This window comes from Podarcis vaucheri, assembly GCF_965113315.1.
Source record: "Podarcis vaucheri genome assembly, chromosome: 13".
Lineage (NCBI taxonomy): Eukaryota > Metazoa > Chordata > Lepidosauria > Squamata > Lacertidae > Podarcis > Podarcis vaucheri.
In genome coordinates, this window is record NC_138751.1 from 56,450,118 (window position 1) to 56,521,965 (window position 71,848).

At 43.0% G+C, this 71,848-nt stretch overlaps 2 protein-coding genes across 6 annotated transcripts in view; one reads left to right on the forward strand and one right to left on the reverse strand.

Annotated features, from left to right (window-relative positions):
- The first annotated feature begins 2,522 nt into the window (after positions 1-2,522).
- Positions 2,523-39,957, forward strand: ZPBP (zona pellucida binding protein). 4 transcript variants are annotated; one of them, XR_014212808.1, is made up of 8 exons: positions 2,523-2,788; positions 12,469-12,531; positions 14,979-15,104; positions 18,168-18,317; positions 20,015-20,233; positions 22,254-22,330; positions 23,025-23,227; positions 33,588-33,766. XR_014212808.1 is itself a non-coding variant. In XM_082195075.1 (8 exons), the coding sequence occupies exons 1-8, from the start codon at positions 2,686-2,688 to the stop codon at positions 39,856-39,858; spliced, it is 1,008 nt and encodes a 335-aa protein (XP_082051201.1). In that variant the 5' UTR covers positions 2,523-2,685; the 3' UTR covers positions 39,859-39,957. The 4 variants fall into 4 exon arrangements, 3 of the variants coding, with proteins under 3 accessions (XP_082051201.1, XP_082051202.1, XP_082051203.1); XM_082195075.1 differs by lacking the exon at positions 23,025-23,227 and adding an exon at positions 39,767-39,957 and having other exon boundaries at positions 33,611-33,788; XM_082195076.1 differs by lacking the exons at positions 23,025-23,227; positions 33,588-33,766 and adding an exon at positions 39,767-39,957.
- Positions 39,958-50,354: 10,397 nt separating this feature from the next.
- VWC2 (von Willebrand factor C domain containing 2) overlaps positions 50,355-71,848 on the reverse strand; it is a 34,807-nt gene continuing 13,313 nt past the window's right edge. For both annotated transcript variants that reach the window (XM_082196474.1, XM_082196475.1), the window contains exons 3-4: positions 65,624-65,753; positions 50,355-52,081 (exon numbers count right to left, since the gene is read on the reverse strand). In XM_082196474.1, the coding sequence (XP_082052600.1) occupies positions 51,930-52,081; positions 65,624-65,753 (282 nt within the window). In that variant the 3' untranslated portion in view covers positions 50,355-51,929. The remainder of the gene's footprint in view (positions 52,082-65,623; positions 65,754-71,848) is intronic.

Sequence of the window (71,848 nt, forward strand, 5' to 3'; positions counted from 1 at the left end):
TGTTAAGCGGCTTAGCGACTTAGGATCAGCTGATAAGCGGCTTAGCGGCTTGGGGAAAAGGGGGGGAGGGAAAAAACCCCGCAGGAACTCGCAAGACATTTTCGTCTTGCGAAGCAAGCCCATAGGAAATTCGTTTTGCGAAGCACCTCCAAAACGGAAAACACTTTCGTCTAGCGGGTTTTCCGTCTTGCGAGGCATTAGTCTTGCGGGGCACCACTGTAAATGAAAAATGAATTGCAAAGCTTTCCCTCTTTCTAACCCAGCACCACATTTAGTATGCTAATACTAGACTCTTAGACTCATTTTTTCAAGTGCCTATCCTTACGTAGTGAAAAAAAATGGTCACACATACACACATGGGTGCTGGGGAAGCCCAAGATTTGCAGAAGTACAAAATAAAAACTTTAGAAAAAATCCTAACAGAACCCCTTCAAAATAGCCCAATGAGACTTTGGTTCAGTGTGCATGGACTGCTGAATGTGTGTGTGGTAGACAGAAAACTAGGGAGAAGAGAGTCTCCTGAACAGAAGCACTCTACACAAAAACATTTTATTGCAGGTCCATCTTGTAGATGTGAGTGCCAATGCTTACATTGCCAAAGCAACAATATCCTCATACAAGAGGAAGGTACCAGCAGATGTGGAGGGAATGCCAAGGTTTGCAGAAGTCCAAAGAAGCTTTAGAGGACAATATTCTAAAGTAAGAACCCCCTTCCATCCCCCCAAAAGAGCCCAGGCATAACTGAGCGCACCCCACAGGATGTTGTGACTGACTCTTGGGGTATGAAATGGAAAAAAGGTGGGTAAAGGATTACAGTACAGTAGAGGACAGGGCAGACCTGATTAGAAGAGTGAACAAGAACATTCCACAGTACTACAGTGTACTGTTGCTGGATCCACCTGTTCCTCTCCAATTCCACTTTCCTACACAATCTTATAAAATGTTTTTTTTTTAATTTAAAAAAGCTGACCAAATTCCTTTATACTGCTCCCAAATCTACTGTGAAACACATCTTTTACCTGATAAGTTTGATAACAGATTTAATAAAAAAGCTAAAAGATTAATATTACTTGCACCGCCCCTCAAAAAAACCCAAGTGTGCTTTAAAAAATATATTGTACAGTGGTGCCCCGCAAGACGAATGCCTCGCAATACAAAAAACTCGCTAGACGAAAGTTTTTTCCGTTTGCGATTTGCCTCGCAAGACGAATTTCCCCTATGGGCTTGCTTCGCAAGACGAAAACGTCTCATGACTTTTTTTCTTTGACTAAAAACAAAGACATGTTTTGTTTATAAAGTTAATTTATTTTCCCTTAAATTTTTGAACTGCTCTTTACAGTATGTGTGACTTTAAAGAGCAGTTAATAAACTGTTGTTGTACCAAATTTGGCTTTGTTTGGACTTTTTAATTGATTTTCAATGCATTCCTATGGGATTTCGTGCTTCGCAAGACGAAAAATTCGCTAGACGACAAAAATTGCAGAACGAATTAATTTCGTCTTGCGGGGCACCACTGTACAGTGGTACCTCAGGTTACATAAGCTTCAGGTTACATACGCTTTAGGTTACGGACTCCACTAACCCAGAAATAACACCTCGGGTTAAGAACTTTGCTTCAGGATGAGAAGTCGTGCTCCATCAGCGCGGCAGCAGCAGGAGGCCCCATTAGCTAAAGTGGTGCTTCAGGTTAAGAACAGTTTCAGGTTAAGAAGAGACCTCCGGAATGAATTAAGTACGTAACCCAAGGTACCACTGTATAGTCTTTTTAATAATATAAGAAGAGATCTAATGGATCAGGCCAAAGGCATCCTAGTTCAGCATCCTATTTTCAGTGGCCAACCAGATGTCTATGGAAGCCTGCAAGCAGGACCTTCTCTTTTAAAAAAGATAATAAATTTTATTTAATTAACATATAGACAAGGCAATTTAAAAAGAATATAATATGACAGCAGATGACTGGTACATCTGTTTATAACATCCTGGCGATTAACATTTGACTGATAAGTTGTTTTTATGGCATTGTTCAGTATCTAAACCAATATTCCATTTCCGATTCTGTTAGGTGGGGAGTGAATGCAGCGACTCTCAGAGGAGTATCTGGGCAGGGGGAACTTTGGTTGTCCCCGACCCACCCCCCCCCCCCCACGGTGGGACTGCGACTCATCCCTGGGCATTGGCCACACAGGCAACCTGGCTTATATTTTAACACTTGCTGGATCCAGGGGTCGTCGTCCCCCCCCCCCATATCCTCCTCCTCCTCCGTTCAGTTTACATGCTTCCCTTCATGGAAGACCGCAGGGCCTTTGCTTCGGGCGCAGCCGCCTGAGGCCAGAGCGGAACCTTCTGAGGCGCCTCTGCCGCCCTTCCTCCAACCCCCCCCCGCCCCCCGCCGGAGCCGACCAATCCAAGGCGAGCGCGTGCTTAAGTCTTGGCGCGTGCAAAACAAGGGCGCTGAGCAGGGCGAGAAAGAGGGCGGGGCGCGAGGCGAAAAGCCCGCCAATCCTCTGCGGCTGCGCAGAACCCCGAGGCGCGAGGCGCTGGTTCTTCTCCTTCGGCGGCGCCTCCCGCGGCCATTGTGACGACGAGGGGAGTCGAAGGCGGGCGGTTAACGACCTCGCTGCGCTCCCGCCCCGGCTGGGGAAAGAGCGCGAGCGGCAGCAGGAGGCGCCTTTTCCGGCGGGGGAAATGCGGCGCCTGCGGCGGAGGAGGCTCGCGCCGCCGCCTCGCACCTTCCTCTGCGCGCCGCTGCTGGTCGTGGCGCTCTCGGTGCTGCAGGGCCTCGCCTCAGGTGAGGGGCTCGGGAGGCGCTTCCGTCTGGCCCAGAGGGGCTTCAGGCGAAGCTCCTGGCGTATCAGGTTCTCCTCAAAATGTGCAGAAAGTGCGCATCGTGCGCCCCGATCTTGAGATCGCCAACCTTTTTTTGTTTTTGAATTAAGGTTTCGAGCGCACATGCATTTATTCGCGTTTGTTTAGCGCAAAACGTAACTGCTCCCATATGTATTTCCCCAACTTCCTCCCAGAAATACTCCCGCAGTTCTTCATAATAGTAAGGAGGATGCCATGAGAGAGAAAACGGGGACTTGGGGATTCTGAACAGTGAAATAGTGGAAGTGTGGGTGCAAACTATTTAAAAAGAGAGGAGGATTAAAAGGCTTAAAAAAGAGCAATATATATTATTTAAGGCTTAAAAAAGAGCAATATATTATTGATTTATTAAATTAATATACCACCCTTCATCTGAAAATCTCAGAGCAGTATATAATTGAAAGTGGGGGGCCAGATAATAAGGAATGGGTACAATAAGCCTACCAAGACCTGGTTCTTGTTAGAAATGCTAAGAAAGCACTATACTGTATTTGGAGCAATAACAAGAAAGGAAGGTGATTTATTAAATTTTTATACCACCCTATACCCACAAGTCTCAGAAACCCAAGAACAAACCTTGGCTTTACATTGTGGTTTGGAGAGAAACAAACCACAAACACTGATTTGGATATCCAGCTAACCCAAGTTCATGGTTGTGTTGCTCTTGGGTGGACAAATAGAGGAATGCTAGTGCTTGTGTTTAAACATATCACACCTTGATTTAGCATTATGTAAATGAAGACAGTGTGTGTCTTAGCTAATCATAAGCTAAAGCATGACTTGAAAAACTTGGTATCTGAAGAAGTATGCATGCACACGGAAGCTCATACCAACAATAAACTTAGTTGGTCTCTAAGGTGCTACTGGAAGCAATTTTTTTATTTTGTTTCTACTATGGCAGACCAACACGACTACCTACCTGTAACATGAAAAACTTATATTGCATTAATGGGCAGATTGTGGCCAAATCATAATAGTTGCACTCCATTTATGCTAGTCGGGTTGCTTCTGGAGTACTGTGTCTAGTTTTGGATGCCACATTTTAAGGACATTTACCCAACGGGAGCTGGTCCAGAGAAGGGTGATCAGGATGGGGGTGGGGGGCTGGAAACCAAAACCTATGAGAAACAGCTGACATGTTTAGCATGGACAAGAGAAATTTAAGGAGGAACATGATAGCAGTCCTCAAATCTCTCAAGGGCTGTTACAACAGAAGATTGAAAATATTTGTTTTATGTTGCTTCAAAGGACAGGAATATAATGTTATTGTTTAGTTGTGTCCGACTCTTCGTGACCCCATGGACCAGAGCACGCCAGGCCCTCCTGTCTTCCACTGCCTCCCGCAGTTTGGTCAAACTCATGCTGGCAGCTTCAAGAACACTGTCCAACCATCTCATCCTCTGTCGTCCCCTTCTCCTTGTGCCCTCCATCTTTCCCAACATCAGGGTCTTTTCCAGGGAGTCTCCTCTTCTTATGAGGTAGCCAAAGTATTGGAGCCTCAGCTTCTGGATCTGTCCTTCCAGTGAGCACTCAGGACTGATTTCCTTCAGAATGGATAGGTTTTATCTTCTTGCAGTCCGTGGTACTCTGAAGAGTCTCCTCCAGCACCATAATTCAAAAGCATCAATTCTTCGGCAATCAGCCTTCTTTATGGTCCAGCTCTCACTTCCATACATCACTACTGGGAAAACCACAGCTTTTACTATAAGGACCTTTGTTGGCAAGGTGATGTCTCTACTTTTTAAGATGCTGTCTAGGTTTGTCATTGCTTTTCTCCCAAGAAGCAGGCATCTTGTAATTTCATGACTGCTGTGACCATCTGCAGTGATCATGGAGGCATAGAAAGTAAAATCTTTCACTGCCTCCATTTCTTCCCCTTCTATTTGCCAGGAGGTGATGGGCCCAGTGGCCATGATCTTCGTTTTTTTGATGTTGAGCTTCAGGCCATATTTTGCGCTCTCCTCTTTCACCCTCATTAAAAGGTTCTTTGATTCCTCCTCACTTTCTGTCAACAAGGTTGTGTCATCTGAGGTTGTTGATATTTCTTCCGGCAATCTTAATTCCGGCTTGGGATCCATCCAGCTCAGCCTTTCGCATGATGAATTCTGCATATAAGTTTAAAAAGCAGGGGGACAATATACAGCCTTGTACTCCTTTCCCAATTCTGAACCAATCCGTTGTTCCATATCCAGTTCTAACTGTAGCTTCTTGTCCCACATAGAGATTTCTCAAGAGGTGATCAGGCACTCCCATTTCTTTAAGAACTTGCCATAGTTTGCTGTGGTCGACACAGTCAAAGGCTTTTGCATAGGAATAGAATAGAATAGGTGGAAATTGCAGGGAAGTAGATTTTGGCTAAAGATTAGAAGGAACTTAAAGGTAAGAGCTGCTTGACAGTGAAACTGCTGCATGAGGTGGTTACCTCTCCTGAAAGTTTTAAAATATTTGAACAGAGATTCAACAGGCATCTGTCAGGCTTCAGCAACCCATTCATATGGACAAGTAAAATAATAATAATGCAATCTTGGATTGCATATCCTGCACTGATAGCGGGTTGGACTAGTAGGTGACTCCCAACTCATTAATTCTGTGATTTCCTTGCCGGGTTTATGGTTATCAGGACAAGTAGACTGCTGCCTTTTTGTAAATAGTTGCCTAAGAGCTCATCCCCCCACATACCATATTTTTCTGTGTATAAGATGACCCTTATTTTTTTTAACCCGAAATTAAGTTGTTTAGGTTTTTTGGGGGGGTGGGGGAGGTCACTTCTGCCAATTGCTCACCTGCCTGCCTGCCACTGCTGATCGCTTGCCACTCCCAATTGCACACCTCGCTGCAGCAACCAATTGCCTGCTTGCCGCCACCAACAGCCCACTTCGCCACAGCTGCCAATCGCCTGCCCAATTGCCATAACCAATTGCCAGCAGGCCTGGCCGCAGTCGCCAATTGCTGCTGCCAATCTCCTGCTTGATGCTGCCATTAATCACACATCCCTGCCTCTGCATTCACTATTTGTGTATAAGACGACACCCAATTGTTGCCTAATTTTTTAAAGCAAAAAGCATCATCTTATACACAGAAAAAAACGGTATTTCTGTCAGTGGCTGATTAACCTGTGGCCTTCCAGGTGCTGTTGGGCTATAGTATAGCTCCCTTTGCCCTGCCCATTGGTCATGCTGGCTGAGGCTAGTGGATATTGTGAGCCCAACAACATCTGGAGGACTGCCAGTTAATTCCTCTTGCCCTACATGTAGGGCAAATTTTCCTGCCTACAAACACTGGTCATGCCTGTGCTGCTGCACTCATAGAGCCCACAACCCAGAAAGTCCTACATGTTACGTGGGGTAAAACTTTATTCTAGTAAATAAAACTGTACCAGGTCCTGAGTCAAACATCCTTATGTGCCGGCAATGGGTTTCAGCTATGTCCACAAGGTTCTTCCTGCTGAATAGTCGGACAAAGGACATAGTGGGTGTTTTTTTTTAATTTATTTTACATTTATATCATCCAAAGACTTCAAAGAGACTCTCAATTGGCCTAAACTGGAAGTCCCAAACCATTGCCTACGGGTGCCATGGCGGAAGCCTTTCAGGGCAACTGGGGGACATCTATCATCACTCAGCATTGTTGCCCACCAGCCATGTGGAGCTTCTGGCAGGCACTTACTCTTCCCCACAAAGGGCCTATTTTCCACTGGGGGGCAATATAGGGATAGCCTTACTTGCTCAGCATTGTTGCCCACTAGCCATGTGGAGCTTTTGGCAGGTAGTTCCTTTACTCTTTTGATGGACTTTTCTGAAGGGGATGTTGTTCTCTGCTGGGCAGAGCAAAAGAGAGAAGTATGTGTGTGTATTGTCTGTGTATGTACTGTTCACATATGTACAAGAAAGCATGGTGTGGCCACTAGGTATATTTTCCCTTCCTATTATTAGATAACAGCATCATTGTGTGTGGAAAACATCAATAAGGAGTGATCTCGACAATCAGAACCAGCAGGACATAGCTGACTTCTGTTAGCAGTGGGCTGTTGCACTCTTTCTAATGTTGGGACTAGTGTCATGACTCTTACTTAAAATGTAAAATGTGCCCGTTTGTCCCCATAGTTTGGAAATCCCTGCATAATCAAATAATGTAATTGTAAATGGGAGGCTTGACTGGTAGGCCTTCATTACATACGAGTATATCTAGAAGCCATGTGAAAATGTTTCTCTATAACCAGGCCTTTGGCTGAATAACATCCTACAACCATGGGAAGTGGGTTATTGATTTGCTTTTGTTTTATTGTGTATTTCTCATTTTGTTTTTTAATTTATGAACCATCTGTGATCTTCAATTGAAGAGTTGTACATAAATTTAAGTAAATTTATAAATATCCTGACTGACATCTTCATGAACAACATATACATTCAATATATCTTTATGTCAGGTATAACAATTCCCTGCCACATTAACTCTACTTTTCTTCTAAGTAATTGAGCTTACAGAAACTTTTTGCAGATGTTACAAAGTAACTGGGAAGCATTGAGCTATAGCTGCTTCCCTTCCCAAACTACCCAAATCAAATCAGTCAGTCCTTGTTTTCCTCTACCTTATATTGCTATATACACTCAAATAAACAAAAACTTATAAGAAATACTTTCTTACGCACGGTCACCTGGATTGTTTTAAGTTTAGTTTAAAATCATGCATCAGGTTTGAAACCCCTCTGACAATTACTGCCTTATATCATGTGCTATACTGTACTGTGGCTCAGTTCACACATAAACTAAGCCAAACCATGACTTCCCACAGATGTACAGTTTCCCAGGGAACAGATTGCAGCCAATGTGTTCCACTAGTCATGGTGTATTGCTGTCAGGTAAGTCATGGTTTGCCTTACCTGTCATCTGAACCCAGGCTCATCATTTATCTCCTCCAGAGAAGCCGCTAGTTGTAAACCATGGTTTATCTTAGCATTACATGTGAGCCAGGTCAGTAAAGTATACTGTGGACCGTGAATAAATATAAAAAGCATATTGGTATTTCTAGAGAGAAAGTGTAAGATCTATTCAAAATCTCTATATTCAAAGTGGTTTCAAAAACACATTGCAACACTTTTCTAATATATTTTTCCTTGAGTATTGTCATAAGAACTTTCTAATTATATTTCTTTTCTCAAGGAAAATGTTCTAAATTTTAAAGAACTGGTTTTGTTTTGGTTTTCAGTCTTTTATACTGTTTCTGAACTTTGATTTGATGATTTTTTAAAAAAGCTTTTTGTAGAATTTAAAAAATAATATAACGTTTAAAAAGAAACATATATGCATAATGTTGGTGCATTACTGAGCTTTTTTAACAGTACAGTTATAAATAAATAGACGGTGTGTACTGAAAACATGCTCAAAGAAGTTTGATGTATACTCTATAAATTAGTTTTTTTATTTATACTACTAGTATTTTGTATTAGCAGTTAAAGTGCTCCATCTTGTGGCTCTAGCTACTGCATGTTTTTTCTGTTCAGAAAATCTGAAACTAAAAACTTAGAAATATTGAACAGATGAGATGAAAGTAGCTTGAATAATAGATCAAGCTCAGGATGCTGCAAAAGCACAGGTATGTTGCTCAAAATAAAAACCCCAAAACCACTTTTCATATTTGGACTGATGTTATTTGTTGTTTATATAATATGATTATAATATAATGTAATACTATATATAATAATATATTATATATATTATATACATTATAATATTATATATATATAATATATTATATAATATATATATTATATTATATTCATATGATGTTATTTGTTGTTTATATTTGTTATTATAAGTGCAAGTAGATAAATAGGTACCGCTCCGGCGGGAAGGTAAACGGCGTTTCCGTGCACTGCTTTGGTTCTCCAGAAGCGGCTTAGTCATGCTGGCCACATGACCCGGAAGCTGTACGCCGGCTCCCTCGGCCAATAAAGTGAGATGAGTGCCGCAACCCCAGAGTCGGCCATGATTGGACCTAATGGTCAGGGGTCCCTTTACCTTAAGTTAATTTTATCAGATGGGATCACATTGCCTCTGGTAGCAATTAGATTAAAACTTCCAAGATGCAAGAACTTGTTGAAGTTTTGTGGTCCTAGGCTTAGAAGAAACCACTACTCAAATGATAGAGCTCTAAAAGTGTTTAGATGTTTTGCTTGTTTAGCCCCCTGCCCTTTATGTCCCTATAAACACATCTACTCAAAAATCCTATTAAGCTCAGTTGGCTTATTCCCATGTAACTAGTTGCTTGTTAAATATATCACCACTATAATCTCTCCTGTAAATAACACCCAAGGAAATATACAAATAATTATATTAATTAGATTTAAAATTTCAATTCCAGAAACATTAATACAAGGGTCTTATTTATTAATCCATTTATTAAAGTTTGCTGTCTCAATAATACGGAATTGTGATTCAGTAAGTGCTGTGAAATCTTAAATGTGTTGAATATTCAGTATCAAAGATCTGTTTTAATATAAACATAGCAGAGTTTTAGAAAAAAGAAATAAAACAGTATCTTTCACATTAATATATTAACTAGTAGATAAACCATGACAAACCAATGATTAGTCTGGGGTTAACACATAGTTAAGCACACAAGCCTATTGTGCCAAAGGCCATATGGGATTTCCTGTTAATTTCAGAGTTTGTCCATAATTGCAAACCTTTTCTTTAGCTAGATCAGATCTCTTCATGTTTGACACTTGTAAAATCAGGAGCTTTGGTAGTTTTGCTGAGAGCATCTTGCACTTTGCAATAGGAAATTTATTTACTGAGGAGGGGCCACTAGGGGCGCATCGGAAGATGGCTGACAATAACATCTCTCTGACCCACACAAGGTAATTAAGAGGCTGTGATGGGAGTAAACAGCCTCCTGCCCCCCCCCCAAGTGGGTGGGGGGGACTGCCCTTGCCTGCTGTGCCCTATACCACTCCCGAATTTGAGGGCGTGGGGCACTAGGCAGAAAGCCCTTGTGTGGACTTCGGTGCTCCTGGACGCTGTCTCTAATCCGTGCCTCTAGCTGCAGCAACTTCAAAAGAAACAATTAGGAGGAAGCTAATGCACATATTTCAAGGAAGAAGGGGGAGTAAAGACTGCTTACCGAAGAAATCTCTGAGAAACAAGACGGGTCGGAGGAACAGGAATAAATCATGAGAAGACACACCAAGGCTCGGTATGTTCGGCAACGGGACTAGATGGGGGGGGGGGACTTGACTTTCTTTTCTCTATGTGACTAACCCAAGAATCCCCCCCCCCACAAGTCACAAGTCAGAAATGCCATTTAAATGACTTAAGCTGAGGATTTAAGACTCTGTGGAGATAATTTTCTAACCAAAGCATGTTTTAAGGAGACTGTGGAAAGTATAAGAGCTTCGGAATGATGCAGCAAAAAATAGTGTCGCCATTTTGGCAAGCTCTGTTGAAAGACATATGTCTGGGAGGAGGGATAGATCTGTTTTCATATTGTGGGTGAGCCTCCTCAGAGGGACTAAAGAAGGCGACAGATGCGAGACCGATGATGGAAAGAGTGCTTTTATTTATGAAAGTGAAGATATGTGGAAACCATCTCGATATGATGATTGGACAAACGGAAAATTCACACAGGATTAAAACTGGTTTTTACCTGCTTAAGGAGATTATCAGAAGTGATCATAAAGAAAAAGAGAAAAACATACAAACAAGATGAGATGTGAGAACAGCAAGATAGGACTGGATAGAATTATGGACATTATTTGGACAGATTTGTGGATATTAACGCAGCAGCAAGAAGATGATTGGAATCCCCTTCGGAACTTGAAATATGGGTCCCCTCAACAAAAATTTAAAATTTGGCTTTGTAATTCGGAATTTATGTGATGTGATTTGATTTGATTGATCAGTTAATAAAAATTATTTTTTTTAAAAAAAGGAAATTTATTTACTGAATATAAAAAAGGTAAAGGTACCCCTGCTTGTACGGGCCAGTCGTGTCCGACTCTGGGGTTGCGCGCCCATCTCGCTTAAGAGGCCGGGGGCCAGCGCTGTCCGGAGACACTTCCGGATCACGTGGCCAGCGTGACAAAGCTGCATCTGGCGAGCCAGCGCAGCACACGGAACGCCATTTACCTTCCCGCTGGTAAGCGGTACCTATTTATCTACTTGCACCCGGGGGTGCTTTCGAACTGCTAGGTTGGCAGGTGCTGGGACCGAGCAGCGGGAGCGCACCCCGCCGCGGGGATTTGAACTGCCGACCATACGATCGGCAAGTCCTAGGCACTGAGGTTTTACCCACAGCGCCACCCGCGCCCCTTTACTGAATATAGAATATGTTTAAAGTACAGTCGCACCTTGCTTTTCAAATGGAATCTGTTTGGGAAATCCGTTCAACTTCTGAAAATGTTCAAAAACCAAGGTGCAGCTTCTGATTGGCTGCAGGAGCTTCCTGCACTCAAGCGGAAGCTGTGTTCAATGTTCGGGTTCCAAAGAACATTCACAAACTGGAACACTCACTTCCGGGTTTGTGGCGTTCGGGAGCCAAAACATTTGAGTCGCAAGGCGTTCAACAACCAAGGTACAACTGTACTTTTTTAAAGAAGATCCATCCTCTTTCCAAATGCAGATAAAGAAAGGAATAAAAGGGAGGTTACCATAGAATGATATTTTATCTTTATCATTGTTATGTGTTTGCCATCTACAGCAGCTCTTCTAGTAAATCTCTCAGACTTTTAAAAATTGTTCTTGTATGCTGCCCTTCCAAGGAGCTCAAACGGCTTTACATGGGAATCATTACATTGCATTCTGTAAGGTTACTTAGTCTGAAAGTGAATGAGTGACCCCAAAAGTGTGTGAATTTGATCCCAGCAGTAGCATCCACATCTAAAATTCTATCCACAGCACTGCACTGAGGCTGTGTTGGAGTTTTGATGTGATGGGTAGCTCTGGCATAATTCAAGGTCAGTTCTTCTCCAAAGCCAGCAAGTGACAGGTGGGATGGGAGGGGGATGCGCCACCATGGTCCTTGACCACTGCTTCATAACCTATGATTTATTATCATGTCTCTTGTTACAGTCACTGCCTAATTATACCGTATTTTTCGCCCCCATAGGACACACTTATTCCCCTCCAAAAATGAAGGGAAAATGTGTGTGCGTCCTATGGGGCGAATGCAGGCATTCGCTGAAGCCTGGAGAGCGAGAGGGGTCGGTGCGCCCGCGCTGGGCTCCCGCGGCTTGCGGAGAGTTGCCTGCATGCTGAAGGCTGGGCGCGCTGCGCTCAGTGCGCCCAGTCTTCACACGGCTCTCCGCAACGCACGGGAGCCCGGCGCTGGGCTCCCGGGGCTTGCAGAGAGTTGCCTGTTCTGGGGGCTGGGGTCGGGGGAAGCTCGGGCTTCCCCCGCCCCGCACCTGGGGGGGGGAAATAATTTTCCCCCCTTTATTTCCCCCCCAAAAAACTAGGTGCGCTTTATGGGACGGTGCGTCCTATAGGGCGAAAAATACGGTACTTGTTCAAGTTCATTGATTTTGTTATGATCAATCGTCATTTTTTTTTTATTCCTAAGAAGCTTGAATTTTTATGCTAACTTTTAAAAATTCTGTTTTGACAGTTCATACTTCGGCCAGTACAGATTCTAGTACATTGAAAGTTGTAGGATCAACCAATTTACCAGGTATAAAGTAAATATTTTAAATTCATTCATGTTAATCTTTTGAAGTCTTTTGAACATTGAAAATGTTATGGCTGGATTTTAAAATACTGTTTTCTTTAAGGTCAGTTATACTATTTATATGATTATTCTGTGACACTAAGACTGCAATCCTAAACATCTAACTTGGGAGGAAGCCCATTGAACTCGGTGGGACTCATGTCTGAGTAGACATGCATAAGATTGCCATGTTAGAGTGGTATTGACTATTGCAGAATAATATACTTGCCAAAAATAATTCTAAATTTTTAAAAATAGTATTTAACTACATTAAAACTTAGAATGAGGGAGCGTCAAAAACATATTCTTGAACAGTGCTGCTTTCATTTGATAGGTGGCCAAAGCAATATGGAATGATATAAAAAGGTCTTTGAAGTTGTACACGTGACTTCGTATTTTGACAGAACAATTACCAGATTTTCCCTGTTTCCCCTTTAACGTGTACACATTTTTTTCCTGCTACTTGTGTCTAGTATGGTTTAGAAAGTCTTGGTTTTATCTTTGTTGAGGGTATGTAGTACTGGATCCAGTTGGCTTTTTAGCATGTGCCATTAAGCATGTTCAAACAGTTCTGAGTTTGTAGGAGAGCTGCCTATGTGTTTGTATCTTAAGTGCCAGGAGGATACAGGAGCCATGAGTGGAAGGGAACAGATGCTAGAGGAGGGGAAAGGACAAGACCAGGAAGGTAGAAATAAAATAGACAGGCTGCAATTAGAACCAGAAAGGAAAGAGACTGATTCTGGGAGTAAGGGAATATTGCAGAATAGCATGGGCTGGTGAATGGAACTACTATGCTATGGACATTTAGATGTGGGTGCAGGGAGAAAAGCCATACACCTAGGAAATAAAAACAAAAAGGGGTTCTTGTGAGAAAAAGTCATCTCCTAGCCCTTGGAGTAAGGGTTTCACAAGGCAGTCTCTGAGGTCAAGAGACTATTTGAGATTCTAAGGATCCTGGGGACCTGGCAAAAAAAAAAAAGGGGGGGGGACACCAGGGTTGGCACCTTCTAAATATGGAGCAGAATGCACAAGAAAAGGTGAAGATGCAACATATGGCTTGAGAATTAATCTTGCAAGCAAAATACTTTTCTGTTTAAAGCACGGGTGTTAAACACAAGGCCCGCGGGCCGAATCCGGCCTGCCAGACCTCGTCATATGGCCCGTGTAGCTGCCGCCGGCTGCCAGTCTAGGGATTTGTTGTCTCGGCAGTTTCCCGTGAAGCCGCCGCTTTTATCTCGCGATATTTGGAAAGCGCGCGGCCCCCCCCTCCCGCTCACTCTGCCGGAAGCGCCGCGAGGCGTTTGAAACCCGGCGCGAGTCAGAAGCGGCGGCGCGATGCCCGTGGAGGAGAACGGCGGAGCCTCGTCCGGGGGCGGCGCAGGTGGGGAGCCGCCAAGAGAGGCCGGGCTGCCTCCTCAGGGTCCGGGGGGAGGGTGTTTATTGTGGGCTAAGGGGTCTCCTGAGCATGTGCAGAGCGCTCTCCGCCTCGCCCGCCCCCCCAGCAGAAAGCCCGCGAAGAAAAGCCGAGCAGCAGCAGCGCCCTTCTTTTTATCGCTTATTGTGCAGGCGAGGCTGCCTCCCCCGATATAGATATGAGAGAGGGGGAAGTCAGAAAGGTGGAAAAAATATGGGGCTGGTGTCGGTGGGATTATAACCTCCCTCATGAGGATAAGTCGGAATTTAGCAAAGTAGGGTGCAGCTTTCCTCCCCCCTCCAAAAAACAAACAAACAGAAAAGTTTGTAGCACTGATCCTGAAGCCAAAGTACAATTTTAGCATGCTGCTATTATTTTCCACCTCATTTTGCTTTGTAGCTGGTGACCGGTATCCATTACTTGTTGTTTGTATTCTTGATGAATGCTGTATTATAAAAAGACAACAACAGGGGGACAACGGAAGAATTTGGGAAATAGATGGTGGCAAAGGGGTTGGAGGTCTTTTAAGACAGAGCTTTCAGGAGCTAGAACCAACAAGTACCGTGTTGTGTGTGTGTGTGTGTGTGTGTGTAACACATAACAAGAAGCAACAAGTACTGTGTTTTATATATGGGTTATTTTGTGCTAGTTCTTAAGGCAGGCATATCCAAAGTCTGCTTTGGGGCCCAATTCGGCCCTCCGGACGGTTTTATCAGGCCCCTGTGGCAGTTCATTCATTCATTGCTGTCAAATCCTTTAAAAAGGTCAATAAACCTTGGGGGGGACATCCCCCAAAAAGCTCTTCAATCCTAAAAAAAAGCTCAACTTTGGTCGGCCCTCATGCATGTTCACTTCCATCAAATCTGGCCTTCTTTGAAAAATGTTTGGGCACCCCTGGTTTAAAGCATAGCCTTGTTTTTATTAGTAGAATTCCATTGAACTTTTGATGTACTTTGCTTTGCCTACAATTGATGATTAAATTATACTGTATTTTCAGTCAAAGTATACGTCAGGTTGAATCATAACAGTCCACGTATTCTATGTGTAACAAAGCGTCTGAGAAATTCAGAATTGATCGATCCAATATTTCAGTGGCATGGACCTGGAGGTGACCTGGTTACAGGTAAGGTTACTTACCCTTTTAAGTCCAGCTGGCTGCATTTTGATGTTGTACTAAACTGTTTAGTGAGATGTGACTGAGCCATGCTACTCTGTATCCAAACCTCTCTAATTGCTTAGAATTGAGGTAAAATGACACCACCCACACCCACACACACCCTGCCCCCGCTTGGAAAAAGAACTCAGTGTTTCAGTGACCCCTCCCCCCCGAAAAGAGATACATTCTGGTTAAAATGTTTTCTTACATATATGAGCCAGTTTTGCCCTGCCCTTAAAGACTTTGTTGCTGGGGTCTAACGGTGAATTTTAGGGGTAGATTCTAAACTTGAGGTGGTTCTGTCAATTTTGTTGTTTTTGCTTGAAAGGTTTGCTGCTCCCAAGCACACACCTTTAGCTGCTTGTTCTAGGCAAGGCTTGACATCTGGCTAGCAGCTTTTACATAATTGCTGGGGGGGCTAGTTGTTGTTTTTTCATCTTGTGTACATTCTTACCAATGAAAAGTGAATTATTCTTTGGATTTTTCCATTGTATGGAATCAAATACAATGTTTTGGAATTTGAAGGTCTGCAGACTATTAATAAACTTGAACTGACCTACTTCAGAGTGAAGACTGAATTGGATTCTTCTGCCCTTAGCAAGGGAGTTGCATAAGTGAATTGTATTGGCTGAGCTGGATTGGCAAGGCAGCTATAGCAGTGGCTTGCTTCTCCGAAAGTGTATGGGAAAATGTGATGCTAATGTTCAATACTAAGATGAAGGTCTACCAGGCTTTATCAAGGTGTTGAGCCCATTGCTTTATGGAAGTGAGTTGTGGACAACTTAAAACTTTCAGGAGTGATGCCTCAATGCCTTCCACATGCGCTGCGTCAGGAGGATTTTGGGTGTCACAAGGCAGGACAGAATTCCAAACAAAGATGTGCTTTCCCAAACCCAAATTCTGAGCACGTTTACACTCCTGTCTCAGTGACATCTACGCTGGCTTGGTCATGCCCACAGGATGCAAGATGGCAGGATCCCCCAAGGACACTCTTTTGGTGAGCTGGCCCCAGGCCCATTGGCAAACCAACCCTGAGTTACAAAGATGTCTGCAAACTTGGCATGAAGCCTGGCAACATCAATCCTGCCATGTGGAAATCCCTTGCAGAGGACTGCAGTACCCATAGACAGTCAAGTTGTTATCCATAGCAGTGACCAGAGGAGAAATGAGCACTGGTGGAGCATAGAGAGAAGAAATGCCATGGTGCATCTGCAACAGCACAACAGATGCCTTCCTCTACCCCAGCTGCAGCAAAACATCTCTCTCCTGCATCAGTCTCTACAGCCACAGCAGGTGCTGCAGTCTCCCAACAGCTTGACCTCACCTGCAAAGGTGCACTCCTCCCCAGACAGATGGATGCCAACAACATGGCAGTTTTATTTGCTTGAGATTTATTTGAAAATAAAAAACTCAGTAACCAATAATGGCAGTGAATTGGTGTACAAAAAGTTTCATTTAGTAATTTGGACTCTCAAAAGCCTTTCTTGTACAGAATATGTGCAATCCTAATGATTTCTAATAGTGGAATTGCAAAAGCAATTTTTAAATATGCTTTAGTTGCATCTGGAATTTCAAGGTGGAGGCTTTGCTTATTCTTGGATTTTCCTTCTCCCAGGAGACTAAGAGGCCTAAGGCAACCTTAATGTGTCTGAGATCATGACTGTATTCACATGGATTAAAAAAATAATTATTGTACAATAGTTTTGACTGATCTTTCTTTAAGCTTGCCCTTGAACTTATTTTCTGCTCTCCCTTTAGGCCAAACAGAGCCTTCTTGATATTCCAATAATTACTACTAAAAGTTTTGCAACTAAAATAGCTTGCTTGTTTGTTTGTTTGTTTGTTTGTTTGTTGTCCTTTGTCCCATACTTCCTCCTGAAAGACCTGTGCTCAAATGTTCATTGCAATCTGCAGCTGCATAGTACTGACTTAGATTCCTCATAGGAATTAAATGGTCATGTCAGAATGTCTTGATTTCCATGCTAAGTTGTGCCCACCCCAGTCCCATGTAATGGGATTACAGTGGCTGTTCAACAATTAATTTGTTGATAATTAATATCTCTAAAAAGTAATCACTGACTGTTTAGTTTCAAATGAATTATCCATTTGCACCAAAAATTCAGGTGTCTCAGATGCTGTGAAGGCTGCTGGACCAAACAAAGTTACTAAAAGATGTTGTAGCTGCAAGTATTGCCATTGGGCCACCTCTGGCTGATGGTGTTTTTCTCTCAGAGCATCGTACGTACAAAATTCGTCTTCCTCATCTATCAGTTGGTCCAGGGTCAATACACCTGCTATCATCCAGTTTTTCCACATTACCATCTTTTTTTCCAATTATTAAAATAGGATTTTCTCACAGAGTAGGTTTAGCATGTGCAAATGAATCAAATTTATTTTTATTAGCGAATATATTCCATATCTTTCTAACTGGCTTAATTGTTTCAAGATTTGTTGGAACTTTCAAATATTTTGATTGTAATATTGTCCACCCAACTAAAGGTGTTATATATTTATACTCCAACCTTGCCCAATTTAGGAGATTACAACTGTCAGCAGGTCTCCAGTGTTTGATACTTGTCAATAAATAAGCATGATGGTATAATTCCAAATTTGGAATTCCAAATGCACCTTCCTTAATTTGTAATTGCATTTTCTTCAACAATATTCTCGGTGCGTTTTCTGGGTATTCCTAGAAAAATGGTGTATGTGTGTTAAGCTGTTGTGGAAATACCTTTTTGGGTGGGTATGAGGCCTCACTGAGTTAGGAATGTGTGTGGCCAGTTTAATCTTTATTCTTGAAAACTAATGAGTCCCATAGAAAAAGCAATATTCACAGAAATCTATACATATTTGTGAGATATTGGGACCTTAAAGTGTAATCACTTGTTCATGCATAATTTTACTATCCATGAGGTACTGAGATGTAGTTAGCCTTGGAATAAATATGGAAAGGTTGCAGTATGAAGCAACAGTTGGGTGGTAGTAATTTCTTTTTCAGTAAAACTAACTTTGTTACATTTTTTGAAATAGAAAATCAGACTGTGAAAATAACACCAACAGGAACTTTGCTATTCCGACACTTCAAAAATGAGTTCAGTGGAGTCTACACATGTTCTCTTGTTTTTAAGCCAACCATTGAACAAGATGAAAAAAGCTATTTAATCAAATATATCATTTATGGTAAGAAATTCACCTTCATTTCTGAACCATTTTTCCTTTTAAAAATATTAGTGGATTTGTTGGAATTATGAGGGGAAATCAGTGCATAGTTAAAAATCCCAGTTGAGTTTAGTGATGGGCTTCATTGTCCTCATTTCACCCTTAATGAGCAAAATCAAAACCATTTACATTTGATTCTCATTGATAGACAACACGTGGTATATCCCAAACAGATTTTCTTTAGTCTTCTCAATCAGAAGTTCTAGACTGGGGGCTACCAACCTGGTGCCCATGGGCGTCATGGTGTCTGCAAAGGCCTTTGTTGGTGTCCCCAGGAAGCACTCTCTGACTTTTGAGTTGACAGGGAGCATATTCCAGATACCTGAATTCCTAGTTTTCCTAACTTTTAAGCAACTGAAATAAAGTTCATGTTTTATTGATTAGGAATGCACCGGGGGGGGGGGGCTTTTTCCTTTGCTGTGGACTCCCAGGTCTCATTTGCGCAAGCCTACTTAGCCATTGATCAGGGATGATGGGAGTTCTGTAGGGGTCCCCATCCCTGCTGTAGTCAGCACTTCCTAGAGAGCTGGTTATTTTCTTGAATTAAAGCTTTGCTGCTGCTTCCTTCTAAACTTATTATTTCATGCTTTTCTAGGAATTGGAGTGAAATGAATTGAATTGGGCAGATCTTATATTATTGTGGCTCTCTATAGCAGCTGAGCAGCCCTGTGGTGCAATTGACATCTGACCCAGAGCTTGCATAGGTGTAGATGCCACCTGTCAGCAGAAATCTGAGCATGGTGGAACATTTCTGATCTGCTGTGCTCATGAGAAACACAGCTTAGAACCAACCACTGTAATCATGGGCGTGCTGAGTCAGGCATTATATCCATTGCACTGTGTCTGTTGGACTGCTCAGTACAGAGGTATTTTCAAAAGGTTGTTAAAATTACAATTTGAGTTCCAATAAAACATTCTAAACAGATGCATCTGACTGCTTCTGTTTCACTCTTTTTTGTTTTGTGAAACAAATCATTCTTTTGTATTCTCTTCGTTTTTAAAACAAGTTGTCTCTGCGATATTCTTATGTACCATTTCCCTGCAATTATCATTACATTTAGATCTTCCCCGTCCACCAAGGGAATCGAAGTGACATACATGGTCTTTCCTGGTCCTTCCCCCAACAACCCTGTGAGGGAGGATAGGTTGCCATGTCATAACTGACTCTAGGTCATCCAGTGTACTTTGTGATTAAACAGGGATTTCGGCTTTCCACTTCTAGTCCCAAACTCTCTTGACTTATCAAAACAGATTGGGAGATTGCGTTGTAATGTAGGCCTGGATAGGAAGAACTGCATGAACCCTGGATGATGAAGAAATCTTTGGATTTGTGTTTCTTGAAGAGCGGCCTTTATGCTGCTGCTAAACTTCTTTTGAAACTAGGGGAAGTTTCAAAAGCAATTTGATGTAAGATATACTGTTTATAAGAAAAATAATAACCCACACAGCCTAACCTCTTGGTTGTGCCTGTTGTAGTTTGGATCTTTGGTGTAATCTTTTGCTTGGATGGCATTTTCCGAGCGTCCGTGAAAACCAAAAGGTGTATAATAAAAGCATGTGTTTGTTAATCAACAGTTCAAAATGTAACTCAAATAATTTTATAATACCATCAATAGAAGGGAAAGCTGAAATGTTAATCTTGTGTTTTTCTTCTGCAGCTTACTCTGACCCTAACTTTTACTATGAGTTTACAGCACGATATCATGCAGCTCCCTGCAACAGTATCTATAACACTTCATTTGAGAAGAAGTTGCTTCAGATACTGACCAAGCTTGTCGTTGAGCTATCCTGTGAGGTTGCATTACGCAAATCAGAATGCCATCATGTAAAAATGCAGAGAGCTGGAATGCAAAATGAAATCTTCTTCACTTTTACAGGTAAAATTTGTTGCCTTTTGAAGAATTGCTTGAATAAAAAATGTTGTGATACATGTATTAAAAATGTTTTACTGCCATCAGCCAGATACATGGAAAGGCATTATTTGTACTAATGCTGTCTAAAAAGTGTATATAATAAGTAACTTATTTGAATGCACAGTTGATACTGCCTTTTTCTTAACTTTCCCGTTTTGTTAATTGATTGGATTATTTTAAAATATTTTGTGAATCAGAACATACTGTTTGAGATTTCAGTTGTTTCTTTGGAACAAATTTTTTAATCAGCTTTTAAAAAACCACTTTCTCATTTATTGACCCAGAATGGCCTGCTTCTCAAGCCAAACTCTTCCAAACAGCAGCTTAGTGTGTCCACATACCCAGAAAGGAGCTTGCAGCCCTATTTCTCCTCAGTCCTAATTGTTGTTACACCACATGGAGCTGTTTTCTGATTTGGGGCTCATGGGTCAGTTCTCTTCTCGCTAACCATGAGCTATAATCAAGGTTTGTTCCTGGTTACAGCTCGTGTTAGAGCGCAAGGAAAGAGCCAGGGATGAGCAGAAGAGCTGGAAATTCCTCTTCCAGGAGCCTACACACGTTTTGCTCCACCAGGGCTTAGCTAAGGTTGCTTAGGGTGAACCAAACCAAATCTTTGGCTACTCAAATAATAGTGATCTAGTTGCCCTTCAAAATGTAGACTTTTTAGTAGCAAAATATTGCAGCTTGTATCACAGACCATAATGGATGCCAATCTTGAAACTATTCCAAGACTCAAACGTTAAAAAAATGTCTCTGTGTTGTCACTGAAAATAGTTGGGTGCTCTTTCAATTTTCTGAATATACCGGAAATCTTTCACTCAAATAAGGTACAAATAGAGTTGCAAATTGAGTTGTTGCTGAAGGTCAGAGAAACAGAATGATGTTACTGACATGATACTGAAGAGTAATGTTAGTATGTCGTTTTTATTGTACGGCAGCATTTTAGTTCTTAGTAGCAATAACACAGGGTGGTGATATCAGTGCACTAAATGCATTGATTTCAGTGGGTCTATTCTGAGTATGACTATTGGATATCACCCACAGTTTTTCCACATTTTTAAGCCATTGCAGGATTGGTGTGTGGCTTTCAATTGATTTATTTTTTACAATAGCACTGTCTTAATTTCGTAGCAAGACCCATCTCCACAGTTTTGCATTATCACTGCTTTTAACATTCTAAGCTCTATGTTTGGGCTAGAGCAGAGTTAACCTATTTAACATCAGAATGGGCTTAGTCCTAATCAAAAGTATGTGGAAGGAAATGTATGACTATGTATATGTATTTCTTAAAAACAATGAAGATGAGAGTTAAGGGACTTAGAAATGTGCAAAAACACATTGAAGTTGTAAGTTAAGGTGTTAACTTTTGTGCAAAATGTTTTCCAGCAGGCATGGGAAACCACCCTGTGGGTCATACAAGGCCCTCCAGGCTGCTTTCTCAAAACCATGCTCACCTGCCCCATACCTGGTGGCTGCAGAAAATAGGCTTGCACATCAGTCCAGTTCGAGCAGTATCCTCCCCCACCTCCAACTTTGATAGGTGGGCAAGAATACCCTCCTCTCAATTACCTGGTGGTGATATGATGCCAGATGATTGACAGGTGGGTGATCTCACTCACCTGTCATAGTTGGCCCACTAGGGTGGGAGAGAGAAAGAACTCGCCTGTCGGGCCCAAACATTTCTCCACTCCTGAAAAAGCAACATCCTTTTTCAGTTGTATGGGTATAAGAATATAATTGTAAAATTCCTAACAGTTGGTGACCCTTGAATAAGAAATAGGGCTTTTTTAAAAACAATCAAGTGGTATATAAATAAATAAACAACAAAGATTTTTTAACTTCATAAAATTCCTGAGATTTATTAAGAAATGTGGCTTAAAGGTTTGCATTTAAATGGATGCAGTTAATGACCTTGGAAAACATGAATGCTTTATGTTGTGCAATGTGTGTTGCTTCCCTTGTAAAGCAGAACATTATTTTACAGTTGCTTCTTTAGATACAGAGAAAGGCAAAAGTGTGTGTCAGAAAAGTTCATGCGACGTCACAAGAAGATTACGAAAGGTAGTGTAGATCCACCTTAAAGGAAATAAAAGTCAGCAGAAGTTTACCATTGTTTCTAACTCTTCATCATTTAAAAAGGGATTGGAATGTTTAAAAAGGTAATAATGATGACCCCTGGCTTTGATGACTTCAAAGGGGGATGGGATGCATTCATGGAGGATAGCTTTGTCAACAACTGTTAGCTGTGTGGAGCCTCTGGGTTAAAAGGCAGTAGACCTCTGAATACAAGTTTCTGGGAACTGTGGTGTTTAGTCTTTGTGTTCTGTTTATAAGATTTCCCAAGGTACCTAGTCAGGCACTGTAAAAAAACAGGGTGCTGGACTAGATAGCTGTTGGTCTGATCTAGCTGTGCTGTTGCATTGTAAGGTTATGAGAAGATGGTTCCAAATTTCCTACTAAGTCCTTGCACCCTCAAAAAATAGTTTTAGAAGCCAGTTGTTGACACACATTATACAGTAGCATCACACAATGGATTTGAATGCATAATGGAAGCATGTTCATGGAAGGAGGAAGAAATTGCTTGCAGCATGTTGAGTTCTCCATGGCTTTTATTGTGCAATCGTGGGTAAACTGAATGAACTACAAAGCTGAGAGAGGGCAGAATTTGCTTCAAGCTGAAAAGACTACAGGATGTCAGATTTTGCTCCAATGAAATGGTGGTTCTGATTGAAATCCTTTGCTTTTTCCCATAAAGGTGAATGACCACCATTCATCCATATGGAGAAATACAAAGCACTGAATAAGAAACAGCATAGCAAAAGCTATCCATCACTACAATTTTATCTGGCAGAGGTTCCCCAGCATACAGTCTTTCCACAAATATCCTGCCGGTCATAATGATGGACTTCTCACTATTTAGAATTTGTAGTAATATTACTGGCTATTGCTACTAATGAGGTATTTTTTCATGATATTTTCTAATATTAACTTGAGAGTATTAGGAAAACATTGGAAACCCAGAAGCTGTATCCACATAGACAGATTAATTAAGCAAAGAATAAGATAAATTGAACTTATTCTTTGGTCTCTGTGCAGTCACACACAATGGCTATGATCAAGAAGACTCTGACCAGTGGTTTTCCTTCTTACTTAGGGAAAGGCAAAAGTCATCTCTCACATAGTACTTTGCATTTCAAAAAGAGAAATTTGTGAACTTGCAGGTTTTCTGTACTCCAAACAGCAATTCTTATCTTGAAAAGGACTTCCATCTGCAGATCAGTCTTCCCAATGTGAGCCTACCCATAAGGAACTCTGTATTGAGTGGATGGAAACATATCACTCCTACAGTTATAGCTACATTTTCACACAGGTGATTAGCGCTGTCTCCCACTGCTGGTTGCCTGTTGTGGGTGGAGGGAAGAGAAGAGTTGCAGGCGTTGCAAATGGCACCCAGCCCCTACCCTTCATGCGGAATGCAAGAGTGGCACCTACAGCTGCGCATTAGGATCGCTAAACAGGGCCCATGTATAAATAAGCTTCAATTAGGTGCTGGGCTATGAACTAAACTCTTCCTGTAAGCTATGGTTTTCTCAAAAGGTTGCTCTGTGTGTGATCGCACAGAAACGTAGACAAGAATTGTTCAATCCCAGCTATTCAAGACCATCCCCACTTCCTTTGTGTGGAGAAGGTAAATTTGCTGGACTGAGTCCAACTTTACATGATTAACCAAACTGAACACCAGTGCTACATTAAATTATTTTGTTGCCTTGAGTTTTACACGTGTGTGTGTACGTGTACGCATGCTACTCATTATCCATATCAGTCATGGCTAAAAATTTTACTAAGGTTATAGGCTATTTAAGAAATAAAGTACTTTGTTTAAATGCCCAATTTAAATAACCATATTTAGATATAGATAGTTTTGGTGTAATATATGCAGAGGACAGACTAAAGCTGTGCCTCCATGACCATTTTTATGCTCAAGTTAAATGCAAAAAAGATTCCCCCCCCCCATCACTTACTATCTTCAAAATATCAGTGATACCTCTCAAATGATATCAATATATTCTGGATCTCTTCTGATCAATTGGCGCCCTTGGAATCTTTATGGACAAAATGTGTGAAATGTGTATTATGTATTTTAGGCTATTTTTTATGCAAGTAAGATGTTTGGTATTTTTCAGTGGAAACTCAATAAAAATGGCTAAACATTTTGTCAGTGTACTTGTAGGCTATTGAGCAAACTGTCTCATTTAGCATTCAGAATGGTACCAACAACCTCTTGTGGCCTATAGACTAGTTCTAATAATGCCTGAATGGGACTTATGGTTCACCATGGAAGAGGGAACAAAAGGAAATTCTTACCGTGAATTTCTATTCCCAGAGACTCCTGGAGGACAGCCTTTATGCTGGGATGGCTCCTCTCCTCTGACTGCTGGGGGAGGAGTAATTCCATGGTCCCCAGACCAGCTGATCAAGCAGGAAAGAACCCCTCCCCATACATTGCCACATTGCAGGTACTTTGCTGTACCCCGCTTTGGTTGGCATCTTTCGTGACGTTCATGTCCACCTCAAGTTCAAGAGTTTGGTTGTATCCCCAGCCATGTGTGACTCTCCCAGAGTGGTGGGTGCTGTCCTCCAGGGGTCTCTAGGAATAGAAATTAATGGTAAGAATTTCCTTTCATTCCCCAGAGGCTCCTGGGGGACAGCCTTTATGCTGGGACTACCTGAGCTTCGCTAACTAGAGGCATTATGGCTGTACCACCCTTTGCAGCACCTTCCTACTGAAGGCTGCGTCAGTGGATGCTCATTTGTCCAGTTTGTAGTGTCTAGTGCTCTGCATATGTCCAAGGCCTATATACCACATTTTTCCATGTATAAGACAATGCTTTTTGCTAATGAATGAATGAATGTGTCTTCTTAAACACGGATGGTGAATGCAGAGGGAGGACATGTGATTAATGGCAGCGGCAAGCAGGAGATTGGCAGCGGCAATTGGGCGGGTAATTGGTGGCTGCAGCAAGGCCTGCTGGCGAGTGGCTGTGGCAAGGCGGGCAGGCGATTGATGGCTGTGGCAAGTGAGCAGGTGGGCTGTTTGGCAGCGAGTGGGCAGACAGTTGGTGGCTGCGGCGAGTTGTGCAATCAGCAGTGGCGGACAGGTGGGTGAGCGATTGGTGGAAATGACCTCCCTGACCCCAAAAAGCTAAACAACTTAATGTCTTAATTTTGGGTTAAAAATAATAGGGGTCGTCTTATACATAGAGGGTCTTATACATGGAAAAATACTGTGTGTGTGTGTGTGTGTGTGTGTGTGTGTAGCAGCTGATTGATTGCAGCCCATTATTATATGCCGTTTCAGGAGCGCCTCATAATTAACACCAATATTCCAAATTAGTGAGGAACTGATCACAGATCATTCCGGAGACAGAGGTTGGTCCATGACAGGGACACACTTCCCAGGTCGCACCCATTCTGCCTTTCAAGGTGACAGATATGGGCTTTAGTGACACTGCAGGATGCAGTAAACTCCCCAGAACCTCCTGAGGAGCCTTGCCAGGAATTTACCTCATAAATCCTGTCTTTCCCCTGCCCAAACAGCTCCACTGCCCCGGAGGGCAGCAGAGCACGATCATCATAAATTGTGATGTCAGCCGGAAACATCCATGGCCCCATTGAATGCTGTTGATGTCCCGTCCCGTCCCCGCCGCCGCCGCCGCCTTGGAATGTGCTGTCAGCCCTCCCAGGGGTGTTTTTCCCACTGTCCGGTGGACACTGAGATGGCTTCCTGGAGCTATCTGGAGATTGAGGAGGTGAAAACTTTACACCCCTGATTATCTCCACACTTGAATGAGACCAGTAGGGATTCAGATTTCTAAAGACTGCCTCTTGTGGTACTTGTTGAGATATTGGCAGGGAGACGGAGGCATCAGGCAGGCCCCCAGTTGTCTCCGGACGATCACTGGTCTCCCGTGGAACAGCATCAGTCAATTAGCAACACAAGCCTCAGAGACATTCCAAGACGCATGCACACCCTTTCAACAGTGTCTCCACAATAAAAGATTCAGACAGGAGAGCATATTTACAGTTTTATTTAACGTAGTTCAGAACAAAGGAAAAACATGACTGCTTGCCTCTGTCCAGGAAAACAGCCAGAGCAAAAGAGAAAGTTCCCAGCAGACAGTGCTAGACGTAAATAGGCATGTGATACACAACAATCATTCTTGACTCTTTTAAGGTGGAACGGAACTATCCTAACAGTACTACCTCTTGTGCCCTGTGGAATAGGGAATTAACCTTAGGAATGAAGGGTCTAGCTGTAAGACCACCTTGTCCTGGTGGAAGTAACTGGGTGTCCGAGGATTGGGCTCCCATCTGAAACTCCTCACTGATGTGATCACAACCAGAAACACCGTCTTTAGGGTTAATAGACAGGTATCTGTTGTTGCCAGGGGCTCGAAGGGTGAGCCTGTTAAGGCTGTTAGCACCCAGTTCAAATTCTAATAGGGGAGTCTATGCACTACTGGTGGGTTTTTCTGGTTCACCCCCTTTAGAAACCTACGGAGCAGAGGGTGGGTGTGAAGACAAAAAACTCCCCTTTGCATCCCAGGATGCTGCTCAGGGCTGCTGCTTGCCTCTTCACAGTATTGGTGCTGAACCCTTTATCCAGTCTCACCTGGAGTAACTCTAGGATGTCAAAGACACCCATAGCTGTAGGGTCCTTTTTACTCTGACCATGCCACTCTAGGTAGACCTTCCACATAGAGCTATATGTTCTATAAGTCGAGGCCATGTGTGAAGCCAGAAGTGTTTCTAGGACCCTCCCGGGCTCTTAGTCTTCAAGCAGTTAGGTGGAAAGGCTCTGGGTCGGAATGGAGCAGTCCTTGCCTGAGTACATGTCTCCTGTTTGGTAGTCGCCACAGAGCTGGTCTGGAAAGATGCAAGAGTTCTGGGAACCATGGCCTCCTCGACCAGTGTTGGGTGATGAGGATCATCTCTGCTGCTTGATCTTCTGGGTCATTCTTGGCAGGAGACTGAATGGTGGGAATGCATATAGGAGACCCATTGGCTGTTCTGTCACCAGTGTCCATGCCCTGTGTTCCCTGAACATTGTAATGTGACATAAACATTGCTGTCTGAGCGTTTTGTCCATGACTGGTTATCCAAAGAGCTGTGCTAGCTGCTGGAATACCTGAGGGTGTGTCAGTCTGTTTCTGATGGTTTGGTGGTTGAGCCAGCCTTTGTTTTCCACCCCAGTGACATGTTTTGCCTTCAGAGAAAGGATGTTCCCTTCTGCCTATTTGACCAGTCTTTTGGCCTCTTCCATCAGATCCCCCCAATAGTTCAAATATGCCTTGGTGGAAATATTGTCTGAATGTATCAGCAAGTGTATCAGCATCCCCTGATCATAGTTCCGAACTGCAGTATTGCCAAGTGTACTTCTCTCAGGGCCAGCCACTTTACGCTCACGTTCACTTCTGCTCTGGATCAGGTTCCCTGAGCTGTGTGGCATTGCATGTGAGCTCCCCTTGGCGGTTATGACTTTCCATTGGGCATTCTGTTGTGTTTTGTTTTTTAATAATATTTATTAATAGTTTCAGGGTAATAGAAAAAAAAGAAAAAATACAAAAAACAACACCACAATACTTAAAAAAGAAGAAAAAGCACAAAACGTAAAAACCAATACAGCAATACAACAAAGAAAAAAAGAAAGACACAAATCCCAAATTACATATCTTTAACTTCCATTTGCTTGTTTCATTGACCTCCTCACACCTCCCTTTTTTATTCTAGTTTAATTAGTTATTTCAGCAAATTCTTTCCATCTTTCTCGATTTTTGTTAAATAATTTATCTTAACAATTTAACCTAATAATTAGCTCAACAAATCCTTTCCATCTTTCCCCATATTCTGTTATTCAAATTACCTTAATTTATTTAACCTTATCTTACCATAAAGTACCTTAAAGCTTGAATCTTAATACTCAAATATACATAACCCCTAATATCATTTCTGCTAGAGTCATATAGTTTCATTCCAACATTTTCCTTAATATTCATTGATTTTAGGCTAATTCCCCAAATAAAAAAAATTCTTTATAAATTTTCTTCCAATCTTCATCCAACGTCTCTTCTTCCTGGTCTCGGGTCGTGTCAGTCCTTACTGTCCATTCCATCTAGTCCATCAACCTGGAAGTCTTATGTCTGAGGCCCTTAAGTCTCTTCCATGTCCCTTCTGCAGATCTTCTTCTTGTTGTTTATACTTGCCCTTTTCCTTGTCATTTGTTGGTCTCTTTCTTAATTTCTTTCCTTTCTCATTGAGGAGTAGGTCTCTGGGGGGTTTCAACCCAAAATTGTCTCCATCTCCCTTCATCAAACCTGCCCATTCCCCACAGCCCCACTCCCCACAGTCATCAATGTAATCCAAAAAATATTTGTAAACATATTTCAAGGTCTCTCCAAAATTAGGAACCTCCTCAGCTCCAGACTCCCCCTGGCCCAATCCAACTTCTATCTTCAATGACAGCGGCTTATACTCCTGTAGGGTTTCGGGTTTCTCCATTTGTATTATTTGAGGTGCAGCCACATCCTCCTCCATTATCTTCTGCACTTGCCCAGTCAGTACAGGTTCATGAGTCGGTCCCTGAATGGTTTCTGTATCAATATTCCCTATTTGTCCACAGTTGTTAACCACAACAGTCATCAAGTCCATTTTCTCATTCATCAAATCCATCTTCTCGTGCATCTGTTCCAGCAAGGCACTTGTCTTGCATAAAGCAAGCACCCAATCTTCCTCCCAGCTCATCTTTAGTCAAGGTCAGAAAAGACTGGTCCCACGATCTTAATCTCACAGCTGTTGAGTCCTCAAGTAAACTGCAGCAACAATTTAACAAGCTCCCTCTAGGGGAGACAATTTCGATTTGTATCCATTTTTTTAAGGCAAGTCCAACAAAGGAAAATTACTTTCATTTTTCAGATATTTTTCAGATATTTTGTTTCTTTAGAATGCAAAAGGCAACATTGGAATCAGTCTATTTCTCTTCTTTAGCTATTTGTCAAAGTATTCCATTCACAGTCAATGAGCCTCTCCAACTATTTCTGTCTCTGACACCCCGTTCCCAGGTTAGAGACGGTGGAAGTTTATCCTTCTTCACTCCCTCTCCTGCAGGGGTTAAACAAAGTTCTCCCCCCTTTTCTCCTACTTCTAAGGGGGTTTCAGTAATTATAAATGAAGGAAAGTAGACTTTTTTCACGGCTTTCCAGGCTTTAGCTTACAAAGTTTTTGCTTTAGTCTATATACAAAAAGCGAAAAGCGGACTTCCTGTTTTGAACCTTCCTGCTTTGATGCCAAATTAAGATATTTCTTGATCCAATTTTCCGTTTCTACTCACGGGTACTTGTTTTGAATCCAATTGTCCACAGGAAAAAGTCAGCGCTCTCCAGCAATGGCTGTGCAGCTTCACTCCGTAAAAATAGCAATCAGTTCGCAGCACCGCGCCACTCACCCCACTTCGCTCCGGCGCTCCCTGCCGAACCCCACGTTCCCAGGCTTCCTCCGCCTGGGATTTCTAGCGGGTCCCCACCTTCGCTGCGGCAGGAAGACCCAGGTTCTACGGAGCCCGTTCCTCCGATCGGAGGAACTCTGCCATTCACCAATGGCGCTGACCCGGAAGTCCCTCCATTGGGCATTCTGTAGGCTGACTCCCTTCATTAGTTTGGGGCCAGCTACCACTTCAGTTCTTCACACATAGACTTTGGAATTGCTATCTGCAAATGGTGTGCTGATGTGATGTGGTCCTGAAATGGTAGAAGGATCTGAAGAAGGGGGTGTTTGTGGAAGCATGCCCAATCCACCAATCCTTTGCATGAGACCATCATGCCTTGAAGTTGGGCCAGGAGCATGATGTCTGCCTCTTCTGCCTCTCGTCTCTGTTGGCTTAAAGATCTGAGCTTCTAGATTTGTTCCTCTGTGAGGTGAAGACGGTAATTTTTTTTGGAGGCTATCTGTACTCCCAGGTGAATTATGTTTTGTGGGGGATTCGACGAGCTCTTCTCCATGTTTAGCATGAAGCTGTGTCTTCCGAGTGTGTCCAGCGTACTCTCAATATCCCTCTGACATCTGTCTCTTGTCAGGGCCCAGATCAGAATGTTGTATAGGTATGGAGGTAAGCCCCTAGTGACGCCAAGACCTTGCTGAATACTCTTGGCATGGACATGAGGCCAAAAGATAATGCCCGGTATTGCAGAGGTAGATTTCTGTAGCAGAATCTGAGGTGTTTCCTTTAGCTCTTGTGTATGCAGTGTGTGGGTCTGTCTCTGATAGAGCTATGGAGGCCGTCCAGTCCTCCCACTCTATCGCCTCTGAAATGGAGTTCAGTGTCTCCATCTTGAAGTGTTCATACTGGATGTGCTTGTTGAGCCATTTGAGATCTAGGATCTTCGGCACCAGAAAAAAATTGAAGACACCCCCACCCCTCTCCTTACATAGGACGTGCTTGATTGCTTGTACATTCATTAGGTATCCTTTTACTTTCATGTATGCCTTGTGCTTCTCTGCTTTCTGGGAGCAAGAGTTGTCCACAAACTTCTCTCTTCTTGAAAACTGCAAAGGGTATCCTGAGGAAATCATACAGTTGATCCATCAGTCCAATGTTGTCCTTGCTCACTTGTGGGCAAAGTGTAGGCGTCTGCATCCTATAGGGGGCTCCATTATTTGTTGCATGGTGTCACTGAGCATTGCCCCCTTTCTTGGCTTGCTGAGGCACTGTTCCCCCTGCCTGATTGTGTCTTGGAGTGCCTGATCGGTCCCAATGTGAGCGGAAGGAGTTAGAACTCCACTACCCTTTACCTTGGCAGTGCTTTCTGTTTTGCCCCTGGTCTCCACCAAGACCTTCCCCAGGGCGCCCCCCAATAACTTGCCAACTCCAAAGAGTGAATTGCCAGGCCTTTCTTGGGAACCGGGATTGGCATCACAAATGCGTAGATACAGATTCTGCCTCATGATTGTCCTGGCTGCCGTAACTCTGGCTGACATCTGCATGGCATCCCTGGAGGTGTTGGCTTGGATTGTAGATGCTATCAAAATCTAGCCTTTAATCTGCTTTATTATGTCCTCCTCAGAAGTTGATCTGTCCAAAGCATGGTCACTCTGGTCATCTCTGAACTCTGCTAGGAGTGTCCCATTCTGAGTCACATTTGTAGAAAATAATTTGGGAGAGGTAGCACCAAGATGTGTGGCTGGCCGCCTGGGAAGGCATTCTTAGCTCCGCCTCCTCAGGTGCTGCTCCCCCCTGTCTCCTTCAGCTTCTCTTTGGGTAGTTCCAAAATCCTCTTTGCCTTGGCTACCATGGGTCAAAAGTATTCTGAGGTGAAAAGCCTACCCTTGGGTAGGGAGTGACTTCGATCTCCTCCTCTGAAAGCTCTCCCTCCTCTTCTGAGGTATGATCCAGATCATCTGATGAGACCAAGCCTGATGCATTAGCCATCCACCTGCTATTCAAGCTGCATTTTACTATGGCTTTGTCACTGCATGACCTGCAGTTTATCTGCCTAGGCTGCTTGTTCCTGTGCGGCCTTCTTCCGGTACTGGGACTGAGGATGAGAGGGTCTCCCTTGATACTGAGCAGGTTGGTGATAGTAATGGTGAAAGAGATGAGTATGGGCTGAAAGGAGATGCCCTCTGTTGCCTCCTTCTTGAGCTATGGTTTTTCCTTGTGCCCTTTCTTCCCCGTCCCCTTCTCTCCTGCTGGTTTGGGGTGGGAAGTAGTTGGGGAGGGGTGGTGAGTTTGCCTGTGCTGGAGTGGAGGTTTGGGTAGCTGATGCCAGTTGAGCCACTACTATCCCCTGACCCCCCTGCGTCATTATTCCTCTTACCCAGGATATGAATCTAGGAAGCTTCTCCCCTGGCCATGTGGATGCTGCCCCATTGGGTCCTAGGGAACATTCTTCTTCTGATGGCTGTGTCAGTGGTGCCTGGTACCTGTTTGAGTGGCCTTGGTAGCAGCTGGATCCTGTCTCCTGCTCTCCACTGCTATATCCACCAGCCTCCTCTGAGAGGGCACCCTCTGACGGTGGAGATTGGGTGCTGGGCAATGCCTCTTACCCTGTTCTCTGGCCTGTGGTGAGGAGGGAAGTGCATGGAGTTGGGTCCTTGTGGGCAAGGTAGGCCCAAGATGGTGCCTGCAGCTGTGTTAGCCAATAAGGCGATGGACATGGGCCACACTGCTCTCCTGCCCCTTGCTAGCCTCCAGATCTGCAGTTGGCTTGCAGGCGGAAGAAGACTCTCAGGTTAAAAAGCAGTCCTTTGGTTTTGTCAATGATAGAGACTACGGCGCAGGCTAAACATGCACACGGGAGCTCCCTGTGCTAAACAAAACAGCTGAGAAGTGGGAAACACATTTTCAGTGGAGCTGGTGTGCGTCTCTCCTGATCGCTCTGTCTTACTTTGCTCAGTCCCTCTTGACCCAGAGAGAGGTAGAGCTCTCCCTTGCTCTTGCAGGCAGTCTGAGGCATGGAAAAGGGGAGCGTTCCAAAATTCCCCTGAGTCTGCTCTAGTGCCATCTCTGCGGCATTGAATTGAGGCAGGTGGAAAAGGGAAGCTAAAGGAACAAAGCCTTGGAGGAGCAGGAGGACTGTAAAAGTAAATTAAATTCATGTAGAATCCAAAGAAAACCCCCCAAAAGGAAAAATAAGTAACTCCATAGAAAGGCAAAATTAAATCCAAGCAAAGAAGAAAGGAAGTTTTTAGGGTCACTGAATTTGTTCAACACTGGAGGAAAAAAACCACCTGCCCATCTCGAAAGACAGGGACCGTCTGGGGACCGTGGGATGACTCCTCCCCCAGCAAGGATCTTCATGAGACCCTGCCTGTCCAGACAGAGGAGAGGAGTCGTCCCAGCGTAAAGGCTGTCCTCCAGGAGCCTCTGGGGAATCATGAGTGCACAAGGGTGGAAAGGAATGGATGAGCCTTGGACTTGCTTATGCAATGTCAAACTGTAGAGCTACCCATAACTAAAATCAATATTGCTTCAGTTAGTCATATAACACATTTATTTTTCCATATGTGAAATTAATACATAAAAACAGGAAGGATAAATTTCAGATAAAATTTAGTTACAGTTAGAAGGTTATTTATTGCTGCCCCTTATGTGATTCAGAGGAAGACTGAAACCACTGTAACTTTACCTTTAACAAATTATGTATTATCTCAGACTATAGGAATCCATTGCACTGAATATGATAACTTGCCAGAATATCCGTACTGTACAGAATATCAATGTTAGATAAGAAAAGTATTGCTTTTTATTTTCTCCCTCCCCAAGAAAACCATTTCTGTTTACTTCAGGCAAAAGACCTAATAGAGAAATTTTTTAGCCAGCAAGTTGAAGTTCTTGGGAAACGGACAGCACCGCTGCCTGAGATCTACTATATTGAAGGCACTCTGCAAATGGTGTGGGTTAATCGATGTACTCCAGGTTATGGAATAAATCCTCTACTACATCCAGACTGTCCTAACTGTTGTGGTAGGTAGAAAGTATAACAATCTCACAGGTTATAAATCTTAATTTTTAAGAAATACTTTTTATTTCAATGGAATTAGCAATTGTCCTTTCATCATTTCAGGTAATTTAGTTCATGGGCATATGCTGGAGGTATTGAAAAATACTAATTAATTGCAAATATATGTTAATTACTAATTGGTTAATATGGTGCATTAGAATGTTAATAGCCACTTAAGATGTGTCTGCAATTGCTGGCCTGTCTACAAAGTACATACAAATACATGGAATAAATACACGAATGAGTGTGCAAACTTCAACCTCAAGTGAGATGTATAGATGTAGCCATTTAACTTGCTACATTCATACCCCTTTGAGTAGTGTTAGAATGATGCTTGATGCTGAAGAGATTGCCTGTCTCTGCCAAAGGATCTTGCATTATGCAAAATTCATTGTAACTGAATGCAAGTTTGGCTAGGAGACCTAAAATAAACCATTGTGCTGATAGATGGTATTTGAAGTGCAAATTTTAAAATACAGCAGTGATTGTGTTGTGCTTATTTTATTGTATTGTATTTTTTTTAAAGCCTTGATATAAGGCTATGAATTATGTCATCAGTATTGTGGTGAATTCCATCTGAATCTGCCCTTGAGTGTCTCATGTTCTGTTGGAGGTCTACGGTATGGGTGCATTTCTGTCACATTTTAGCCAGTATAGACAGACTTTTAGGCTGAAGGTGCAGTCATCCAGATCTAAGTCTGTGGACTGAAGCATGATCTTTTATTATGAAAGAGCCTTTGAAATATGCTTCCAGAGTAGTATAATTTCACAGGGAAAAGGGAGATTATTTCAAAGGGGAACATATGTTTAACTACCAAGTTCAGCTATTTGTCTATCTAGCTCAGTGTTGTTTGTACCCCAAGAGCTCTGCAGGGTTTCATGCAAGAGTCTTTTCTAGCCCTACCTGGATATACCAAGGATTGAATCTGGGACCTTTTGCATGCAAAGCATATGTCTTGCCACTGAGCTAGGACTCTGTATAATATAGTGTATAATGTAATATGCATTGTATTTGCTAGAAATCAACTAGAAATTGTCACTTAGAACAATTTAACATGTTCAGTGCACTAAAATATTTGTAAGGTGTGAAACGACACAATAGGCCATAAAATATATCAAGTAGAATATACTTGTCGGGTTGAAACAGCACCATGGAAGCTGATGTCCCCTAAAGATAACTTAGGTGTAGTTTATTTATTGTGTAGATAAATGCTATTTACTTTATCAGCAGTGATCTAAATAAGTGCCAGATCACCCATTCAAGTTCCCCTTGCTTGCCTTCTAAGAGACAGAAATTATGCTGTGTTCAAAAATGCAAGTCCTTGCAGATCTAGATCTTTCTCCCATTGATTTTGCTTAAGAATCTTATGAAATCTTATGTGCACTCTTGGGGCCAGTTAGGAAATAACAATCTTGGCTTAATAAATGAAGTTCATGAAGCAGAGAGTGATCATTGTACCTTTGTGCTCCTTCTTGCATTGCAGTTAAACCCCTTTCCCGTATTAATGTAAGTAGAAATTAACAAACCCTAGAAGTCTTCAATTCTAGCCTGTGAAGAAACCACAATATTAGTTCTTGGCTTTATTTAAGCTGAGTCTTATGTCTGAAACAACCCTTGCTATTAAGGAGTAGAGAGTAGAAGTTAATCTTACTGGTTGATGTAATGCTAAGTTTGCTCTGACATATTAAAAGATTATTTCCTCCATTAAAAAACAACTTGAAATTATTTAAGACTATGAGTTATGTCATCAGTATTGTATTACTGAACTGTATTACTTCCATTTGGATCTGTCCTTGAGTGCATTACAGGGGTACCTCTGTTTAAGAACAGTCCGGTTTAAGAATGATTTCCGCAAAACCGGAAATAGTGTCTTGGTTTGAGAACTTTACCTCGGTCTAAGAACAGAATCCGAACAGTGGAAGGGCACCGGCGGGAGGCCTCATCAGGGAAAGAATGGTTAAGAATGGTTGTGTTTTAAGAACAGAACTTCCTGAATAGATTAAGTTCGTAAACCGAGGTACCACTGTACTAGATTCCTAGTGTATGCTTTGGTGTGTTATTCTAAAGTATTGCAACTTTAGTTGTACCAAAATACAGTGGTGCCTCGCAAGACTAAAATAATCCGTTCCGCGAGTCTCTTCGTCTAGCGGTTTTTTCGTCTTGCGAAGCAACCCTATTAGCGGATTAGCGGCTATTAAAGGCTTAGCGGCTAAAAGGCTATTAGCGGCTTAGCAGCTTAGAAAAAGGAGGAAAAAAAGCGGGGGGAAATCGGAACACTCGCAAGACGTTTTCGTCTTGCAAAGCAAGCCCATAGGGAAAATCGTCTTGCGAAGCAGCTCAAAAACGGAAAACCCTTTCGTCTAGCGGGTTTTCCGTCTTGCGAGGCATTCGTCTTGCGGGGCACCACTGTAGCATTTATGTTTTGCTTTTGAGTTTTGTTGCTGCTGTTGAAAAGCACTTAAAGCATGTTGTTATATGTAAAAGGGACACTGTTGAAGTTTTTGTTCAATTGATTGAGGAACTTTTTTGAGCTGTGCCCTGTGTGGTTGTACATGAACTGTACACTGAAGCCTTGAAACAAACACTGAAGGTCTTTTCACAGCTCTGGGCTGGGCTCCAAGATTCAGGGCTTAGCCACACTGACCTTTGCCCTAGACTTTCTAGGCACTGATCTATGCTTTAAAGTTCCATGCCCAAGATCTTCTTTTTTTCCTTTTCCTTTGTCCCACCATTTCCCCCAGGAATTGGAACCTGCTTCTTTACCGCTGAATTGGAACAAACAGCAATTCAGGTTTTCCACGGGGAACATGGAGCTTTAAAGCGTAGTCCTGTGTCTAGAAACGCAGCACGGAAGGAAGTCTGAATGAGACTAGACAAAAGGAAGAGAAACCTCTCCAGTTCTCATGTCATCTTAAACATTTGAAAGGTTCTCCTCTTCCATACCATCCTTGGCACTGTATGGAGCAGAAATATTCAGGCAACTACTGTATTTTTCTCTCTATAGGACTCACCTTTTCCCCTCCAAAAATGAAGGGGAAATGTGTGTGCGTCCTATGGAGCGAATGCAGGCTCCTTGGCTTCAGCGATAGCAACGCGAAGCCTCCAAAGCGCAGAGGGAGAGCTCCCCCCCGCGCTCCGGAGGCTTCGCATTGCTTTCACTGAAGCCGCCGGAGCGCAGGGAACTCCTGCTGTGCTCCGGGGGCTTCAGGCAGCTATCCGCAAGCCTTCGGAGCGCAGCAGGAGTTCCCGCCACACACTGAAGGCTTTCGGATAGCCGCCTGAAGCCTGGAGAGCGAGAGGGGTCGGTGCACACCAATCACTCTTGCTCTCCAGGCTTCGCTTTGCTGAAGGGGCGTTGCGCAGAGAGGGAGAGCTGCGCAGCGCTCCTTCAGCGAAGCGGGAGGAGAAATGGAAGGGGCTCCGTTTCTCCTACCGCTTTGCTGAAGGGGCGCTGAGCAGAGAGGGGGAGAAATTTTTTCCCCTGTTCTCCCCCTCCTATGGTCCGGTGCGTCCTATAGAGCGAAAAATACGGTAAATCATAGAATCGGAGAATTCTTTGTTTGTGTTTAGTGTGTTAGCTCGTATGACTCACTAAAGCCACACAAGAGACTCCACAAGCACACTAGTTTGCCTGAACCTGAGTCTGCCTTGGGTGCTGATGGGGGTGTTGTGTCAGTGCGGGAGCTGAACCTGCTTCTTGCTTTCCTGTCCCTTCTTTTTAATCTTAAACCCTGCCCTTCTGAATATACGGTATAGCTTCATAGAGCTATAACTGTTAAATCAACTTAAAGGATTGTTAGTTTAGACAGCAGCCTAGGGGGTCTGTTGCCACATCTAGTTTGACTGTTAAACTGCTTGAACAGTCTCCTGGTGGAAGGGCCTTGGCAATTAAAAGTGGTATTAAACATTGTGTAACTAGGGTTTAAACAAGAGCTACAAGGGTCAAGACAGGGTGAAACTAAGCCCCCCTCCTATTATGGCTGGGGGAGCCCTGCTGTGGATACTCTAAATACATCATTATGCAGATGCTGTTTGAAGAAATTCATATAGTGGATGCTGAGCAAATCCATCCCCTGGTGACCAATTTATTTAGAGCAACTGTTGATTATATTATGTTTAAAGGAGGACATGGACCCCACAAATGTTATACTTCTTAAAACTGAAGTAGCCCATGATGAATGCCTATTTATTTGACTCTATGCCAAATAAGCTAACATAGGCAAATGTTCTTGCAAAAAAAAATAGTAGTAGTGATATTTATTTACTTAATTTCTAATCTCCCCACCCTTTCACTGACAGGTGATTCCAGGGTAGCTATTACTTAATGAAAGCAAATGCTTATCCCATAGTTCAATTTAATTGATTGATATAATATTAAATTTTCATTAAAATACCATTCAAATACTGTTTGGCAATGCTTAGTTCTAACTGGCCTGCAATATTTTGATCACTAGGTGGAGCTAATGCTATTTAATAAAAATCTACAATATGAAAAATAGGAGGATAAGGCAGTGTATTCCTCTGAATACTTCAAATTATAGCCTGGGAATCTCGTGGAGAGAGTGCTTTTTCCCTCCGCTCCAGCTTGCAGGCTTCCCATTAATATCTGGTTGGGCCCTGTGAGGACAGGGCACTGCATTTAGATGGGCCTTTGTTGTGATCCGGCCAGGCTCTTATGCTCTTTTCTTAAATCTCAGTAACTCCAGTGGAACTTACAAGTAAATATGGATAGTGTATGTAATGTAACATTGTCCATTTCCTAGGAGTTATTTCCATACCAGCATCCAGCATTATGTCTGCACAGGTGTTAGTTTGCAAACTCTGGTTGTGTTCTCATGTCCTAAAAATCACATACACTGAATATGGAACACATACAGGTAATGTGTAATGTGTTGGCATGAATGAAACTAGTAAATCTTGGTGACCTGCTGTTCACTTCTTGGGACAACTGATCAATAGGAGGTAATGCCACAATATTGAATACATAACACAAAGGTTCTTGCTTGTCTTTTAATAGACATTGCTGTTTCAGCATATTGAGAAATCCATGAGAATAATAGAAACCAGAATGAAGAGAACTCATAGCATCCATTGGGGCTATATGGTTCCAAGAGTAATTCATGGAATTTGGCCTTCATTATCTCTCTATAGCATGTGTTCATGCCTTCAGAAAATCTGTATATGGAAACTGGTTTACACAAATCAATTCAGTTTTCCAATCATGAAGCTATCACTGCAGCTTCTTAAAAATTAAATTGTTTGCCTAAAAGTAATTCCGAATATAAGGCAGGGATGGGGAGCTTGACATGGCACCCTCGTACGCCACATTTGGCGGGTGGGTGAGGCCATCCAGTTGTCAATTGCTTGATGTCACAATGGCATCAGGCGATGATTGTAAGGACTTAAATCACCACACAGGCCTTGCAAAGATCCCTGCACAGTGCTTTGGAGCACTGCTGATCAGCAGGTTTGAAGTCATGGCCCATCAGCTGTTGGACTATGACTTTATACTTGCTTTCTGTAAGGATTGGGTGCTCAGTTGATTTCCTCATGAAGAGCTCAGTCACACAGTTGGTCCAGATACGTCTGTCTGCCACCCACTGATTGTCCCATATGATGTCAAGTGGGCCTGCTTTGGGGAAAACAAACTTGAAGGCTTAGTTGGGACCCCTGCCAAGCCACAATTGACCCACAAGCTGGAGCCTCCTCACTCACCCCCGATACAAGGAGTTAACTTGGTGGCCATTTTGACCAGGATAATTTACTCCGACTGGCAGCATCTCTTTCCCAGCCTTGTTACTGAAGATCCTTTCTAGACTGGCAGAATTTGAAATTTATATGAAGAATTAAAGCAGAATGAATTTCAGAGTTTAAAAATCCTAACAAATACTCTATAAATGATTTTTTTTTTTAATGGTTGTTCAATGTGTTTGTTTACAGTGGTTTGCAGTCCAGGATCCTATAACCCTCGTGAAGGAACTCACTGCCTTCCATGCAACAAAAGTTTGGAATATGGAGCAACACATTGTTAACAGAATACCAGCATAGACCTTGTGCTATATTTAGTAGCACTGATGTACTTGATTTATAATATCTTTGTAATGCAAATAAAACGATTTTTTTAACTCCAATTTAATTGGTATTAAATTTGCATTTGGTTGAATGAAAAATAGTATGAGATTGCTGCCAGAAAAACTACACCCTGTTTTGATGCCTCTGGTAAAGGTAAAGGTAAAGGTACCCCTGCCCGAACGGGCCAGTCTTGACAGACTCTGGGGTTTGTGCGCCCATCTCACATCTATTGGCCGGGGGCCAGCGCTGTCCGGGGACACTTCCGGGTCACGTGGCCAGCGTGACAACGCTGCTCTGGCGAGCCAGAGCCGCACACGGAACGCCGTTTACCTTCCCGCTGGTAAGCGGTACCTATTTATCTACTTGCCCCCGGGGGTGCTTTCGAACTGCTAGGTGGGCAGGCGCTGGGACCGAGCAGCGGGAGCGCACCCCGCCGCGGGGATTCGAACCGCCGACCTTTCGATCGGCAAGCCCTAGGCGTTGAGGCTTTAGCCCACAGTGCCACCCGCGTCCTGATGCCTCTGGTAGTTTGACATATTTCACATATTCTTAAGGGCAAAGGGATATGTTATTTTTACCAAGTTCTCTTATCTTAAGGCCTTTATCAGACCTGTGTCTGATGTAGTAGATGATCCAACTGAGTGCATCCATATGGACTGAACAGAACTGGATCTGCTCACCCCTTATGCTTACCTTGGGCCATTCACTAGCACTCACCCTGATGAGCTTGAGAGTTACAAAAAGGCAGGATCTGAATCAGGCATAGGCAAACTTGGCCCTCCAGATATTTTGGGACTACAATTCCCATCATCCCTGTTAGCTAGGGATCATGGGAGTTGTAGGCCAAAAACACTGGGAGGGCCGAGTTTGCCTGTGCCTGATCTAAATGCTGTCCATAAAGAAATAAATAGGTTTTATGAAAGCTAGTTAGACCCAAAGATTGTTACTGATCTGTGTTGCTGGCATAGAAGACAGTGGAGGAGTGTGCCTTTGGGGGTGAGGTCAAACTGTTGGGTGGTTAACGCAGACCTGGTCAACAGCCTAGTGCATGAGGCCAGCTCTCCATAGAGCACGTCCTTGGGGTTCCGGCCATCCTCCATTCTGCGGACATGACCAAGCCAGCGTAGACGTCGCCGAGACGGGTGCGAACATGGCTGGGATTGTGGGCTTGGGAGAGCACATCTTCGTTTGTAATGCTGTCCTGCCATGTGATACCCTGATGCAGCACATGTGGAAGGCATTGAGCCATCGCTTCTGATGGTTGTAAGTAGCCCATGACCTCCATAAAGCAGCGTGCTCAACACCCAAGCCTGGTAGACCTACATTTTGCTATTGGACGTTAGCATCACATTTTCCCATGCCTTTTGAAGAGGTGAGTGATTGCCATAGGTGCTTTGCCAATACACTTGTGCAGTTCAGCCTTGAGGGAGAGGTTTGCTGGTTATGGTGGAGGCCAGGTAGACAAAATCATCTATTGCCTCAAGTGTGTGGTCACCAATGCTGGTGTATTATTATTTTTTTTATTTTTTTTAAATTAATTTACAACAAAACAAAACATACATAAAATTTTCACATCCAATTTTCACAAATCACTTCTTTTCTGGACTTCAGCTTCTCCGTAAATCATCCATAGTCATTATTTTAGATACGCATTTCCTAATTTATATTGTCATTGTTTATACCCTTGATTTCCTTTCTCTTTAGACAATACTTCTCAGTTTTTCCACAGTGCTTTTTATTTTTTATTTTTTTTAAGAAAATTTTTATTAACTGGCCAATCACATCAAATTAAATCACATGACATAAATTCCAAATTACAAAGCCAAATTTTTAAATTTTGTTGGGGGAACCCATACTTCAAGATCCAAAGGGGGATTCAAATCATCTTCTTATTACTGCATTAATGTCCAAATCAGTCCCAATCAGTCCAAGCAGAGTTCATAATTCTATCCAATCTTATCTTGGTGTTTCCACATCATATCTTGTTCATATAATTTCTCTTTTTCCTTTACGATCTCTTCTGTTAGTCTCCTTAAGCCGATAAGCAAATGTAATAATCCTGTGTGAATTTCCTGTTCTTCCAATCTAAGTCCAGATGGTTTCCATATATCATCTCCTTCGTAGATAACACCGCTCTTTCCATCATAAATTAGGCAGTTGTCACTCTTAAGTCCCACTGAGGAGTTAATCCACGATATCTAAACAACTCTGTTTCTCTCTTTCTCCTCCCAGACTCAAGGGCTACGACAGTGCCTCCCAAAATGGCGACGGCATTTTTAACTGCGTCATTCCAAAACTCTTAACTTTCCAGCTTCGTCTTGGAACATTGCTTTGGTTCGAAAATTTATCTCCACACAGCCTTAAATCCACAGCTTAAGTCCTTAAAACGATATTTCTGACTCATTAGGGGAGGGGATTCTTGTTTAATCACATAGAAAAGTAAAGGAGGGTTTTTTCCCCCTCCCCCCTCAGTCATTTGCCGTACCGTATCTTGACGTATCTTCTCTCATTTTATTCTTGTCTTGTTTTATCAGAGATCTCTTCTGTCAGCAGTCTTTACTCCCCCTCTTTCCTCGAAGTATGTGCAATTTATCTCGTCCAAATTGTTTCTTTTGAAGATTCTTGCAGCTAGTGGCGCGGATCAGAGACGGCTTCGAGGAGTGCCAGAATCCCACAGGAGGGCTTTGTGCCTAGTGCCCCCATCCCCACAAATTCGGGGGTGGTATAGGGCACAGCAGGCAAGGGCCGTCCCCTCCACAATCCTGGAGGGGTTAAGGAGGCTAATTACCCCCATCATAGCCTCCAAATTACCTCATGTGGGTCGGAGAGATGTTATTGTCAGCCATCTTCCGATGCGTCCCCTAGTGGCCCCCCCTTCATAGTGCTTTTTTAAACCCCTCTAGCGTTATCTGTCCCTCACTTATACTTTCCAGATATTCCACAAATTTCCCCCAGTCCTCGATGAACTTTTGGTCTCTTAAGTATCTAATTTTCCCAGTCATTTTGTCCAACTCAGCATAGTCTAACAGCTTCATTCTCCATTCTTCCACCACCAGTGTTTCCATTTCTGAGCCAATAACACTCTTGCTGCTGTCACTGCATATTGGAAAAATTTACAGTCCTTTCTCGTTATCTCCTTTCCTAGTATTCCTAACAGAAAGGCCTCAGGTTTCTTTGTAAATGTATATTTTAAAATCTTCTTCAATTCATTGTATATCCTTTCCCAGAAGCCTTTCACTTTCTTACATTCTCACCACATATGATAAAAAGAACCTTCTTTATCTTTACATTTCCAACACTTATTGCATGTCTTATACATTTTTGCTAATTTCACCGGTGTTATATACCATCTATAAAACATTTTCATAACATTCTCTTTTAACGTCATACACGCTGTAAATTTTAGATTTTCTTTCCATAGTTTTTCCCAATCTTCAAATTGTATATTATATCCAACATCTCTGGCCCAGTGTATCATTACCAACTTAACTTCCTCATCTTTCAGATTCCATTCTAACAACAACTTGTACATTTTGGATAGAATTTTGTAATCATTATTTATTATTTCAATCTGAAATTTTGAATCTTTATCAGCATAACCACCATCTTTAATATCTTTCCTAAACATTTCATTTATTTGAAAATAATGCAACCAATCATATACATATTCTTTAACCTGTTCGTATGGTTTCATTTTCCATTTCCCCCCTTCTTTAGATAACAATTGACCATATGTGATCCAATTGCCTCTCATATTAATTTTCTTTGCAATCATGACTTCTAACGGAGATAACCAGTGTGGTATTTTAGGTTCTAATAGGTTTTTATACCTATCCCATACTTCAATCAAAGGACCTCTGAAGATGTGGTTCTCGAAACCTTTATGGATTTTCTTTTTCTCATACCATAAATACGCGTGCCACCCAAATCTGTTATCGAACCCCTCTAAATCTAACAGTTCCTTATTTTCTAATTTTATCCAGTCTCTCAACCAGCAAAGGCAAGATGCCTCATAATATAATTTCAAGTCCGGCAGGGCAAAGCCTCCTCTTTCTTTCACATCTGTCAATAACTTAAATTGAATTCTCGGCTTTTTGCCCTGCCAGATATATCTTGAAATTGCTCTTTGCCATTCTTTGAAAATCTTGTTTCCCTTAATTATAAGGATAGTCTGGAATAGAAATAACATCTTTGGAAGCACGTTCATCTTAATTGTAGATATCCTACCCCAAAATGATAACTTCATTCTTCCCCACACCTCTAGGTCCTTTCTTATTCCATTCCAAACTGGTTCGTAGTTATTCTTGTATAAATCTGTATTTTTTGGGGTTACCCATATTCCTAAATATTTCAACTTTTTGTCCACCTCTATCTCTGTTTGTTGTTGCATTACACTTTGATCCATATTCTTCACTTTTCGTTTTCTTCTTATTTAGTCTAAAACCTGCCACTCTTCCAAATTGTTCAATTTCTTCCAATACTTCTTTTGCTGTACTCATTGGTTCTTCTATCGTTATTACCAAATCATCTGCAAACGCTTTAACTTTGTATTCATTTGGCCAATTGTTACTCCTTTTATTTTCCTATTTTGTCTTATCGAATTCAAAAGAACTTCTAACACCATTATGAATAATAATGGGGAAAGTGGACATCCTTGTCTTGTTCCTTTTGCTATCTTTATTTCTTCTGTGACTGCATTATTTATAATCAATTTTGCTTTTTGTTCTGTATAAATTGCCTTTATTCCATTAAAGAATTCTTTACCAACCTCCATATAGTCCAAATTTCTCAACATAAAGTCCCAGGCTATATTGTCAAAGGCCTTTTCTGCATCCACAAACATCATTATGGCTTGTTTCTCATTCCTGGCAGACAGATATTCCACTATATTTATTATATTTATTATATTGTCTTTCATCTGCCTGCCTGCTAAGAAACCCTCCTGGTCCCTGTGAATGATTTCTAGCAATATATTTTTCATTCTTTTCGCAAGAATTCCTGCAAAAATTTTATAGTCTGTGTTTAATAATGAAATTGGCCTGTAGTTTTTTACTTGGGTTAGATCTGAATCCTGTTTTGGAATAAATGTAATATATGCTTCTTTCCATGTTTCTGGGATGTCTCTTTCTCTTAAAATATTGTTCATTACTTCTTTCATTGGTATCATCAACGTAGATTTCATTTCTTTGTAGTAACTTGAATCCGTCTGGACCTGGAGCCTTTCCCCTTTTTAAACCTTTTATTACTTCTTTTATCTCTTCTGCTTCTATTGGGGTATTCAACTCTTCTTTTTTATCTGTCAGAATCTTCTGCACCTTTTTTTCCTTCAGAAATCTTTCTATTTTCCTCAAATTGTTTTTCTCTCTGTTTTTATATAATCCTCTATAATAATCCAAGAATCCCTTTCTAATTTCCTTCAGATTGGTTATCTCTTCTCCCTCCACTGTAATTTTGTTTATTGTATTTTGTTCCTTTCTTTTTTTGATTTGCCATGCAAGCCATTTTCCTGATTTATTTGCGAACTCAAAGCTTCTTTGTCTCAGTTTTTTGATGTTCCATTCCACTTCTCTGTTTATTATCATTGCAAACTGGGATTGTAAAGCTTTGATATTTTCTTTTATTTTGTTGTTGGGCTTTTTAACTAATTTTTGTTCATTGTCCATTATCTGCTCCAAAATTTCTTTCTTACCTTTTTCTCTACTTTTATTCTTGATTGAGTTCTGCTGAATGAAAAATCCTCTCATCACTGCCTTGTTTGCATCCCAAACCACTTTTGTCTTTGTACCCTTGTTCAAGTTGTCCACAAAATATTCCGTTAACCTCTTTTGTGCTTTTTCAATAATTTCCTGATCATCTAAGAGATAATCTTTCATTCTCCATCTGAAAGTTCTCTCTTCAAAGCCTTTTAATTCCAATTTTATTGGATTATGATCAGAGATCACTTTCGGTTGAATTTCTGTCCGTTGGGTTCTTGGAGTGCTGGTGTGTGGAGTGCTGATGATGTCCTGACCCAGGATGTTGGTCTTCATCAGGCTGATGGGCCTCTGATCTTGCTGAGCAATGTGAAGAGTCCTTTACGGCTAGCGAGGTCAAAGATCTGTGCTACTTGTGAATCGGTGATGATTCTAAGGTGGGATGGTGGAGCTGTGACCTATGGGCCAAATCCAGCCCTCATCTAGCCACTTCATGTCATCCACCAGCCCCAGGCAAAATCGAATGTCTCTTCACATTCAAAAGCTGCTACTTCCTGTGACAAGATGACCTTGCTAGGAGTTGCTAGCAGCTAGGAAGGGCTACCAAGATCTACTAACAATGGCACCATGCAAGAGGGACAAGAGGCGCCTTTTCAAGGTAAGCACTGGGTTCTCTTATCACAGTGCTAAGACTCAGAAGAGGCTTAAATCTATGCTGTGACCGGGCAGTTTGAAACTCCATCCCCCTCTATGCATGTGTGCAAGTAGGTCCATTGGCTGTGCTGATTACTAGCATGTGGCTCTTGGAAAGCTGGTCAGCTTTGAATATGAACCTCAGGCCAATAAAAGGTTAGCCACTCCTGCTCTGAGAACTGAAGCTCTCAAAATGGATGAATAATTTTATGTATAAATATATAAATAAAAACCAATGTGGCTTTGTAGCAGGAAGACAGATGTCTAGTTTAATAAGAACAGTGTTGAATAAAGTAGATATAAGAAGAAACAAACTGAAAGCTGGTATGGTAGCATTGGATATTTTTAAGGCTTTTGACTGTGTAGAATGACCAGCATTAAAAATGATTATAGAAAGTTTAGGATTTGGAGAACGATTTAAGGGATTAATAAATCAATTGTATTTGAGGAACAAGGCATTTGTTGTAGTGAATGATGGGATAACAGAACAAATAACACTAGCCTGAGGTACAAAACAAGGATGCCCCCTTTCCCCAATTTTATTTGTATTGGTCATTGAAACTCTGGCCAATGTAATTAGAGAAGATGGAGATATAAAAGGCATAAACAGTAATGGAAAATAGAAAATAAGTTTATTTGCAGATGGCACCTTGCTAACCTATCAAAAATCCATGGGAAAATATGCAAGTAATAAGAGACACATTTGAATTTTTTTGGAGAAATAACAGGGTTGCGAATTAATTGGTTGAAATCAGAGAAGATATTTAACTGATGAAGATGAAAAATGAACATTTTTGAAGGAAATAAAAATAGATAAAATTAAGAAATGTAATAAATTAATTGGGAATAAATGTATCAAGAAATTCAGAAAATTTAGACCAAGGGAATCTTAAAAAGGGAAATTAAGGAAAAGCTGGAGGAATACAAGAAAATTAAGCTTTTATGGTTTGGAAGAATAGCTATAATTAAAATGAAATAAAATTGTCTAGAACAATTTTTTTATTTAGATTGTTACCAATTAAGCTATTGGAGACAAGAGATAAAGGGTTGGCAAAGTATGTTTAATAAATTTTGTAATGGGAATAAGAAACCTAGAATTAGAAGATGGTATAAACTCCAGAAAAGGAGTGGACTGGTAGCTCAACAACATCAAGTTATATAGCAAATATATATAGAGAGAGAGAGAGGGAGAGAGAGAGTTATATAGTTAAAATAAATCATAGATGGGATAACAGAACAAGGTGAGTTAGAATGGTTAGAGAGTGGTACACAAGAAATGAAGACGTTAAGTTGAGTATATTTTTCTATCAAACCAAATAGGCAATGGTGACAGAATATTGAAAATACCTTATTAAGAAACATCATTGAGATATGGGCAAAATATAAAGGAAAATTGATACCAGCAAATTCCCTACGAACTCTGGTGGTGATGATGGAAGACTTCCCAGTAAATTTTAAAAGGGAAATTGAAAAAGTGAAAGAAGAAAATACTTAAAGGCGTGGGTGGAGAAAATGAGAAGCCCCACCCAGCATGGCCAATGATCAGGGATGGTGGGAGCTGAAGTCTCAGCAACATCTAAACGGGCATCTCACTGGGTACCCTTGTACTAAACCATCTGAAACATGAGCTCTTGAGATGAATGAGGGCATATTGAACTTGCCATCGCATGGCAGATATAGCGACTTGAAAAGGGAAACTATCTGAAAGCCATCTTAAATCATCCATATTTTGCTGCTGTTTGTACCTCTCTCTTCTGGATGGACTCCCATCTCTCAGCTTAAGTAAATACTTCCTGTGTGGTCTGGGAAACATGCTCCCCTTATCTTCTTCCTTGGTTCCTTCAGCAGCAACTGCAAGCTGTTAGAGATTCAGTTTCTAGATAAAAAGAGCCCCCCTGGGTCAGGTCACTGATCCATCATAATCCAGCAGGACCTGAGTGCAACAGCGCTGTCTTCTCTTACAATTCCCAGAGGCAGACTGTCCCTTCCAGTGGAGATAGTACATAACTACCACGACTGGCAGCCATTGAAAGGCTTACCCTCTATACATTTGTCTAGCCATCCAAGTTGGCTGCCATGATTTTCTTTGGGGAGGAAATTTCATTGTTCAATTGCACTGTGTGAAGTACTTCATTTTGTCTTTCTGAATTTGCCAACATTTTGCTTTATTGAACAGTCCTGGGCTCTAGAATCAGAGAGAGAAAATGTGCCTGCACCATGCGTAACTGAATGCATAGTTTTATTGCTCTCTATCATGTTGTGCTGTACTTTCTTTTTTTCTAAACTAAACCCCAAATGCATCAATCTCTCTTCACAGAGGCATGGCTGCCCCTTTTGGAACCTCTCTGATTTATGAAACCTGTGCGATTTCTTCTGTTTTTTACCTCCAAGTAATTCAAATGTTTTATATAATGAACATTTCTGAGTGATAAGGTCTTCAACCCCCACGTAATGATGAGCTGATGGTTATGTTTTGGTATTATAAAAAAAAAATCTATGCTAAATCTGAAATATACCATATTTTTCGCTCTATAACACGCACCCGACCATAACACGCACATAGTTTTTAGAGGAGGAAAATCCGCAGGCATGCCACCCGTAGGCATTCCCTCCATAACACGCACAGACATTTCCCCTTACTTTTTAGGAGGAAAAAAGTGAGTGTTATGGTGCAAAAAATACAGTATTTCATGAGCCTATGGCTGTAACTTCTCTGTGCCATTTGAAAAAATATTCTGCTTCCTTGTGGTCTTATACATTGTCTGATTTTCTGATTCACACAAAGGAACAGCACACCAACCTGTCTTCAAACAGCAAATGCCCTATTAAACTATTCCTAGCTCAGAAGCTTTCCCTTATGTTGAAAAGGCCACTGGGAAATGGCTGATCATGGAGAGCGGATAAAAATGTTTTTTGTTGCACTCACTTTTTTCACTCTGACCCCCAAAAAATCACCTTTGGGCATTTTCAGTTTCTATGTTCCTTCTAGGCTTTTGCCTTGCTGTTGGCATTGCCAGTCCAGTTGCTCCCTGGAGCTGTTTGTTTTGCTGAAGTCTGCCTACTACGGATATTCTTTAGTCTGTCAGCTAATTTCACACTGAACAGCCATCAAATGCTACGTTCTCTTGCTAGCTACAATGGAGGCTAGAATTGAGTCCAGTGACCTAGATGTGAAAGACTTCAATGCCCATTACGAATCCCCTGAGACATCTTGTCATTGCTGCTACTGTGATGTAACCACATCAAAAAGCAGAAGGGCATCCTTGCTCCACATTGCAGCGATGGACATGCAAAGATCTAGGTGTGGGTAAGAGGAAATTCTATATAAAAAGCTAGAGTTCAATAAAAACATTTTATCTTCAGCACCGTGAAATGAAAAGCTTTTCAATTTATAATTTTAAAAAGAACATCCTACTGAGGTCATTGCCACAACAGTGTTAGGAAAAGGGGGTACGTACACATGTTAACAGGGGACGCGGGTGGCGCTGTGGGTTAAAGCCTCAGCGCCTAGGGCTTGCCGATCGAAAGGTTGGCGGTTCGAATCCCCGCGGCGGGGTGCGCTCCCGCTGCTCGGTCCCAGCGCCTGCCAACCTAGCAGTTCGAAAGCACCCCCGGGTGCAAGTAGATAAATAGGTACCGCTTACCAGCGGGAAGGTAAACGGCGTTCCGTGTGCTGCGCTGGCTCACCAGATGCAGCTTTGTCACGCTGGCCACGTGACCCGGAAGTGTCTCCGGACAGCGTTGGCCCCCGGCCTATAGATGTGAGATGGGCGCACAAACCCCAGAGTCTGTCAAGACTGGCCCGTTCGGGCAGGGGTACCTTTACCTTTACCTTTACACATGTTAACATGTTTTAGCAGATATTCTGCAACACGTGCATGTAAGACTAGCTGACTGCTCGATCCAGTGAACTCTCACACTTCCACATGAAGTTCTATTGAATGTACATTTTTTCCATGGAACACCATGACTTGCCCTACAATGCTCTCGTGTGCCCCAAATTGTGTGCTCAACATAGCAAGCTCATCTTGTGCCATTCTGATGCTTTTGCTACACTCTGCACTCAATGATTTGAAGAATAAAATTTTTATTTACCTATTAAATGCTTGTTTTGGCTTACTACACATTTTAAAATTGATGTCTAAAAATGCAAACCTCTGTTGCATTTCAAAGGCTTTATTAACGTCAGTGGGACAGCAGTGTCACCCTAGGCATTCCTACTCAAAACTAATTTTTGAGTTTAATGGAACTTAGACCCAGGTAACTGCATAGGACTGCAACATAAGATACAGATAAGCAGGTACAAGATGGCAGCTTAAATGGCTGACAACAAATATCTTACAATATATTACAGCTCTGCACCCCAATTCTTTTTCAAAAGCATAATTGCAAGAGAGTATTTTTTTTAAAAAAAACATGCTATAGTCTAAAGTTAGGGATAATGTATGATACTTCCAAATAGCAAACTTACCCCCATTAGCTTTGGTGATACGGTTTTATTTGTGGCAAATAAATACTTCATTATTTGCTCTCAAGAGTGCTGGTTCCTACATGATGATCTAGCGTGTTTTCCAAAAGTATTGTAAAACGATGTTGGCATAGACTGCTATTGCAACACATTTCAACAAATTTATTCACATTTCTGTTACTTGGATTTGGGGGGCCATGAAGAGATTTGAGGTGTAACACATTCCCTGGGGACAAGTGGGCTGTGATAGCTACAAAAATATAATATGCTTCCTATGCTCACTATCAGAGCATGGTTTTTTCAAAAAGGAATTTTGTGTATTAGAATTCCTTCTGGAGGTCTAGAAATATATAAAGACAATCCTCTAATTAGTTTTTTACACTGATGTAATTATTTGTATATTACCATGAACATTTTTGGTAAAGGCTAACAGTACAATTCTGTACATGTCTAGTAAGTCCTATTTTCATGTGGGTTTACTCTCAAGAAAGTGTGTAAAGACTAATATAGGTAGAATTTGTCAAGATATCAAGCCAGGTCACAGAGTAACCCAATTTTGGCCAGCCAGAATATATTACTGCTAGTGTAATCAATATTGTCCCACATCCAAGAAAAGAAAACCTGGCACACATTTTGCACACTCATAAACTCACTGAAGTCAGCAACAAAATCCCCAGAGGCTAGGACTGAACCTGTTGTAAACTTTTCAGAGTAGACCTCCGTCAAGTTCTTATCATTTTCAGATTTCTTATTTCCCTGCCTTTTTGTCCTCCCCCCACAAAAACAGCTTCTATCGCAAAGTAATGTTTTCTTTTAGTCAAGACCAGGTATGCAAGAAGACAATCATTTATCTCTCCCAACATTTATTTAATCTCTCAACTATATAAAACATTTATTTTAAACTCTATAATAGGATTATAGAAATAATATAATCTTTTAATGTAATTTACAGTACTCACCTTGGAAATATAACACATTTAATAAGATGTGAACAATCAAGTCCAAGCCTTCTTTTGCTCAAATACTGTTCTACTGTGGAAAAAGAAAATGCCAGCAGGGTCCTTTGTCCTCAAGCAAAACAATAGTTCTTTTGAAGATGTTTCTCGGTTCACTCAAATATCGTTTGGAGCATGGAAGTATTTTTATAAAAACATCTGGAGGCATTGGGCTTGTGGATCTAGATCTGCTTGCAGTCATGTCTGGTACACATCGCCTGCCGTTCAATTCGCCAAGTCACTTCTTCATAGGTACAGTGGCATATAGTGCAGTCGTCCGTCTTTACCTCTCGACCTGCAGGGATGACTGTGGTCTCTGCAAAGCAGTTGGGCCCTGGAACAGAAGGAGGGGGGCACTGAGTGAAGCTGCTTCACAACTGCCAGGTGGACAGAACACGGGTTGGGTGTGGAGACGGCCTGAAATCCTCTCTCTGACTCACAGTGTGGACTCAAGCAAATCACAGCCTTAGAGCCCACAAACGTGTCACATGTCAGTATGGTAAGAATGGCTTTTAGTGTATTCCAAAGTGTTATTGCAGTTATTTTTGGTAATGACTCTTAGGGAATCTCCAAATGCATTCTGAAGCAGAGTTTATTTTATTTATTAATTTCCTAAAATTAATAAATTCCTAAAACAACCTCAAAGTGATTTACAAAAGAAAAAATATCAAGAAAAAAATCACAATCATACTTTAAAACATAGAAAAGTTAAAATACTAAAACAGATTAAAATTACCTCATCTTTCTAAGCATCTGGGTAGGCTTGTCTAAACAAGAATGTGTTTAGCAGGTGCTGAAAAGAGGACAGTGAAGGTTCCTGCCTGAGGTCAATAGACCGGGACTTCCAAAGTGCATGTGCTGCCACACTAAACAATCGTGTTCTTACAAATGTGAAATAGGTATTGTGTGGCACCTGCAGTAGTGCCAATTCTGCCAATCAAAGTGCTCCCAAGCTTTTGTGGCGCAATCAAATGCTTCACCAAGAATGCATGAAGACTGTGGAGACTTAAGTATTCTTACTAAAACAACATTGAAGTTTTAAGGGCCTATGAAGTGAGGGAGGTGCTGGTCTTGAGCAGCAACCAATGGGCAGGGCCTTCCCGCCTTTTACCAACAGGTAAGGATGTGCGCTCATATCCCGCTATCTAAACACCCATTGTTTGAGAATTCACTTATCCAAACATGAGGAATCTGTGCCCAAACCTCACTATACACACTGCAGATTCAGATACTCAAACAGCTGGACCTGTGTGTGGTACTTTAAACAAATTAGCAGCCTTAAACAAGCCTTCCTTTTTGAGTTTTGCTGGTTCACAGCAGCCATTTCACCAGAAACCATGGGGGGAGGCGGGGAGAAAAGGGGAGATCTCAGACAAATGAGCATTTTGCCCTTCCTTGTTTGCTTTTTGCAAAGTTTCAGTGGATTTTCCTGGGTTTTCCCCCATCACTTTGGGGGTCAAAATTCCATGGTCGGGAACACATTAGAAATTTCCCCATGGGAATTAATTGAAATCATTGACAAGTTATGTGAGCACCCAGCTAACCAATGATTTCTTGAGGACGCATTGCGTTCAGAGAATGAGACCTCTGCATCCTTATCTCTGAGCCACTGCACCTGCTGTTGGTGGGGCTGCTCCACGTGCTGCTCTTGCTCCACCATCCTCTTCTCCATCATGTTGAACTGCTCAAGGAAGTCCTGCTATTCCTCCCTCCATTTTCAGTTTCAGGAGAACGCTGCTCCTAGGCCTTCTCTCCAGGAAACAAAGATCCCACTGAGAACACCAGGGTTACAATAGTTGGGTGCCACACCCCACTCCATCAAGCGATAGCAAGATCCCAGGGGGGTTGCAGGCACTTACCCAAGGTTCCGTGTTCCTTTGGAGAGTTGAGACACGGCAGAGACTGTCTTAGCTTTAAGAAATATAGTCCAGACCTTACGGCATGGTCATTTCAAGAGGGGCTTGTCCCCACAGCAGCACAACCCTGGAGTCCAAGGCATTCCTCCCAGTCATCTCTGCAGCCAGCCTGCCCAAGATGGATGACAGTCTCCCTTCTCCCCAGAACACCCAGTATTATAGATTTGGATGGGGGACCCCCTAAACCCTAGAAATTAATAAATGGTCAAAATTTCATTATTTGGTCATGTGAAGGGAGAAATACAAGCTGCAAGGAATTCCTGGGTTAGCCTAGGCAAAACAACCTGGCCAAGCTAGGGCCATTAAGAAACAAGAAAGGGTCATTGAGAGCCCTTGGCAATGCAAGAGAGCTGTCCTCCCCCCTTGCCCCGAGGTGTGAACAGAGACTGGGGGGATGGAAGTAGGGTAACTGGGTGGGAGGTGACAGGAAAAGTTATGAACACTAGAAGATTCTATGGAATCAGTAAGAACTTTCTGACAGCAAGAGCTGCTCATCTTTGGAATGTTCTCCTTCTGGAGGTGGTGGACTCGTCTTCCCTAGAGGTTTTCAAGCAGGGGATGGATGGGCATCTGTCAGGGAGAATCTAGTTGAGATTCCTGCATTGCAGGGGGTTGGACTAGATGACCCTTGGGGTACCTTCCAACTCTTCAATTCTATGATTCTATGAAAATCTGAAAGCTCTAATCAGCTAAATAATCATATTGATAAATATAGATTTCAGGTTTTAAACATTCATGGTGTAGTGAGGCATTTTCCCTGAGGCATCAAGCCTCAGCAAATAAAACAACCCTATACCTGTAATTACAAGACTCATTTTTGACTAATTATGACCTATTTATTCGTACTAAATAAAACTGTGTTGGCAGATTGTGACTAAATGCAGACACCAACTGTCAGGAAAGAGGCAAAACCTTAAAATAGAACAGAATGTTTGCTCTGGCTGACAGGGACAGCAGAATCCCACCTTTTCTAGTGTGACATCTGCCACTCAGGAGCCCCTCACAGGGAAGTACTATTTTGCGTTTGGCTGACATAGCTCCAAGTGGGGCTGGAAAGAGGAGAAGGGAGGGGCAAAATGTGTAAGATATTGGAAAGGATTGAAGGCTGGCTCAATGAGAGAAAAGGGGGCTGGTCAAGTCCCTCCACTGATCTCCGACAGCCCCATTCTGCTGCTAAGCTTAAGGCATTAATTTAATGAATAATAACAATAAACTGATATTAGAAGATGCTAGAAGAAATCAGGCAGTAGTGGCTCAACACTGTTTCTGGCTACTATTCAAGGCTTTAAGGGTGAAACCTCAAAGGTTCAGAAAGTATACCCGTAAAATTTAAAACTGATCACAGGAGGGTAAGTGCACAGCACCCAGCCCACCATCTCACACTGATACCACCTAGAGCAAAGGACTATGACAGACAATCATTCAGCATAGTAGGAACATTCTCTGCTAGAAGAACAGGTGCCAAACATTTGGGCTCCTGCAAAACCAGTATTGTCACTGAACTAATAAAAATCCTAATGACAGTGGAATTGGCCCATGGGCCTCTCACAGTGGAAGAGGTTAAGAAAGGAGGCATCTGACCCAGCCCAAGTGATGTGGAACCCATAAAACAGCTTAAAGCACAAAAACCCCTGAAAGAACAAGAAGCTGTGCTTGGGATGGTGTCACGCCTATCAAAGTTCATTCCAAGATTCACGGAAATCACAGCTTGCTAAAGAGGCCTGAAGAAAAAAGGCACTGAATGGTACTGAAACAACAAGACACTTCAAAATACAAAAGAAGTTATCACCCAACTGAAGTATTGTGTTGAAACAAAGGAATTAACAACTACGTGCCTCACAGGCAACAGTTGTGGCTGCTGCGTTGTTGAAGGAAGGGCACCTTGTGGCAGATGCTTCAAGAACATCAGCATCTACTCAGCAGAATTATGCTCAAGTTGAAAATGAACTATTGTCTCTGGGTGTACACTTGAGGGCACTTTGCAACAGTGGAAACTGATCACAACCTCTTGCAAACACACTAGAGAAACCTCTAACCTCTGCTCCACCAAGACTTCGGCTCTGATCCTAAAACAAATTCAAAAGTAACATACAAGCCTGGAAAGACTGATCTGCTCTCACACAACTGGGCAGAAGGAGAAAAGGCCACAGAGAAGGACTGGGAAGAGCAGGGGCCTGTGATATTGCAACACCTCCCTGCAACCACAAACTGGAAGAAATCAGGTAGAACAGAGAGAGGCGAGGGAAAGGAAAACAAAAACCTAAGTGCAGAATGTCTTACCTGCAAGCATCAAGTTACATTGGCCAGAAGAGAATTCTGGAATGATTAAGGCAAAACTCACAGGAGAAAATTGTCTGATTTTTGAAGGGGAGTAGGTAGTAATCCCAAAGGCAGGAGTATCTTAGTATTTTAACTTGTATATTTTAATGCATTGTAAGTTTTTCCTGATTTTATAGTTTTATCTTCTTATAAACCACTCTGAGGTGGTTTTCTTTTCTTTTCTTTTACAGTCAAGTGGTATATAAATTTTATGAAATCAAATGATCAATAAGAGATACCCTTTCCTGGCCTAGCATGGCAATGCCTCTCTCATTCTTCCACTATTGTTGCCAGCTCATGGAGGTGAAATCTACACACAATATAAAAAAAGTTCTGCAAATGCTTTTTAAAAAACGTTTCTAAAAATACACTGAATTTTCCTTAAGGCTCACTATCACCGTCTAGTGTCACATTGTATATTGTACTTAAAGCACACTTGAAACATTTTATTTGCAGCTGTATAGCTGAGTCCGGAGTCTTCAGAAAACTGCTTGCTTGCCTACCTACCCCTCTGCAGGAAAAAAGTCTGTGATGCATGCTCATAGCATATGAGTTGCCTATGTGATAAAAACTGCAGCAATAATTTAAGCTCAATGACACTTCCAAAGAAGAGATTTAACCAGCAGTTACATCATAGGTTCCTAGCATAGGAAGGAACAATAGCTAGCTGCATATTATTGCCCAGTCTGCACTCCCTTCCAGATTGCATTGGGTATTTTCTTCAGAGGCAAGAGTCATCTCCACAATCACCGGGATTATTCCTCTCTGATACTTCCATTTATTTCTAGAGATCTCCCATAAAGTCGAATCCTAGAGCATTTGTAGTTCTAATAAATCCACAATATGAATGGGAGACCTTGCATGCTACCTGTTTCAGCAGGGAACACTAGAAAAAGCTCCTAACAGGTGAAATATGCAGGGCTGGCTCACCCATGAGGCAAGGTGAGGCAACCACCTCAGGCGGCGGCAGCTATAGGGGCAGCAGATCCCAGTGGAGATCTTTATTCTCCCCTTGCTCCTGATGCAGAACTTCACTCACCCCTTCTTCCCTGGTGGGGAGGGGGGCACCATACTGTGGTTCGCCTCAGATGCCCAGATGTCTTGGGCCAGTCATGGTCAATGCACTTAGAAGTTAATAGAAATAGCACCCCACTATTCAACAGAACCTTCCAGTTGAGCCAAAATAGCATTTTCTTCAGTGCAAAAGTAAAATGTCTAGTTGAATCTGAAATCAATGGGACTTCAAACTATTTTACTTTAGAACCACACTCAATGTTTGTTTGTTTTTTAACCAAACTTTTAGACTTCTTAAAAGACTGAAATTAAAGTATTAGTAATTTAGAACACTTCAAAGCTTTGTCCTCAAGGTGGTAGCTGAATACAGTAATATGACACATTAAAATGCAAAGGGGAGGGGGAATACCTCACAGATATCCAAACGTCTAATTTATAAATATTAATCAGGCTGAAATTTTATTAAAGGACTCTTTGTCAATATAACTTACAGAGCGAGGCCTTGTTAATTTCCATGAGTGTTTGAAACTAGTGTTTGAAAGCTGGAATCATTAATTCAAAACCCATAACAAATTCTACAGGATACGCCTTGTCAGGGAACTGACATCAGAGGAAAGGGAGGTGGTAGGGCTCCCAGAGACTGGGAGAGAGTCAGCAGCTAAAGCAGGGACAAGGAGGGGGAGCGAGGGGTCTCTGGAGGAGGATCTCAGTAATGCTGAGAGAGACGCAGCAGCCCAGGCAGGAAACAGCAGGGGAGAGAAAGGGGTGAGAGACACTTCCAGCGAAAATAGCGGGGAGGTGTCAGAAGCAACTGCAGGGAGACCCATGCTTCGCCGGAAGCTGCCACGTCGTGAGTCCAGGAGACGCGTTTCCGTTAAGGAACTTCTTTGCTGGAAGCGCTTCCGCAGGCAGCCACTGTCAGACTCTACTAGTGACTAGAGCAGACATGTCTGAGGAGCTCTGTCACACACAGAGGTTTGTGGGGCCGCACAAACTCTGAGGGGGCACAATTTTAAGCACAAGCAGCTAATCATCCCCTGACAGCAGTCTGACAGTCTCTGTACGCTGCCTGTGCAGGAGAACGCATCATGAGCAACCCAGCCGGAACCGGAGAGGCAGGGGTTGGAGCTGGTCCAAGCTTGGAAGAAAGGTATCAAGCTCTGGAGGTCCAACTTGCGCTGCAGACGGCGAGGCTCGAGGAGAGAAGGGCTCAGGATGCTGACAAAAAGGGGAGAACCACTCAGTTCCCCAGAAAGGTACCAGGATTGGTGCAGAAGTTTGGGGGGGACCCCAAGGATTACCATGCCTTTAGGACTGAGATGCAATATGCCCTGAATGTGCAGTTTGATGAGTTCCCTGATGAGGAATCGCGAGTTGCTTTCGTAATTGGGCATCTTGAGAAGGGGGCGCGGGACTGGGTTCGACCCCTGATGGCAACGCACAACGATATCCTAAAGGACACTATGAAATTCTTTCGTGCAATGGATATCATGTTTTCCAGCGATATTGAGGAAGGGGTGGTGCGCAGACAGCTAATGGCTTGCAAGCAGGGAAGCAGATCTGTCCGTGAGTACTGGACTGAATTTACCATGCTGATTCACAGATTGGGGTGGGATTTATCGGCAGCACCCATTCAGATGCTATTTGAAGAAGGTCTTTCTTCAGCTGTGAAAGACGAGCTGGCCAGGAGCCCCAGGGCGGTGTCTATGGATCAGCTGACCAAATCTGCGCTGACCATTGGAGCGCGCCAGGAGGCAAGAGCCTTGGAGAGGCGGGAAGGGAGAGGGGAACGTTGGAAGGAGTTACGCATTCCAGACATTCCTGAGCCAGCTTTCCCGCCGGCAGAGCCGATGGAAATCGGAACAGCCCGCGCGCGCGCAGTTTCAAAGCCCAGTGAGGGGGCGAAGAAGGAGGGAAAGGGAGCCCGGAAATGCTATCTCTGCCAACAGCCAGGCCACTTTGCCAGAGTCTGCCCCCAGAGGAAGGAATGGCAAGGGATGGTGGGAGCAGTTGAGGGGGAAGAGCAGGGAGAAACGGAGCAGGTAAAAGCCAACGCCTGGTTGCCAACGTCAGGGCACTGCAGCCAGGCCAAAGAGCAGTGAAAGTGCCCGTGCCAGAAGCTCCTCGACCTGCTCTAGTGATTGAAGTGTCGCTAGAGCTGCAAAATGGACACCCCCTAAAAATAAAGGCGCTGTTGGACTCAGGCAGCTCCTGCAATTTTATGAGCAAGGAGTTTGCTGCTGAACATCAGATACAGACTATCCCTTTAAGCAACCCCCTGCAGGTGACCACGATCGATGGCAGGGAACTGTTGGGAGGAGGAGTTAGCTTGCAGACCGTCCCAATGATAATGAGGGTGGCAAGGCACACAGAACTGATAGCGTTTAATGTGGCCACCTTGGGAGGCGCTCCCATTATTTTGGGAATGAGCTGGTTAGCCTTACATGATCCGCTGGTGGGTTGGCATCAAAGAGTGGTTTCCTTCGGTTCAGCACATTGCTTAGAACACTGCAGGGGGGAAAAGGGGTCAGCAGGGGCCCAAGCCACCCTAGCAGGGACTGAAGTAATGGGGAAGGGGAAGGTGCCACCACAGTATGCTGATCTCAGCGACGTGTTCAGCGAGAAGGAAGCTGACCAACTACCCCCGCATAGGCCCTTTGATTGCCAGATCAATTTACTCCCTGGAGCACAGCTTCCTGTAGGCAAGTTGTATGCCATGTCAGACAGGGAAATGCAGGAGTTGCGAGCGTTCATTGACAAGAACCTGAAGAGAGGCTTCATCAGAGAGTCCAAGGCAGCGGGGGGTAGCCCAGTGTTTTTTGTGGATAAAAAAAACACGGACAAGCCGAGGCTGGTATGTGACTTTCGGCGCCTAAATGCAGTGACAGAGCCGGCGGCTTTTCCTATGCCCAGGATTGATGATATTTTGACCAGGGTGCGAAAAGGAAAGATTTTTACAAAGCTGGACCTAAGGGGGGCGTACAACCTGATACGTATAAGGAAAGGGGATGAATGGAAGACCACCATGTTCACCCCTTTGGGGGCATTTGAATACCTCGTTATGCCTTTTGGATTACAAACAGGCTCCGCGTGTTTTCAAGCCTTCATGAACCACGTACTGGGGCCTTTGCTCTACAAGAATTGCGTGGCCTTCTTAGATGACGTGTTGGTGTATTCGGAGAATGAGGAGCAACATGTGAGAGACGTCAGAGAAGTGTTGAGCAGGCTGCAAGCCAACAGACTGTGGGTGAAACTGGAGAAGTGTCAGTTTCATACCAAGGAGGTGGAATTCCTGGGGTACCGCTTGTCAGACAAGGGGTTGGCCATGGACCCCGGCAAGGTTCAAGCGGTGCTGGAATGGAAAACACCCAAGACCAAGAAGGATGTGCAGAGGTTCCTAGGGTTTGGAAACTTTTATCGTAAGTTCATCCGAAACTTCGCCCACCTGACGGCGCCCATCACGGACTGTCTCAGCAGTAAAAAGAAGTTTGTTTGGACGGGGGAGGCGGAGCGAGCGTTTGAGGAACTGAAAAGGGCCTTCGCCTCGGATGAACAACTTCTACATGTGGATTTACAAAAAAAGCTGAGGGTCGAAACAGACGCTTCTGACAGAGCCATAGGGGCGGTGCTTCTTCTGCAGCCGGGGAAGGAGGGGTCAGAGTGGCGACCGTGTGCCTTCTTTTCGCGAAAGCTGAACAAATCTGAGAGGAACTACACGGTGTACGACCGGGAACTTCTTGCGATTCATGAGGCCTTCCGGAGATGGAGGCACCTGCTAATTGGTGCACAACAGAAGGTGCAAGTGTGCACGGACCATAAGAATCTAGAGTATTGGAGAACTGCGCGAGTGCTCAACCAACGGCAGTTGAGATGGGCCCAGGAGTTCTCCAAATTTAACTTTGAGATTTGTTACGTACCAGGCCCGGAGAACGTTAGGGCGGACGCTCTCTCACGCAAACCTGAATATTTGGAGGGAGAGGGTGCACCCGAAGAGACCCATGTCATTCCCGAGGACCGCTGGGTGTGTGGGGCGGCATTGGTGGGGCAAAGGGAACTGGTAGAGGGAACGGTGCAGGATGAATACGCCCAGGACAAACTCAGGGGTCTCAGGAGGGAGGGAGACAAACCCGGGGGTTTTGAGGAGAGAGATGGGGCGTTGTACTACAAGGGAGCGTTATACATACCTGAAGGGGAATTGAGGGAAAAGGTACTCAAGCAACTGCACGATAGCCCCACAGCAGGGCATTTTGGGCAACACAAAACCATGTGGCTGGTTACCAGGGAATTCTGGTGGCCCAAGGTCAGGGAAGATGTGCGGGAATATGTGAGAGGGTGTGACCGATGCCAACGAGCCAAGGGGGAGAGGCGGGCACCGGCAGGTTTATTAGAACCACTACCCACGCCGGAAAGGCCATGGGAGGCAGTGGCAATAGATTTCATGACTGATCTGCCCAGGTCCAAAGGGAAAACAGCCATCATGGTTGTGGTAGACCTGTTAACCAAGATGGCCCACTTTATAGCCTGCTCACATGCGGTCACAGCGGAAGAAACCGCTAAATTGTTTGTGGAAAATGTGTTTAGGCTGCATGGCGCCCCCTTGAGGGTGGTTTCTGACCGAGGGAAACAATTTACTTCCAGGTTCTGGAGGAAGCTCATGAGCTTATTGCATGTAGAGGTGAATTTCTCAACTGCCCGTCATCCAGAAACCAACGGGCAGGCGGAAAGAGCTAATGGTGTCCTCCAGCAATATTTGAGGTGTTATGTGAATGACAGAGAGAATGATTGGGTGGAGAAGCTGGCGTTGGCAGAATTTGCCTACAACAATGCAGAGAACGTGTCCACGGGGATGAGCCCTTTTTTGGCTAATCACGGGTGTCATCCCCGAGCATTCCCAGGGGGGGAAGGGGAGAACTGGAGCGTTCCAGCCGCAGAACAGTTCGTTGAAGAAATGGAAGCGATCCATCGCCAGCTCCAACTTAATTTAAACAGGGCGAAGGAGGAATATAAGAGGCAGGCAGACAAAACCAGAAGGGAAGGGGAAAGCATTAGGGTGGGGGACCAGGTGTGGCTGTCCACCCAAGGGTTACCATTCAAAGGAGGTTGTAAGAAGTTAAGACCCAAAAGGCTGGGCCCATTTGAAGTCACGCAACAGGTCAACCCAGTGGCTTTCAGACTCCGGTTACCGAACCACATGAAGTTGCACCCAGTGTTCCACAGGTCGTTGCTGTCACCGTATATAGGGGACAGAGAGGGGAGGGTCAATAGGGGACCAGCTATGGAGGAAAAAGAACACAGCTACCATGTAGCGGAGATTCTCGATTCCAGGTGGAAGGGAGAGCAAGTAGAGTATTTGGTAATGTGGGAAGGGGAGCCGGAGTCGGAAAACACCTGGGTCAGGGCAGAGGATGTAGATGACGAGGTTTTGATTGAAACTTTTCATCAGAGATTCCCTCGTAAACCCCAGCCAGTGGCGAGGTTCCGGAGGGAATACTTCGCCACCACCGACGAAGAAGAAGAGTTGGAGGGGTTCTCTGATTCCGAGGTGGAGGAGGATTCAGCGAGTCGGAACGAAGACCGATGGAGGGAAATGTTCGAGACGTCTGAAGATGAAGAGGATTCTTTTTGGGGTTTCAGCTCCTCACCGCCCAGAGGAGAGAGTAGGGGCGGGGGAGAAGGGGGCCCTGGAGGGGAGGTGGATGTCAGGGAACTGACATCAGAGGAAAGGGAGGTGGTAGGGCTCCCAGAGACTAGGAGAGAGTCAGCAGCTAAAGCAGGGACAAGGAGGGGGAGCGAGGGGTCTCTGGAGGAGGATCTCAGTAATGCTGAGAGAGACGCAGCAGCCCAGGCAGGAAACAGCAGGGGAGAGAAAGGGGTGAGAGACACTTCCAGCGAAAATAGCGGGGAGGTGTCAGAAGCAACTGCAGGGAGACCCATGCTTCGCCGGAAGCTGCCACGTCGTGAGTCCAGGAGACGCGTTTCTGTTAAGGAACTTCTTTGCTGGAAGCGCTTCCGCAGGCAGCCACTGTCAGACTCTACTAGTGACTAGAGCAGACATGTCTGAGGAGCTCTGTCACACACAGAGGTTTGTGGGGCCGCACAAACTCTGAAGGGGCACAATTTTAAGCACAAGCAGCTAATCATCCCCTGACACGCCTGTTACTAAGTCCTAAAAATAATTGGATCATCATCATTAAAACATGCTTGTTAGAAAGTGCTTGAGTGGTTGATAGATGATATACAGTGGTACCTTGGTACTTGAATGGCTTGGCTCCCGAACAAATCGGCTCCCAAACGCCACAAACCCGGATGTAAGTGTTCCAGTTTGCGAACGTTTTTTGGAAGCAAACGTCCAACGCAGCTTCCGCTTGAGTGCAGGAAGCTCCTGCAGCCAATCGGAAGCTGCGTCTTGATTTTCAAATTGTTTCAGGAGTCAGACAGACTCCCAGAATGAATTAAGTTTGAGAACCAAAGTACCACTGTATAAAATGAAGATTTTAAGATCATTTTAAATTCTGTGTGATGTAAAGTTCCAAGTTATCAAATGCTGAACTATTATTAAAATTGACTTTCCATTTTAACGGTCATTCAATTTCCTATTTCATTCCACTCCCTATTTCCCATTCTGCCCTATATTTATCTCTGTTTGTTTTGAAATTATATTTTACAAGTGAGGCAAAGATGGATTTGACATTCTGAACCTAGTTTTGCTGGAGGCCAGAATTTCAGCAAATAAAAATTTCAGCTCAAATGAAAGGTAATATCGTGAATGCTAATAAAAAGAATTTATTTCATTAAGCTAGGTTAACATAAACCTATATATCAACTTCTATTTGTGTCAATAACCTAAAGATTAGCTAAATTTGCACAGAAGATGGAAGATGATCCTGGAGTGGCTTTCTGCCGCTAAGCATTTATTACACTTTAATCTCTCTGTTTGTTGATGGAATTCCAGACCTCTTCAGCCTCGCACTTCAGAATATAGTGCAATATATTTTAATGTCTATGTCTGAGGTAATCTTTCACTCTAAAAAAAAAAAAAAATAGCACTACTATACTCAGTATATAAAAAGAGGGAAGTAGATTTCATATGAAACAGTCCTGTTTTGAGGTTTCTAAGAGGTGATCTATATCTCATGGATGCCAAGAAAAAGGATGTGTTCTTTATGCTTTTGTCAATGAGGTTAACACATCTGTGCTTGGCAAGAACTATTGAAATGTATAGTTTGAGGTGGCCCTCCCATGAGTTCTTGCCTTAATGGTCTTTGACAACAGAAAGCATTGACATTGGTTCAAAAAGAAAGAAACAGGGAATTAATGGTCTTATGTTTTTATGTGTTATGTCTGTTTTTAGCCTGAAACAGATTTTCTTTTAGATACTTGATTAGAACAGTGGGGGCGCTATGGGAACATGAGACGGCCATTTGCAGCACTGTCAGAGACCAGGCTGAGGAGAGCTATTCTGATAGGAGCAGCCAGCACTTGTGGGTCCTATTTCAGGGAGAGGTGACAGACCAGTGCCACATGGAAACTGTAGTGTTCATAAGACGCATGCTGGCCAGAGCAAGCTAGCGAAGGGAGTCTGCTTCATGAGCTCCAGGGAGCCCCAGCTCACAAAGCATCAAAGCGAGCTCAGCAGAGAGGCATGTTCAGCAGCAGGGCAAAGAGGCCAAGGAACACCATTGCACCCCTCCTTTCCTTGTCCTAAAGGAAGCCCAAGCTCTCCGTGCAGAAACTCAGTAAGCTACATGGACAATTATGCACATAGTGTGCCAGCCAGGGAGTGGGGCATTCCCAGTGTCTGTCACATGTACAACTATCTGCCTGTTGTGAAGGGGACCCTAGTGTGATTAACAGGGCCCATTCAAAACTTAATGCAGAAGCTGAGGTCGGCAGTGCATGAACAGGGAGGGTCACTAATTTGCTCCCCAGATATCATGCCCAGTAACACTGAACTGCATAGGCCAGATGGAATTCGCCTCACAGATGTTGGCAACAACAAATTTTTGACAAACCTCCAGAAGGGTCTGCATGAGAGAGACTGTTCTCAGTTGGAGAAAAGGGTGACTAAAAAGATTTCTGTCTCTTTTCTGGTGGTTAGGTACGAGAAGGAAAAGAGTTAAGTTTTAGCCAAGTGTCCCCCTGAGGCACCTTTCCTGGTAATGGCCTGGCCTCCAGGCTTGTTCTCTAGGTTATGGGGCCTTGGAGTGGGATATGAGCCACCTTTGAGCCCCACCTGCCTCATCTGCCCCGGGGGTGGGGGATGCAGCAAGGCCCATCTACTCTCCCTTCATGGTGTGGCCTGGGGAAAGGCAGTCCTACTTCCATTTACCAAAGGCATGAGCTCCATCACACAGGCGGCTGCAGTTTCGCCTTACGTTACAGTTAGCTCCTGCGCAGATACTTGTTACCCTCTGCATCTGGTTTTTACTGATTTAAACTTAAGTAAAGTAGTCCTAGTTCATACAGCTCTGGGTGCTGGACTCTTTATTTGGCCATCAGGTAACAAATACCATTCCCTGCAAGAAAAGCACATACTTGTCGAAACTGCACTTTTGTTAATGTTATAGGGATAGTTTTTTTAAATAGCTGAAGCTTTAAGCCAACTGTAGCTTGAATTTGTTGCTTACCATTTTTGCAGATAGGACAGCACTGCTCTGGCTCATATACGGGATCCACACAGTCTGTCTGAGGACATGCAGACACTGTACACACTACTTCGCCATTGGCTTCACAGCGGCATTTTTCACAAGGCGAAACCTGAAAACAAAACAAACTATGTTTTAGCTTGGGGGCTGTCAGATTTCAAGTTTGAGGTCTACTTTGTTTTTACTAGAATCCAAATTGCCACCAAGCAGAGTCAGGTACAAAGTAGTTTCTTGGGGAAGGAGGGATGCTATTGAGCTACACGCAAAATGGTAGCTCAGGGGACAGAGCCAATTGCCTACTGCACCCCGTAAATGTGCTTCTATAAATGTGTCCATGTTATAGATGGGTGTTATATATGGATTGGAGGGCGGTACATTCACAAAATACAAAACAAGAATTACAAAGAGGTTCAAACAGCCAAATTTCATGTAGGGGAAACTTTTTGGTGTTGCTGTTAACCAGTATTGAACTGTAAACTCCTGGCCAATCTACTTCAGACCATCCGACATATACCAATAGATCCTCATCTATCTTCTGCATACCATTGTTTTAGTCAGTATATTTCAGCAGGTTAGGCTCTAAGCATTTGATTTCATGTTGTAACTTCCTCTTCATAGTAATCTGAACAAGGAAATAGCATGAGCTCATGTGAACATGCTGGTGCCAGGTGCCCCCCTGAAAAATCCCTAGATCAGCCAGAAAATCCTTAGATCTGCCAAATCCAAACTCTCTCATCTCAGTTCAGATTGTGCTGTAAATGAATTTGAACAACCACAAACAGAGTTAAGGATAAACATGTGCAAAAAAGGAGGGGGGAAGCATGACAGTACAATAAAATTACTCATTCAGACTCCTTACCAGCATTACAAATGTTAAATAGGAAAAGTGAGTTTACAGCTCTGCAATTCCAGTCTCTGCACTCTGCTACAGCTGAAGGACGCCACTGGTGGATTCTGCAGGAGGCGAGTGCATCCAGGGGGGGCGATGTGCCTGACGACTGATCCCACTGCTTACTTGTTTGCCCCATTTATAAGGCCTTAAGAGCAGCCTTGTTCAAAGACTTAAATATCTTAGCTGACAGATCAATTGAGTGCTTGGTTAACTTTCTATTAGGAGACCCGTTCTCTGACATTTCTGAAAAGGCAGGTTGTTTTGCCTTCAGAGCAGCAATTTTAAGGAGAAACGTTTGTGAGGGTGGTAAGTTAAATTCTTCAGTGGTACAAATTTCTATTTGGCAGAATGCCTATTATAAATTGTTATTTTAACTGCACAACATATTTTGTTTGTGTGTTTATTGTTTTGGCTTCAGCTACACAAATGAATAAACAATGACAATAAAATACCCGCAAGAGGCCAAATCATAACCATATATGACAACATAAGACAAACGCATTTCAACAGAGAAGTCCTTATAAGTAGCCCAATATAGTAACAGAAACTTGAGCAGAACAATTATGTAAGAAATAAAAACAGTGATTGGAACAGCACACTTCCAGAATTAAAAATAATCACATATTTAAGAAACTCACAAGTTGCAAACTAAGACTCACCAACTGGCTTTGGCTCTCGTATGTGAGACTTCAAAGAAGGAGGGCAAGACCTGGAAATAGACTGGGAACCAGTGCAGATTAAAAAGTGCAGACTTAATATGGTCAAGCTGTTCATTGCAATTAATCATCTTGTGGCAGTTTCCAGACTGTTTTTTAAAGAAAACACCACACATAACACATTGCAATATGTTACGGTCTCATTCTCCCATGCCAACCTGCCCATGCATTAAGATCAGCAGATTAGGGCTCCCTGGTGTGATACAAGATGTGAGGTCCCATGGAAGGGCCTTTTCAGTAGTGGCTCCATGTCTGTGGAATGACCACTCCACTGAAGGGTGTCTGTCTAGCACCAGCTTTGGTATTTTTTATAGAAACTTTTAAACTTTTTTGCTATGTTTATGAAGCTTCTAGCTATCTAATAAGTGTATTTAATAAGCATTGTTTTTGATGCTTTTGCATATTACATTTTAGATCACCTTATATTTCTGTAAACTGCCCTGTTAGCATGTTTGGCTAATAATAAATACATTTCTAAGTCAAGCTGTCTCCATTCAAGGAAGGGCAAAGCTGGAGAACCAGCTGAAGCTCTTTAAAGGGCTTTGACCACAGAGTCAGCTGAGCCTCAATAAACAGTGCTGGATCAATAAGCATGTCCAGACTGGGGACCTGGTTTGGGGGAAGTGCAGTCCAGAATATTCCCCTGAATGGATGAATCAATAATCAGCAGTACCTCCATCTTGTCTGGGCTAAGACTCCATTTATGCATAGAATCATAGAATGACAGAGTTGGAAGGGACCCCAAGGGTCATCTAGTCCAGTGTTTCCCAACCTTTTTTGGGCAAAGGCACACTTGTTTCATGAAAAAAATCTCGAGGCACACCACCATTAGAAAATGTTTAAAAAATTAACTCTGTGCCTATATTGACTATATATAAAGTAATTCTCTTTAATAGGAATCAAATAAACACAAAGAAAGTATTTTATAATTACTTTATTATGAAATAGTAAGTAAACAGAAATATGAAAAATTATAAAATACTTTATTCAGTGCGCAACCTGGGCTTTTTTCCCTCCCCCTTGCCTTCCTTCTGTGCCAACCGCCAAAAAGCCAAGAATCGCGGGACCGCCGGCGGAGGGGGGGAGGACGAGCGGAGGCAGTGGCGAGCCCCGTTCCTCCCCATCCGCCCCATTCCGTGCAAGGAGCGCGAACAGGTGTGAGAAGGGGGTCAAACCTGCGGGCCGGCGCCGGGGAACCTCCAAGCTTTGGGGGTGGGGGGGGAGGAGGCAGCAAAGCGAGGCAGGAAGGAGAGCGCGGTTTGGCTGGGTGAGCTTTGGCAGGGGCAGGGAATGAGAGCTGCGAGGCGGGCGCTGCGGACGGAGGCGCTGCCCGCCGAGCTCGCAGGCAGCCAGGCAGGCAGATGGCGAGAGCCCCGCGCTGGGCGGCCTCTCCTCGCCGCCGCCGCCCCGCCTCTCGCCGCCCGACTCGCCCACCTCCCTCCGGGGACGGCGCCCCAATCGAAAATTTGACTTTTTTTATAAAAAAAAATCTTTCGGATTTTTTAATTTTTCCCACGGCACACCAGGCAACATTTCACGGCATACTAGTGTGCCGCGGAACAGTGGTTGAAAAACACTGATCTAGTCCAACCCCCTGCAATGGAAGAACAGAATCATCTCAACTAAAGCACACCTGACAGGTGGTCATCAATCTGTCCCTTCTGAGGGAGTCCATTCCACTGTCAAACAGTTCTTATTGTCAGAAAGTTCTCCCTGGTGTTTAGTCAGAATCTCCTGTCTTGTAACTTGTATCCATTGGTCCTCCCCTCTGGAGCAGGAGAAAAGAAGCTTGCTCCATGTGACAGGCCTTAGATACTTGAAAATGACCATCATGTCTTCTGTCAGCCTCCTCTTTACCAGGCTAAATGTACCCAACTCCTTCCACTGTTCCTCATAAGGCCTGGTTTCCATCTCATCCAGGCCATCACTGGTCAAGGACAAGCACAGTCTAATGAAAAAATAGAGATAAAGCCTGATGTCATATACTACAGTAAATACTAGCTAAACCCTGGGCCAAATTTCTGGATGAATGTTCAACAACACAAGAAAAAGACTAGATATCTGTGGAGCTCCCCCAAAATTACTGCCAATGGTGAAGCAGTAATTCTGGAAACATCCATCCTAAGAAAGAGGGGAATTTCAGCCACTTAGCCTGGACAACATATCCAGAAGGATACTGTGATTCATAGTATCAAAGTACTGATACTTTTTCCTCAAAGGGACTTTGGGAGACGAGCACCTTATATAGTTCTGCTGTGTGTTCTCCAACATGGTACTTTAATTCCACCTTGCTCACTTAAAATACCACTCTGTAACCATTAGCGATTCTCTCTTACAATATTTTCAATTAAATGTGGACATTGGTCTGGCATACCCAGTAGTTTAGGGTGCTATGACGGTGGTCCTTTGTGGAGCTCCTGCAGGCAAATCTGTTAAATAAATAAATAAATAAATAACTCATCCTGTATCAAAACCCAATTAACCACCGATATCCTGGGATTGGAATGGAAACACAAGGACACCAGTTCTCCAAGGGACCTCAAATATTGTTAATCTAAGCGGTGCATACTTGAAGCTTTAGAATTCAATGATTGCTAAGTCTTTTATTCATGTTAATGAAAAATACTACAAATTTTAGAAACAAGAATTCCAAATTATTGGCTAATGTGTTTAAAAGGTAGAACTACACGCAAGATCTTATCAGTGAATGATCTTTCTGGATCTCAGGTTTAGGAAAGTATTTGTGAATTGTTGTTGTTGTTGTTTTATTGTTTGTGCCCCGCCCATCTGACTGGGTTGTCCCAGCCACTCTGGGGGGCGGCTTCCAACATGTATAAAAACATAATAAAGCACCACACATTAAAAAGCTTCCCTATACAAGGTTGCCTTCAGATGTCTTCTGTAAGTTATATAGGTACTCATCTCCTTAACATAGGAGGGCGTTCTACAGGGTGGGCATCACCACCAAGAAGGCCCTCTGCCTGGTTCCCTGAAGCCTCACTTCTCGCACTGAGGGAACTGCTACAAGGCCCTCAGAGCAAAACCTCAGTGTCTGGGCTGGACGATTAGGGTGGAGATACTCCATCGGGTATACAGGGCCAAGGCCATTTAGTGCTTTAAAGGTCAGCACCAACAAATCTGAAGTATTATGTACATATATACATCCCCACCAATCCAGATGTTGTACAAATTACAACATCTTTTTGGACTCACTCTGTCCCTATTTTGTACCTTTCAATCTCTTCAGGGAAGTTCTTTCTCAAATAATTTCTAAGAAGGAAACAGGCCATAATTAGAAGCCTAAAAGTCGCAAATCAACAGGCCCAGATGGGACTTCTGGGTGATCCAAACAAGCGTTTGAAGGATGTCTTTTGTCTTGCAGTTGTCTGTTCTTGTTAATAACATTATGCAAGGAGATGCCATTCCCAAGTCCTAGTTGGGGAGATTATTCTGATACTTAAACCTGGGAGAGCCCTCCCTTGCTGGAGTCTTATGGCCCCATCTCCCTCCTTCAGCAGGACCAAAACATATTCACAGCTGTACTTGTGGCATGCATTTCATCTGAACCAAGTAGGGTTTATTTCAAGTAGAAAGATGGTTTCCTCCATCCACAGGGTATTAAATATACGCCACAGCTGACGAAACAGAAATCCCCTGGTTTGTACCCTTTAAAGGCCTTTGACTGCACTGAGTGGCCTTTTTTAATACTTTTCTTCACAAATACCACTTTGGAGATGGCCCTGGTATGTGTTATATCTAGATTATATAGCCTCACACTGGTAGAAGTGGATTTTGACCCATTCTTTGTCCATACTCTGCCTGCCCTTCATCAACAGATTGAAGTTTAAGGGGCTGGCAGGATGGGGGTGAGGATTAACTATGATAAACTGGAGTCCATGTTCTGGAAAATTGGTTCTAAAGATTATCTCTGTATTTGTTGAAAAATGAATATTAAGGGTTGCCCTGTTGTCTTGTGGTGTCTAGTTGTGTATCTCCTAGAGAGTTAACGGAATTATTTGCTCTCAGTAATCTTCCAGCTCTTTCTCACATTAAACCTGATTTTAAATCCTTTGTGGCTCTGTATTAGAACTGCAGGAAAAGTGAGCTAGCAGTAGCTCAAATTGTGTGAATAAACACCCTGATATGGAGGTGCAATGGCCAGGTGTTTCCCCGGCACAGTTCACTCTTGACAACTGCAGAGCAAATGCACTGCGATGCATAAAGGACACATGTGAAGGAGCATGGCTTAGAAGGATAACAGAATGCTGGCACTAATTAATAAAGACATGGTTATTAGCTTTACGTGAACAAAAAGGCCTTCTTGCATAAATGTTCATAAATACACCGCACTGTCTAGTCATACGTGGCCTAGATTTTCATCACTTTTCAAACAGTTCTTGACAGTAACACTTTTGGGGAATAAATTGTAACTGAAGGTAAAGCGATGCTAAAGCAACATTAACTCTGCCCCTTGAGGACTACCCAAGGCAATCTTACATGAGTGTTCCTTGACCAAATGCCAGTGAATTTCTTCTTTCCCCTAAAAGCTACAGGGAAAAAGAATCGTTCATTTTCTCATGCTAAATAATAGATGTTTTT

Excerpts from the sequence above, each read along its gene's own strand:
- ZPBP (XM_082195075.1), top strand. The coding sequence starts at position 2,686 with ATGCGGCGCCTGCGGCGGAGGAGGCTCGCGCCGCCGCCTCGCACCTTC. Across the intron at positions 15,105-18,167 it reads TGGAGGTGACCTGGTTACAG|AAAATCAGACTGTGAAAATA; the intron begins GTAAGGTTACTT and ends TTTTTGAAATAG. Across the intron at positions 20,234-22,253 it reads AATCTTCTTCACTTTTACAG|TTGCTTCTTTAGATACAGAG; the intron begins GTAAAATTTGTT and ends ATTATTTTACAG.